A 66,064-nucleotide genomic window follows, 5' to 3' on the forward strand; every position below is an offset into this window, starting at 1 on the left:
AAAATCCTTTATTATTGCTTTTGACATCTCTTGCAAGCCTCAATTCATTTTCAGCTTTAGATAATCTGATTTGTGCCTTGCAGGTTCTGCAGACAGCATTATATTCTTCTTTAGATATGCCTCCTTCTTTCCATTTTATAAACATTTTTTGCTTCCTTTTTAGCATGTGCTTAAGTTCTGTGTTCATCCATCCTGGTTTCCTTAAATGCTTCCTATTCTTCCCTCTTTTCGGAATTGTTAACAACTGTGCTTTGAGAATTTCATTTTTCAAGATTTCCCATCCTTCCTGGACATTTTTGTCTTTAAGGATATCCAGCCATTGGATCCCTCCAATTCTCTTTCTGAATCCCTTAAAATCTGCCTTTCTGAAATCTAACCTTGACGTCTGAGTCTTCACAGGTCTTCCGCCTCTAGTTATCCAAAATTCTAAAATAGCATGGTCGCTACCTCCTAGGGTCCCAGCCACTTTTACCTCCTCAACCATTTCCTCCCTGTTTATAAGGATTAGATCCAAGGTAGCAGTTCCCCTTGTTTTCTCCTTTACCTTTTGGAAGATAAAGTTGTCAGCAAGAGAGGATAAGAATTTCCTTGACCTGTTAGTTTTGCCTGAGAGAGATTCCCAACAAATGTCTGGATAGTTGAAATCTCCCATGACAACTATGTCATATTTTTTGGAGAACTTGGCCATTTGATGCATAAAGAGTTCATCCATCAGCTTGCACAGGCGGCCTGTAGTAAATGCCTACAATGGTGTCCTTTCCATTGTTCTGTCCTTGTATTCTTACCCAAACAGTTTCCACAGAACTCCCAGTCTCTGAAGCTTCAATCTCTGTGCAGATATACGCATTTCTAACATACAATGCGACACCCCCTCCTCGTTTATCAAGTCTGTTTCTTGCAAATAAGTTGTATCCTTCTAGTCTTGTATTCCAATCATGTGTATTGTCCCACCAAGTTTCAGTGATTCCAATGACATCATATTTCTTTTCCTGTGTTAGTAGTTCCAATTCTCCTTGTTTGTTGCCCATGCTTTGTGCATTAGTATAGAAACATTTTAGTTTGTGATTGGTTTCTCTTTCTCCAATATTTTTTTTAATTAGATTCTTTCGTCTTTGTTCTTCCTTTCCACTTCTAATAGCAGAGTTCTCAGTAGCATTTGTCAGGTGTATGGCTTTTTCTGGTCTTTTGCTTCCCTTCCCATGTTGTTCTAGTTTAAAGCTCTCCTTACAAGTGTAGCAAGGCGACTTCCAAATACCTGCTTTCCAGTCTTCGTAAGGTGCACCCCATCTCTAGCAAGTAGTCCATCGTATAAGTAGTTCACTCCGTGATCCAGAAATCCAAATCGTTGCTGACGGCACCATCGACGTAGCCAGTTGTTCACCTGCAGAATCTTATTCCACCTCCTTGTTCCATGGCCATCCACTGGGAGGATGGAAGAGAAGACCACCTGCGCTCCCAGTTCTTTCACTTTCTTGCCTAAGTCTTCAAAGTCTCTGCATATGGTTTCCAGGTCGTTTCTTGCGGTGTCATTTGTCCCCACATGTAGTAGCAGGAATGGGTAGTCATCTGTAGTCATGGAGGGTTGTGCCTGTGAGTCACGCGTCACCTTCCCTATCCTTTACCCCTTATACCTGACCTGTTTATCCAATTATCTGGAGCTAAATGGTTTTACAAACTTACCGTGAGAGGGGAATATAACCTTATAAGTGTACGTCAGGGGGACGAATGGAAGACCGCATTCAATACACCTGAGGGGCAGATATAAAATCTGATGCTGCCATTCGGGGTAACCAATGCTCCGGCAGTCTGTGAAAATGTCGTTAATTATATTTTTTTCTCACTGATTGGTAGATTTGTGGTAATTTTCCTGGATGATATAGTGAGTTACTCCCGTCCTCTGGAGGAGCATGCTGAGCATGTCAGACAGGTTTTCCAGGCTCTACGTGACAATTATTTATTTGCTAACCTGGAGAAATGTCAATTTGTGGTCCAGCAGGTCCAGTTCTCAGGACATTTGGCTTCTGCATTGGGGGTTCAGATAGACCCCGTTACGGTCCCAGCAGTCCCTTCATTGGTTTGGACTATAAGCCGCACTAGACTATAAAACGCACCCCAAATTTTCAGAAGGATAATAGGGCAAAAGGTAATGTGTCAAATGGGGGTCTGTCCCACAGTCTGAATTCAGTAAACCCGGGGGGGTCGGCAGCGCTGGTGGAGCCGGGTCACAGGAGGTGTGCGGTGATCCGGCGATGACCTGACTTATCCCAGGCTGGTGCAGCAGGAGCCTCTGTAACATCTGTAATCTCACTGAGGCCATTTGGAGTAAGGGGGTTTAGTTTATAAATCCAGAAGATTTCTTCCCGATGTAGTTGTCCAATGCGATTCTGATCCTGTGGGGGAATCTCCTCTGTGGGGAATATTCTCAGTTGTGTGGAATCTTTCTTGTGTTTGATGGTGTTTGACGTGAAAGCCCATGTTGGAGAAAACCCTATGGAGTATTGGAACGGTGTGAGTTCAGCCTTTTGTGGAGGGGTTGGGTCGTCCTTCCCACATATAATTTCTGGTATGAGCATATAATCACGTATGTAACATAACTGGTGGAACATGACATGGGAGTTTTGATCGGGAAAATGTCACCAGTAGAAATAAGGGTGAATTCAGAGAGACCATGGCAGATCGAGTCACAACAGAGGCAAGTTTTCAGATTGCATGTAATGAGTTTATTCGGTAGACAGGCGATTTTTAGCAAATCTTCCTCCTTTTTTATGTTTCTTGGTGCTAGGACATTTTTCAATGATGGAGGTCTTCAAAATGTCAAAAAGGGATTGCTGGGTAATGTTTTTCCCACTCCAGCTGTCTGACATGCTCATGATGCTTCTGCAGAGGACGTGAGTAACTCAATATATCATCCAAGTAAACTACCGCATATCTACCCATCGGTGAGAAAAAAAATGAAATATTTAAAGACTGCCAGAGCATTGTTTAATCTGAATGGCATCACCAAATTTTCAGTATGCCCCTCCGGTGTATTGAATGCGGCCTTCCATTCATCACCATTGTGTATACGTATAAGAGTAATCATAAGAAATTGAAAGATTTGTCACCCAGATCCTTCTTGCAATTTTATTCCATGGTGAAACGTGCCATCAAACCATATTAGAGTGCGGCGTGCAGGTAGCAGGGAGCTATACAGATGAGAGAGCCTGACGGACTACGGCCGTTTCACACTTGCTTAGCACTTCTACCGGTCCATGCTTGTCAGGGGGTTACACCACTTCCTCTTAACAAGGGTTAGGGAATGGTTAACTGAGAAGTGCAAAACATTTACAGTGAGTACAGAGAAATGATTAATGTAAAAAATGTAAAGAAATATAACATAGATCATAGCCACACAGACATATTCAATGTATCACTGAGGCCAAGGGGAACTTGTGCATCGCAATCCACAATCCATGCTGCTTCTCTTGTTAGTAGTAATCTATTCTGGTCACCGCCTTGTACAGGATAATCAGCGGGCTCAATTCCTGCAGATCTCAGCACATCGGGGTCCGCATTATGGACCTCTCTTATATCATTAATGTCACAGATCCTTCTCCTGTGTAACTGAATGGAAATGTTCTCTGAGCCTGATGTGCCGCGGTCTAATAGTCGGGGCAATATAATAATCGTCCTGGGCAGTATATGACATAAAGCGCTTGCTCTGTGCGGCCCGTGATTAGTTTATCTACTGTCATCACCCCGATCCTCAGATTTCTCCTGTAAGATGGAGATGACAGAAGGAGCGATCCCCACAAAGGAAATGGCCTCTTGGGCGTCTTCCATGTAACCAGGTGACTTTATTGTTCTTCTCCTGGAATCTTTCCTGTAGCGATAAGTCATCTAAGTCACCGCTTCTTCTAGAAGCAATCGAGGGTTGTTCTTTGCTGCTACGGCTAAATCTTTATCTCCTCACAAATGCCAATTCCTGTTTATCGCTGATTTTATTACATTCATATTGGGATTAGGTGTAAAAGTAACAATAAACCTTTTATTATCTCGTCCTTTTTTCTGCTCTTCCTCCTGGATCTTGTAACTAGACCCACATGGGTTCCTCCATCGCTCTAGCACAGTGTAATAATGTTGGCGGATCACCTCTGTGTAATAAGTCGTCTGTCAGGTCATTCGCTTGTTGTAGGAAACCTTCTTCTCTACTATTCATTGTTCTCAGCCTCAGATACCGGCTGTATGGTCGGCCTCTGTTAGTATGTTCCAGGTGCGCATTATTAGAATGGAGGGACATATTGGTGGCTGCAGGTTTTTATAGGTGCTGGTTATTATTCTACCATCCACTATTTTATTATTCACATCTGAGAAATCTAAGTTATTCTATCCAAATTGTGAATAAATCTCATATTAACCTTATTCTCCTCGTTCAGATATGTAATGAAATCATTAACCCCTTTCTGTATCAGCCCACACCAGAAACACATCATCCACATACCGGTGGTCCGCACGGAGGTGTCAGGTGGGGTTTTACACTATAAATATATTTATTTTCACAGTCTGGCAAGAACAAATTAGTGAAACTGCAGCATCTGGCTCCCCCATCGCTGTCCCCGTCATCGGGGTGGACCAGCTGCCCCCAGAAGAGAAGGCCTTATGGGACAATATAACATTCAGGCTTTCCAGGATGAATCCAATATAGTCATCTGTTTCAGCAGTTTTTTCCATAGATTTTTTATTGCTTCCAGTCCTGTGATTTGTGGAATTCGTGCGTACAAGCTCCCGACGTCGATCAAAGCCAATTTATAACCCTCCTGCCAATCTATACCGGACACAATTCTCTATAAATCTCCGGTGTCCTTGATGTGAGCAGGTGCTATTCTCAGTAATGGTCTCAGACACCGGTCTATAAATGTAGATAAAGATTCTGTTACTGATCCGACCCCGCACACTATCGGGCGACCTGGTGGGGGCGCTGCGTCTTTGTGGACTTTAGGAATATAACACCAATGCGGCTTGTGTGGAAATTCAGGGAAGAGTTTCTCTGATATTTCTCAGACAATCGTCCCTTCTCTATGTGAAATCTCAGAGAAGATCTTAGTTGTTCCTTCTCGTTATTTGTGGGATCAGCGCTTGTTTTTCTATGTGCTGCTATCTGATCGCTGTCTTTCTGCTTCCTTAATATATTGTTCCATTGCCAGTGGCGTATCTAGGGGGGGCAGCTGGGGCTGTTGCTCCGGGCGCAGCCAGCAGGGGGGCGCAGTCGGGCCGCCTAATGCAGCGGTCCGCAGTGTCCTCCCTGGCAGCTGCGTTCTGCCGCTCCCCAGCCTGAGAGTCAGCGGTTCTCTGTGTCATCTGTCAAGCTGACAGCCGGCGCAGAGAAGGTGCGCGTGTCGGCTTCCAGGGAACAATTATATACAGACCCCAGTACAATTGAAGCTCTGACCGCCGGGTCAGAGCGACGTCAGCAGCATGATCAGGTCATGTGATCACGCTGCTGACGTCAGTCCCCGACACCCAGAGTGAACGCTGGTGGTAAGTAACTGTGCTCCAATGTGGAGCTGAAAAACCACCAAAGATGGGAGATGGGGGGTGTTAATGTGGGGAAGGGGGTTAATGTGTGGGGGGGTTAATGAGTGGGGATTAATGTGTGTGGGGGGATTAATGAGTGGGGATGGGGGTTAATGTGTGTGGGGGGTTAATGAGTGGGGATGGGGGTTAATGTGGGGGGTTAATGTGTGTGGGGGTTAATGAGTGGGGATCGGGGCTAATGTGTGGGGGTTAATGAGTGGGGATGGGGTTAATGTGTGGGGGGTTAATGAGTGGGGATGGGGGTTATTGAGAGGGGGGTTAATGAGTGGGGATGGGGGTTAATGTGTGGGGGGTTTAATGAGTGGGGATGGGGGGTTATTGAGTGGGGGGTTAATGAGTGGGGATGGGGGTTATTGAGTGGGGGTTAATGAGTGGGGATGGGGGTTAATGTGTGTGGGGTTAATAAGTGGGGATGGGGTTATTGAGTGGGGGGTTAATGAGTGGGGATGGGGGTTAATGTGTGTGGGGATAATAAGTGGGGATGGTGGTTATTGAGTGGGGGTTAATGAGTGGGGATGGGTGTTATTGAGTGGAGGGTTAATGAGTGGGAATGGGGGTTAATGTGGGGGGTTTAAAGAGTAGGGGTGGGGCTTAATGTGTGGGAGGGTTAATGAGTGGGGATGGGGGTTAATGTGTGGGGGGTTAATGAGTGGGGATGGGGGTTAATGTGTGGGGGGCTAATGAGTTTGGATGGGGTTAATGTGTGTGGGGGGTTAATGAGTGGGGATGGGGGTTAATGTGTGGGGGGATTTGGAGTGGGGGTACATAATGTGTTGGGGGCTTTGGGAGTAGGGATGTGGGGTTATTGAGTGGGTGTGAGGGATATATAATGTGTGGGGGGATTTGGGAGTAGGGGCAGGGGGTTATTTAATGTGTGGGGGGATTTGGAGTGGGGATGGGGGTTATTTAATGTGTGGGGGTATTTGTAGTGGGGATGGGGGGTTATTTAATGTGTGTGAGGGATTTGGAGTGGGGATGGGGCGTTATTTAATGTGTGAGGGATTTGGAGTGGGGATGGGGGGGTTATTTAATGTGTGTGAGGGATTTGGAGTGGGGATGGGGGGTTATTTAATGTGTGAGGGATTTGGAGTGGGGATGGGGGGTTATTTAATGTGTGTGAGGGATTTGGAGTGGGGATGGGGGTTATTTAATGTGTGTGAGGGATTTGGAGTGGGGATGGGGGATTTAATGTGGGTGGGGGGATTTGGAATGGGGATGGGGGGTTATTTAATGTGTGTGAGGGATTGGGGATGGGGGGATTTAATGTGTGTGGGGGGGGATTTGAGGACACAAAATGAAGAGTGTGTATGAGGAAACAGTATGGGGGATGGGTGCAGACAGTATAGACAGGGAGCAAACGAGTTAATGTATGTGGACACAGTATGGGGAGTGAGGGTGATGGGATGTGTGCAGACACAGTACCATCCACCTTTTCTACAGCCCCTACCCAACATCCCTACAGTCCCTTCTGTACACTTGCTTTGGCAAAACTAATGTGTATTTAGTCCTGCCAATAAAGCTTCTTTGAATCTTGAATCTTGTATGGGGAGTCGGGGGTATGTGTGAGCAGACAGTATAGTAAATATAGGAGGAGACAGTATGGTGAACAGGGGGGATGTTAGAGGAGACAGTATGAGGAGGGAGGGGAATAGTGAGGTGACAGTATATTGCAGATATTTTTATTTAGGAGCACTATAATGACACTTCTATCTTTAAGGGCATCGTGTGGAGATTTGCAGCAGAAGACCGGAGAAGATAGAAGTCTGCAGAGACGGCTGTGGATGAGAAACTCATCATGGGGTCTGGACAAGAAGAAGAAAAGGAGACCGACTCCAGAAACAATGTCATCTGTAAGGTACCTGGATGTAAGTGTTATCTGTGATACTGACTAATTCTCTTGTTTTTATTTATGTTAGGAGCATTACAGGGGTTGTCCAGGTTTGTGCTGAGTCTGCAGACATTCTATGTGACTGCAGACTTCTGAATTCTCACAGTGCTCACTGAACGCTGTCAGGATTCTCTCATGCCGGTAATTTACATACATGCGGTCACATGCTGACTAGACATGTGTGGCCTCACTCAATGAAAATGAACAGAGCGGGGCCGGGCACGTCTAGTCGGAATGTGGCCAGAAGTATACAAATCACATACATGTGCTGACATTACTGTACATCGGCAAGTGAGAATCCTAAAAGTGTGCAGTGCATTCGTTGTGAGAATTCAGAAGCTGCAGTGTCAGGATTCAGCTCTGCAGGTTCCCGTGTCATCACATGGACACGTCACTCATATGCGACTCTCATACTTATGGTCCTGTGACAACGAGCTTCTCTTCCTGCTTCTCTCAGATTCTCACTGAACATTGAGAGCATTAGGGAGAGCAGCTCGTCAGAACATGACTAAGTGTGCAAGTTGCATATGTACTTTGGTGGGGGCAAACCAAATTCTTGCCCCGGGTGCCAGAAAGCCTAGATATGCCTCTGTCCATTGGTATTAACACTACATTATTGCCTTTATCGGCTTCTCTAATAACAGGATCTTGGAGTTTTTATCTCCTTCGGTGCTCGCTGTTGTTTTTTGTTACATTATCTGTTGTTTTTTGTGCAGCACTGCCTGTGTGTCTTTTACCCCTCTGTAAAAAACATAAAAACAATTAACCCGATCAGTAGTGTTGAGCGATACCATCCGATATACAGAAGTATCGGATCGGATTGGATCGGCCCGATACCCAAAAAAGTATCGGGTATCGCCGATATCGATACCGGAAGTCCCATTCAAGTCAATGGGACAGAAATATTGGAATTAAAAAAAAAACCCTTTCTTTCCTTGTACATCCTGTTCGGGAGGGGGGGGGAAAGAGTGTGGGCGGACACTGTGCGGGTCTGTACGGGCCTCGGGGGTCTGTACGGGCCTGATGGGGGTCTGTGCGGGCCTCTCGGGGGTCTGTACGGGCCTGATGGGGGTCTGTGCCGGCTGCCGGGGGTCTGTGTAGTCTGCCGGTGGCCTGTGCGGGCTTCTCGGGGGTCTGTGCCGGCTGCTGGGGGTCTGTGTAGACTGCCGGTGGCCTGTGCGGGCCTCTCGGGGGTCTGTATGGGCCTGCCGGGGGTCTGTGTAGACTGCCGGTGGTCTGTGCGGGCCTGCCGGGGGGTTGTATGTGCAGGCATCGTCCAATAGGACTACAAGTCCCATCGGGATATGCCTGCTACAATGACAGTGATTGACACATTAGCCAATGATGGGACAGTAGTAGTCCCATCATCCGGCTAATGTGTTGAATGTAAAAAGAAAAAAAATACTACATACTGTATATACAACATACATACTACATACATGCTTCATATATACAAAATACATACATACTACATGCATAATTCATATATACTACATTCATACAACATACATACTACATATATACTACATTCATACGACATTCATACGACATACATACTACATTCATACAACATACATACTACATTCATACAACATACATACTACATTCATACAACATACATACTACATTCATACAACATACATACAACATACATACATACTACATTCATACAACATACATACTACATATATACTACATTTATACTACATATATAATGCTACAGACATACAACATACATACAATACATACTACATTCATACAACATACATACATCATGCTACAGACATACAACATACATACATACATTATACATACATACTACATACAGTACATATAACAGAGTACATACTCAACATCACTTGTCACTTTGTTCCCTGAAGCCAGTGTCATCTATGAAAAAAATTAGAAAATAACAAACAAGCGATATACTCCCTGATCCGCAGAAATCCACGAGTGTCCCACGCTGATCTCCCATGGAGAACAGCAGCATCAGCTGATGCGACCGCTCTCCACGGGGCTTCAGGAATCTAATTAAGGGTAGGTAGGTATCCTTCCGCACTGTATTCCTCTGCCACTGTAAAAAAATAGTCCCTAGTCTCACTTTTGGCATTGCTGTGTGAGAAAGTTCCCACGCAGCTTTTGCCATAAAGTGAGACTAGGGACTATTTTTTTAGAGTGGCGGAGGAATACAGTACGGAAGGATACCTACCTCCCGTCATTGGATTCCTGAAGCCCCCTGGAGAGCGGTCGCATCAGCTGATGCTGCTGTTCTCCACGGGAAATCGGCGTGGGACCCTCGTGGATTTCTGCGGATCAGGGAGTATATCGCTTGTTTGTTATTTTCTAATTTTTTTCATAGATGACACAGGCTTCGGGGAACAAAGTGACAAGTAATGGTAAGTATGTACTGTATGTTATATGTACTGTAGGTCTATATGTATGTATTGTATGTAGTATGTATGTAGCATGTTGTATGTCTGTAGCATGTTGTATGTATGTAGTATGTATGTTGTATGAATGTAGTATATATGTAGTATGTATTGAATGAATGTATTATATGTAGTATGTATGTTGTATGAATGTAGTATATATGTATGTTGTATGAATGTAGTATGTATGTTGCATGAATGTAGTATATATGTAGTATGTATGTTGCATGAATGTAGTATATATGTATGTTGTATGAATGTAGTATATATGTAGTATATATGAATGTTGTATGAATGTAGTATATATGTAGTATATATGTATGTTGTATGAATGTAGTATGAATGTAGTATATATGTAGTATATATGTATGTTGTATGAATGTAGTATATATGTAGTATATATGTATGTTGTATGAATGTAGTATATATGTATGTTGTATGTAGTATATATGTATGTTGTATGAATGTAGTATATATGTAGCATGTATGTAGTATGTATGTTGTATGAATGTAGTATATATGTACTATGTATGTAGTATAAATGTAGTATATATGTAGTATGTATGTTGTATGAATGTAGTATATATGTAGTATGTATGTAGCATGTATGTTGTATGAATGTAGTATATATGAAGTATGCATGTAGTATGAATGTTGTATATATGTAGTATGTATGTTGTATGAATGTAGTATGTATGTTGTATGAATGTATTATGTATGTATGTAGTATTTTTTTTTTTTTTTTTTACATTCAACACATTAGCCGGATGATGGGACTACTACTGTCCCATCATTGGCTAATGTGTCAATCATTGTCATTGTAGCAGGTATCGCCCGATGGGACTTGAAGTCCCATCGGACGATGCCTGCACACACAAGACCCCCGGCAGGCCCGCACAGACCACCCACAGCCGGCACAGACCCCCCCCAGTAGCCGGCACAGACCCCCGACAGCCGGCACAGGCCCCCGGCAGGCCCATACAGACCACCGACAGCCGGCACAGGCCCCCGGCAGGCCCGTACAGACCACCGACAGCCGGCACAGGCCCCCGGCAGGCCCATACAGACCACCGACTGTGCCGACTGCGGTGGCCTGTGTCGACTGACAGCGCATCATGATGACATCATTTCAGCAGCCAATCACAGCCACAACAGTGGCTCATAGCATTATGGGAACTTCCGATTCCGATATCCAATACTGAAAAAATATCGGTACTCGGTATCGGAATTCCGATACAGCTAATATCGGCCGATACCCAATATTTGCAGTATCGTAATGCTCAACTCTACCGATCGTAAACACCGGAAATAGACAAAATATGAGAGTGCCAAAATTATGTTTTTATGGTTGGCACAATTCCACAAAAAATTGCTGTAACGAGCAATCACAATTGTACTAATAAAAACGTTATCTCGTCCTGCAAAAAATAATCCATCATACAGCTCCACCGGAGGAAAATAACAATGTTACGGGTCTCGGAAAATGGTGAAACTGCTCCAAAAATGTTTCTTTGCAAACCTCAGATTTTTTTAATCCACTAAAATAATTAAAAAAACTGGACATGTTTGCTTTTTTACAGAGGGAAATGAGATCATTGGGTGTGAAACATAGAGCCACAAGTCACCTGTGTATAGAGCGAGTGTATAGAGCTGTGAGCCTATAGTAACCCACTAATATCTGGATTTATACGTAATGCCACCACTAAATGCTCCATCACCGGTGTGTATAGAAGTGATGAGGGACGCCCTTGTCTCGTCCCATTATTAATAGATGATGTGTCAGATAGGAGGCAGTCTCCCCTAATTATCAGTTTAAGGTCAGTGTGTAAGGAGAGAATGATAGATAACAAGAAAAGGCCCAACCCAATATGTCGTAGTATATCCAAAGAAATGGGCCTACCATTAATGGCACTTCAAAAATACTGATATATCCAATAAGACAGAAGTATGAGCCATAAAATATACAACTTTATTAAAGCACAATGGCCGAACAATAAAGGCACAATAAAAAGGAGATACCTGGCCAATAAACCAAACAAGGTAAGTATGTATGTATAAATCCACTAAGGGATGTACCAATAAAAGATGAAGAAAATCTTATGACTGAATAGCATCCCACACACAAAAAAGGCTTCTCCCCTATGTGTCGTCTATGATGTTTATTAACAGTTGATTTCCAAGTAAAATATTTCCCACATTAAGAAAATGAAAAAGGCTTCTCCCCTGTGTGACTGCTCTGATGTCTAACAAGAAGCGCTTTCTGGTTAAAACATTTCCCACATTCTGAACATGAAAAAGGCTTCTCCCCTATGTGACTGCTCTGATGTCTAACAAGAAGCGCTTTCTGGTTAAAACATTTCCCACATTCTGAACATGAAAAAGGCTTCTCTCCTGTGTGGGTTCTTTTATGACTATCAAGACTTATTTTCCATTTAAAACATTTCCCACATTCTGAACATGAATATGGCTTCTCTGCTGTGTGGATTCTCTGGTGCTTAACACAATTTGATTTATTGTTAAAACATTTACCACATTCTGAACAGGAAAAAGGCTTCTCCCCTGTGTGAGTTCTCTGGTGGGTAACAAAATGTGATATCTGGTTAAAGCATTTCCCACATTCTGAACAGGAAAAAGGCTTCTCTCCTGTGTGAATTCTCTGGTGAGTAACAAAATGTGATTTACGTGCAAAACATTTCCCACATTCTGAACAGGAAAAAGGCTTCTCCCCTGTGTGAGTTCTATGGTGATTAACACAATCTGATTTATTGCTAAAAGATTTCCCACATTCTGAACAGGAAAAAGGCTTCTCCCCTGTGTGAGTTCTCTGGTGATTAACAAAATGTGATTTCTGGTTAAAACATTTCCCACATTCTGAACAAGAAAAAGGCTTCTCCCCTGTGTGAGTTCTCTGGTGAGTAACAAGCTCTGATTTCTGTTTAAAACATTTCCTACATTCTGAACATGAAAAAGGCTTCTCTCCTGTGTGAATTCTCTGGTGAACACCAAGGTCTGATTTCTGATTAAAACATTTCTCACATTCTGAACAGGAAAAAGGCTTCTCCCCTGTGTGAGTTCTCTGGTGAATAACAAAATGTGATTTCTGGTTAAAACATTTCCCACATTCTGAACAAGAAAAAGGCTTCTCCCCTGTGTGAGTTCTCTGGTGAGTAACAAAATGTGATTTACGTGCAAAACATTTCTCACATTTTGAACAGGAAAAAGGCTTCTCCCCTGTGTGAGTTCTTTGGTGCCTAACAAAATGTGATTTCCATGTAAAATATTTCCCACAGTCTGAACATGAAAATGACTTCTTTCCTTTAGGAGCAGTTTGTTTTTTAATGCCTCTTTTGTGACTTTGATTTTCCTTAGTAGTCAGTAATGAATCAGAAGATAGGACCGGTTTCATAGCATCAGATGACAGATCTTTGCTGTGAATGGATGATGGTATATCTTGAGTAACCGCAATCACTTCAGTTGTAACTTGTAGGATCTCAAGATCATCAGATTTAAAAATTGAAGATGTCAGCTGTCCCTCTGATCTCCTGGTACAGCCATCTGCTAAGATAAAAAACAGTTATTTTTAATAAGATATCTGAGTTTTATTGTCAGGAACACCGCACTACACTCGCTCACTGAGCCAGTGCGCGTGTCCTGAGTACAGAAACAGTGTTAAAAGATACCTGTGGAGCAGAGTAGCAGAGGTGACCATGCGTGCATCAAACTATCGGTCAGGATCCTGTCAGCGCCGGAAAGTAAAGATGCACAGGACCTGAGGACGCTGAAGTTAGCAAGCTGGCACAGGACCTATGGTCATGTGACTGCAAGGGGGCGGGGCTTAGCGTCCTGCTTTCAGAGATGACAGGACACCATACAACAACTCAGAGTCAGGAAAAACGGAGGTCACACACAGTCCGGGCAAACGAGGCACAGGAGGGACAAACTGACGGGTGGTCAGACAAAGCCAAAGGTCATATACAAGACGGCGACGTGGTACCAAGGGGACAAGCAGAGGGAAGTCGGGTCACAAGCAGAGAGTCATACTCGAGAGGTAGCGCAGTACAAGAGGGACAGGCAGAACTCGAAACAGGGACAGAACTGGATCAAAACCAAACAAGCAAGTTATCAGGCACAAGGCACACGTACGCACAAGGTCAACTAACTCAGCCGAGGGCAGGAGTATAACTGACACCGGACCTAGGTCCAGCGAGCATTAAATAGCCGCCCTCTGCCAGAGAGAGGCAGAAACAATTAACCCCCAGTCTGATCAGGATGGGCCAAAGCGAAACCCCGCCCTGGATCATGACATTTATATTTTTGAACATTTCTACTTAAACTGACTATAAAAGTGGCAAGCTATGTAAAAAAAAACTTTATTTACCAAGACAAATGACAGTTCACAGTCTAATAGAAAACCTTGTTGGATGAACCAGTAGTGTGCGGTGTCCAACTGTTTGTTCATTCTGCCTCCCAAATATCAAATATAGAGAAACCAATCAATGTTATGTAGGTGAAAATAATACCAATTCTCATCTCACAAAAAACAAGTCCCCACTCAGGTCGTACATCTGTCAATGGAAAAACAGAGGTTCCCACACTATTAGTGGCTCAAAGGCTGTTGAAAAGCAACAAGGTTTCTATAAACCAATCCAGCAAAATCCGCTCTCACTTCGGAGTCTTGCAGTGAGCGCAAACAACATTTAGGATCCCTGTATTTAGCAATATTATAGTGAGAAGAACCCACTTAATTTGTGGTGTGTGTCTCCTGGAGCACAATCTGGGCGCTATGTGCTGGGTAAGAAAATGGCAGATGTGTAATTTTCACTCTCCAACATCCACTGCGTGTTCATTTCCAGAAAGTGGCTGTAGAGTGAAAATATTCACTCCTCCTACACACGTGGCCAAAGTTGTTGGTACCCCTCGTTTGATGACAGAAAATCCCACAATGGTCACAGAAATAACTTGAATCTGACAAAAGTAATAATAAATAAAAAATCTATCAAAATTAACAAATGAAAGTCAGACATTGCTTTTCAGCCATGCTTCCACAGTATTTAAAAAAATAAAACTCATGAAATAGGCCTGGACAGAAATGATGGGACCCTTAACTAAAATATTTTGTTGCACAAGCTTTTGAGGCAATCAAACGATTCCTGTAACTGTCAATGAGACTTCTGCACCTCTCGACAGGTATTTTGGCCCAGTCCTCAAGAGCAACTGCTCCAGTTGTCTTGTGTTTAAAGGTTGCCTTTTCCAGATGGCATGTTTCAGCTCTTTCCAAAGATGTTCAATAGGATTTAGGTCAGAGCTCATAGAAGATCACGTCAGAATAGTCCATTGTTTTCCTCTCAGCCATTCTTGCATGTTTTTAGCTGTCTATTTTGTGTTGCTATCCTGTTGCAAGACTCATGACCTGCGACTGAGACCAAGCTTTCTGACACTGGGCAGCACATTTCACTCTAGAATCCCTTGAGTCTTGAGATTTCATTGCTCCCTGCACACATTCTAGAAACCCTGTGCCAGATCCAGCAAAGCAGCCACAGAACATAACAGAGCCTCCTCCATGTTTCACAGAAGGGACAGTGTTCTTTTCGTGATATGCTTAATTTTTCTGTCTGAGAACATAGAGCTGATGTGCTTTGCCAAAAGTTCCATTTTTGTCTCATTTGTCCATAGGACATTCTCCCAGAAGCTTTGTGGCTTGTCAACATTTAGTTTGGCAAATTCCAGTCTGGCTTTTTTATGATTATTTTCAACAATGGTGTCCTCCTTGGTCGTCTCCCATGAAGTCCACTTTGGCTCATACAACGACAGATGGTGCAATTTGAAATTGTTGTTCCTTGAGCTTGAAGTTCACCTTTAATCTGTTTAGAAGTTTTTCTGGGCTCTTTTGTTACCATTCATATTATCCGTCTCTTTGATTTTTCATCAATTTTCCTCCTGCGGCCACGTCCAGGTAGGTTGGCTACAGTCCCATGGATATTAAATTTCTGAATAATATGTGCAACTGTGGTCACAGGAACATGAAGCTGCTTGGAGATGGTCTTAGAACTTTTACCTGTAACATGTTTGTCTATAATTTTCTTTCTAATCTCCTGGGACAACTCTTTCCTTCGCTTCCTCTGGTCCATGTTCAGTGTACACACCATGTCACCAAACAGCACAGTGAGTATCTGTAGCCTCTATACAGGCCACTCACTGATTCCAAGATTGTAGACACCTGTGATGCCAATTAGTGGACACACTGCGATTTACCATGTCCCTTCTGTCACATTATTTTCAGGGGTACCATCATTTCTGTCCAGGCCTATTTCATGAGTTTTATTTTTTTTTAAAAATTCTGTGGAAGCATGGCTGAAAAGCAATGTCTGACTTTCATTTGTTCATTTTCATAGATTTTTGATTTATTATTACTTTTGTCAGATTCAAGTCATTTCTGTGACCATTGTGGGTTTTTCTGTCATTAAACGAGGGGTACCAACAATTTTGACCCCGTGTGTATAGATTATAACCCTCAGTGAATTAATTTATAAAATGGAATCACTTTATGGGGATTTCGACTATTCTGGTTTTCTGTCATTTAGTTACATTAGGGCTTCTGCATATGGTGTGTCCAATCTCATCTGGGATCTGTTCCTGCTGTCCAGCTGGAGTAATCTGCTCCCTACTTCAGCCAATTGGAAAGCACCACACCCTACTAAAGCGCAAAGCACATGGCCGGAATCTGCCAGATACAGCGCTGTTCTCCTCTGGTTCAGTCCTCTGTGCTCAGCTTGCGGCTTGTGTATTTGTTTCCTGCTGTGACTGTGGCCTGTTTACTGACTACTCTTGTGTCTTCTGATTCTGTCCTTCTGGTTCTGACCCAGCTACCTGACTATTCTTCTTGCCATCTAACACCACAGAATAGCAGGTAACACCATGGCCCAAACCTAGGGGTCCCAGTGTTAGTCTAGGGCCATGTATTGGTGTTAAAGGGCGATGAGCAAGGCAATCCTTGGGATATGGAAAGCAGAGAAGATAGAGCCAAGCATGTTCATGGTGGATATCTTTTGATGAGCGAGAATACTCATTGCTCGGGTTTTCCCGAGCATGCTCGGGTGTCCTCCGAGTATTTTGGCAAGCTCGGAGATTTAGTTTTTGTCGTCTCAGCTGCATGATTTGCGACTGCTAGACAGCTTGAATACATGTGTGGAATGCCTGTTAGGGAATACCCCCATGTATTCGTCCTGGCTACAAGTTGCAAATCATGCAGCCGAGATGATGAAAACTAAATCTCCGAGCATGCCAAAATACTTGGAGGACACCCGAGCATACTCGGGAAAACCCGAGCAACGAGCATACTCGCTCATCACTAATTGTGTCTGCAAACTATTCCAGCTAGATCTGCATTCAAATAGCTAAATGGCGCTCCTTCCCTTCTGAACACTGCCATGTGCCCAGACAGTAGTGTACAACCATATATAGGGTATAGTGCGAAGCTGGAAAATAATTTGTAAGATCCATTTGTTTTCTATTATCCTTTGTGAATAATTTATCACCACATAAAGTGACACACGTCAGATATTAATAATGGGGCCTGATTAAGAACACAAATCTGGCTGCAGGAAGAGGTTAAATCAGAGGATTTTGGACACTACTGTAATCAAACACTGTGACTATAGACAATAACATCTACTGAAATGATCAAACTCCACAGTCTCCATCAGTAATAAATGAGCAGCTAGTGGTGAAACCTCTCTGGGGTAATTAGAGTATGGGGCTCGGTGACGTCACAATCTAAACTATCGTAAGCTCCAATATTTTCTGTCAGATGAGTTTCAAGAAGAAATATTACACATTTATAGAGAACTGTGTATAATAGTGCAGAGCGGAGATGTCTTAAAGGGAACCTGTCAGCCGGATTGTGCTCAGTAACCTACAGACACTGTCAGGTCAGCACCGTTATACTGATTACAATGATACCTGATGATGAAATCCGTCTTGTGGTTGTTGTTTAATCTGTATTTGTAGTTTTCAGTTAATGAGATTCTCGTGCTCTGGGGTGGGGCTGTGGGTGGGGCTGTGGGCGGGGCTTTATGTGGTGCTCTGATTACATATTCATCTGTATTGGCTTATGACAGGTTGCTGACCCCTCACTGACCTGCCCCCATTATTACATAATGCATATAATAGCATTGATATTATTGGTGATAATGCCTATAATATTGTGGCTATTGTGAGGCTTAGAAAAAAAATTACATCAAGCAAAATGTCACCAGCGGCCCCTGTCCAGTAGCCTCTATCTCTTACTTATAGATGCTACTTGTGCAGGCGCCGCCATCTCCGGTGACATTTTGCTGGATGTAATTTTTTTCTAAGCCTCACAATAGCCACAATATTATAGGCATTATCACCGGTAATATCAATGCTATTATATGCATTATGTAATAATGGGGGCAGGTCAGTGAGGGATCAGCGACCTGTCATAAGCCAATACAGATGAATATGTAATCAGAGCACCACATAAAGCTCCGCCCACAGCCCCACCCACAGCCCCGCCCCAGAGCACGAGAATCTCATGTCAGTACATTCTACGTACGCTGTCATTTGGCTTGATATTTTACAGAACTGGGCAGGTAACGGTCAACATCTCCTAATCCCAGGAGGTAGGTGGAACCTCCAGGTTGTAAGTTCTGTAGAAAAGGGCTTTCAAAGCCAAAAGTCATTTGCACAGTTTTGGGTGGAGGAGAATGTTGTGGTCTAGAGGCAAAATGGTGACCATGGTAATACGGCCGGACTACACCACCGATAAAGCAGCCACAGCCGGTGACTGAGAGGAATCTGTGACTTCTCTGCATTCATAGTAGCATAGTTTTGAAGGCTGAAGGAAGACCTTATGTCCATCTAGTTCAGCCTATTTTTAGTGCAGCTGTTCTGCATTCAGAATTCACACATAAGAAGAGCATTCTGCCCAATATGAATAAACATCAGAAAGGGTTAGATTAAAACAATAATCCTTTTATTAATCATCACATAAAACCACAATAACATAGTAATAGTAGATGAAGTAGTCGGTGTTTGGGAAACAAAAATAGATTCCCCGGAACTGATTCAGAGCCTAGGCATAATAAAGTGCACCATGAGAGAAATCCCCCCAAAAAAGCAGTAAGGTACCCGTATCAAGTCATCACCCTGTACATACAATCTCAAATCACTATGGATCCCATAAAGAGCAAAGTATCCTAATGCAGGATAGAGAGACTGCTAATAAAAGAGCACTGTGGCTAGTATGCAGGGAATCGCCCACCATAGAGGCTATACCTTCTTTGCTATACTTGTACATATATATTAGGTCTCCCCTAAGTCTTCTCTTTTCTAGAGTAAATAGACCTAATTTTGATAACCTTTCTGGGTATTGTAGTAAACCAACTCCATTTATCATTTTAGTAGCCCGCCTTTGAACCCTTTCAAGTTCAGTAATGTCTTTCTTGAGCACCGGCGTCCAAAATTGCACACAATACTCCAAGTGTGGTCTGACGAGTGATTTGTACAGAGGGAGAATTATGTTTTCATCTTGTGTCCCCAGACCTCTTCTAATGCATCCCATGACCCTATTTGCTTTGGTGGCAGCTGCCTGACACTGGGCACTCCAATTTAGCTTCTTATTGACTAAGATGCCTAAGTCTTTTTCCATGTCTGATTTCCCCAGCAGTTTCCCATTTAGTAAGTAATTGTAGCGTCTGTTTCTCCTTCCCATGTGCATAACCTTACTCCTTACACTAGTGTAATGACAAAAAAAATTGTTTTATGAAACCATGTGCAATGGAGGAACTTTTATGGGTTATTTAAGAATAAGTATTGCTTTTTTTGTTTTTTAAAAAAAGTTCCCCCTTTCATTCAAATGAACTAAGGCAAAAATGGTATTTTTCCGCCAAGAAAGGACATGCAATTTTGCATTATTATCTTTTATGTTGACAATAGGAGGGCAGATTCCTCGTCCAGATAGACCTGTTTGCTTTTACACTGTTGCTGGAATTTCTAGAAGACATTTTCTGAATGTACTTCTTGATCATAAAACTTGAAGCTTTGCACTGAAAATGAAAAGATAATACTAAGTTCCAAAATATTTTAAAATATTCCAGAATGTTCTATATGTGAATAAAATACCACTTTTTGTTACAACTTAGAAAGATATTTTCTTTAAAGATTAAAATTAAAAGATGAAAAATCTTTTGAAAAAGAGGGGGAACTTTTTTGAATATTTTACAAATTTGATGATACTAATGTCATTTGAATGCAATTGTTCCTCCAATGTAAGGGGTTTCATTTTCGTTTTGCAAAATTTTTAAAATTGTCATCACCCTACTTACACTTATCTGTGTTAAACCTCATTTGCCATTTTTCAGTCCAATTCTCCAATTTACTCAAATCTGTCTGTAGTTGCAAACTGTCCTCCTTTGTGTTAACTACCTTACATAGTTTTGTATCATCTGCAAATACTGATATTTTACTGTGTAAGCCATCCACTAGATCATTAATAAATATATTAAATAGTAGGGGGCCCAATACAGAACCCTGTGGTCCCCCACTAGTAACCCTGGCCCAATCTGAGTGTGCCCCATTAATAACCACTCTTTGTTTTCACTAAGCCAGCTACCTACCCATCTACACACATTTTCCCCTAGCCCAAGCTTTCTCATCTTACTTACCAATCTTTTATGTGGGACAGTGTCAAATGCTTTAGAGAAGTCGAGATAAATGACATCCAATGATTCTCCTTGGTCCATTTGAGAGCTCACATCCTCATAGAAGCTGATCAGGTTAGTTTCACAGGAGCGATCCTTCATAAATCCATATTGATATGGAGTTAAACATTTATTAACATTCAGTGGTTACTACTCACCTGGGTAGTCATATGTGGGAATCTCCTCTTTACACCGCTCATCACCCCTCACATATGTCTCTGTAGTGTTAATATGGGTCAGATCTTCACCCTGAAACAAATATTGTAACAGTCACAGACAGATGGAGAAGTCCCATCTATGATCAGCTCTAATCCTGCCATCTCCACCGTTCTCATTACACAAGTATAAAACATATAATACTGGTGGATAAAACAAGACTGAGCACAAGACCTTCACAGCCGTCTACACATCATAGGGGAGATCTCCTGACACCTTCTCTCCATCTACCTGATGATCCTGAGGAGCACTGGGATCTTCTTGGTTACAGTCCTGTGGAAGAAGAGGACGGGGACATCTCTCTGGTGTTGTCCTCTTACTGGATAGATCTGGAGGAAACACATACAGGGACTGAATTCATTCTCTACATACAGATAATTATAGGCCGTGTGTATTTAGTCCTGTCTATTACCTGGAGATGTGAGGGGCTGGGGAACCTCCATTATGACGTTCTTGTACAGATCTCTGTGTCCTTCTAAATACTCCCACTCCTCCATGGAGAAATAGACAGCAACATCCTGACACCTTATGGGAACTTGACACATACAATGATACCGTCATCCCCCCAATCCCTTCATAGTTACTGTATAATGTCCCAGCATTCCCAGCAGTGTCACCTCTCCAGTCAGCAGCTCAATCATCTTGTACGTGAGTTCTAGGATCATCTGGTCATTGATGTCCTCATGGATCAGGGGTCTTACCCATCCCTCAGACACTGGGTGCTGACAGCGATCACTAGAGGTCTTCTTCACCACTGTGTAATCCTGGTTATGGAGAGACACATTAATAAATCTCACTACAGACATTTCCAGAGTCCTCACCTCTCCAGTTCTGTCCATCTGTGTTAAGGGCTGGCGGAATGCACCAAATAATAAAGGTGGTATGAGGTGCGTTCGCAGCCTGGGGTCCACCATGCAGAGATGGAAACCTGCTGCTCAGTAATGGTGGTGACTATATGGCAAATAATAAAGAGACACACGTGGGTTAGCTTCACCTGGTGTGTACGGGAGCGAGTTCTGTTGATTCACAGAACCGAGGTGCCGCACAATGTAGGTGCCGAAGCCTGTTAAACTCACAGGGCTTGGCCGGATGAGCGCTAGTATACAGACACAGGACTCCGCCCCAAGGATACGGGGTTAGAGTCCCTCTAGTCCACTAGCGCTCAGTGCACAGTAGCGGAGCCAGCAAGAGGCCAAATGAGAGATAACGCACCAGTGTGCACTGCACCAGTCTGGCGGATGCCACTAACCACCCAGAGTGGGGAGGAAAGCGATAGATTTGCGCACGGTGCCGCATTGGCAGTTACTGCTACCTGACGCGGTAGGACAGTGCCTTAAGCAGAGCGGCAGTCAGAAACTAGCAAGTGCAGAGGACTGTGGCATATAGCCTAGCCACTGACAGGTGCTGACTCTAACAACATACACAACCAAGGGTAGGGATTTCATAATGAGTCATTCGAAGTAACAAGCATCCGTCATCATACACACCATAAGCCACAAGAGTCTATACTAGCGCATGGCCGAGCGGCCATGCGACTCTTTTATAGCAGTGTCCTTTCGGGACCTTTACAGTAATGGACTAATCCGAGCAGGAACGGGACCTGCGCATGTGACCTCCTACCTCCAATGAGAGGTCATCCCACAGGCATGCTCAGTACCCAAAAGACAGGACTTAGTCCCAGAAGTGTCTACTTTTGCTGCTGACTCAAGCATGGAGTTATAGCAGAGCCAGAATGAGCAACCAGACGCCTAGCATCAGCCTGGGCAAGACGCCTGGACCGACGCCTCTGCTCAGCAGGAATCTCTGCGGCTGCAGAGGAATGGGAGACCGCAGAGGACATGGCTTGAGATTCCCCCTGTGCAGTGGGGGAAGCTCGGCACCTAACAATCTGTTATTCCCATAGATAAGAATGAGGTAATGTGACGTCATCAGAATCTCTCACCTCTCCAGTAAGCCAGAAGAGGATCTCTAGGGTGAAGTGTAATATCATCTCTGCCATCTTGTCTCTGTCCATATCCATCCTTGATGGGGAAATCAGGAAAATTCTCTTCTATAGATCTTCACTGAGAGGATCCAATATTGTAGAGACCTGAATGAGAAGATGATCAGATGTAACATAAGGATCCACTTGCTGATGTGAAAAGCAAACATGGCATCTAAGAAGGTGTGACAGTTTGGCTTCAAGTACTCGATAGTATGGGTCGGCCTAGTTACTACGATACTTACATGCCTAATAATGGTGTCTGGGCTGCAATGTATGAAGGTCTATTAGGCAGAGTCCAATAAGTTACCTTATAACGCCCCCATACACATTAGACTAATGTTACATGAAAGCACTTATTTCGGGGGGTTTGGCCGACCATATAATGTTTTGGGGGCCTCCCGACAGATGATGTCAGGGCAGAGAAGGATCCGGCATCCTGAATTTCAGAGGACAATCCGTTTGTTCTTCCTGTAGATAATCCTCCTCTAGAGGAGTCTGGAGGCGACTCTCTCATACAGACCACAGGAAAGCTGGAATATTTGTGTGTATGGGGGAGTCGGGAGAGATCGCCGTCTGCCAAATGACCATTCAGCCAACTCTGATCTCATGTGTATGGGGCCGTTAGTATTACACTGACCGGCAGTGATGATACACGGGAGTACAGGGCATCATGGAGCCATCAGAGGCTTGTATGTTGTGTGATCACACTGATCAGAGGGGTTTAAAAAAAGGGTTAAAGTGGAAAAAAAAATAGAATTAGACTTACCGGTAATTCGATTTCTTGAAACCTTCCACGATAACATAGGAGGTCGTCTCCACACCCTAATGGGGGACAGGAAGCACGAGAGGTTAAAAGGTCCTTCCCTCCTCCCTTTCACCAGTGACTTACAACTGATTACCATAGCACCGGTTACCTTTAAGATTCTCAGAATTTGTCCAAGAATACAGGAAGGGAAATAGTGGTGTCGTGGAAGGTTTCTAGAAACCGAATTACTGGTAAGTCTAATTCTATTTTCTCTAGCAACCTTCCACGACAGCATAGGAGGCATAACAACCTATACTGCACTGGGGGGGAGACAACGGCCTGAAGAACTTTTCGGCCAAAGACTAGATCCCTGATGGATACGAGGTCTAATCTATAATGTCTAGTAAAGGTAAAGGTTGCTGCCCTACAAATCTGCTCTGAAGATGCGCCTGCCCTCTCAGCCCATGACTTAGAGGTAGACCGTGTTGAATGCACTTTGATTCCAGCAGGGGGAGTGATGTTTTGTGTCAGGTAAGCTTCAGAGATAGCCCTTCTAATCCAATTAGCAATGGTGTTCTTTGCCACCTTCTTCCCTCTGTTTGGGCCAGAGGTATGAATAAATAGGTTGTGGTCGACTCTATAGGGTTTGGTAAACTCCAGGTAGTGGAGAACTATACGTCTTACATCCAGCGTATGGAACACATCTTCCTTGGGGTTTGCTGGGTTCTGACAGAATGACGGAAGGATTATATTCTGTGACCTATGGAAGTTGGACACTACCTTCGGCAGAAAAGATGGGTCAAGAGAGAGAACTATGGAATCATCTCTAATAGTTAGGTAGGGTTCTCTAACTGAGAGCACCTGGAGCTCTCCTACTCATCTTGCTGAAGTTATTGCTACAAGGAAGGCGACTTTACAGGTGAGAAGCTGGGAAGTGCTGGATGACAAGGGCTCAAAGGGAGATTGAGTGAGTCCCGTAAGCACCACATTCAAGTCCCATGTTGGGACCGCTATTAACTTCTTTGGATGAAGTCTAGTGGCCGATGTCATGAATCTTCTTATCCACCTGTGGTTGGCCAAGTCACAATCGAACATAGCACTTAATGCTGACACTTGAACTTTCAAAGTGGTAGGTTTTAGATCTAGTTCTAGCCCCCTCTGCAAGAAATCCAGGATACGAGAAATGTTAGGTTTCTCTGGATCAGGCAGGTCTGGTAGACACCATGAGGAGAATCTCTTCCATATCTTATAATATATGGCGATAGTGACCGGTTTTCGGGATTTCTGTAGGGTCTTTATTACCGCCACTGATAAGCCCCTAGCCCTCAGGATCTGGGCTTCAGTAGCCAGGCCGCCAACCTCATTCCTCGTAGGTTTGGGTGATGTAGGGGGCCCTGCGAGAGAAGGCAGTCTTCCATGGGTAGGATGAATGGTCCATCTACCACCAGTTCCGTGATCAGAGAGTACCAGCTCCTCTTTGGCCATAATGGAGCTACTAGGATGGTTGGGGTATGATTGTCCCGAATCTTCTTCAGGGTTGCGGCAAGGATTGGGACTGGCGGAAAGGCGTAAGCTAGATGGAACCTCCACCTGTGGGCGAAGGTATCCACTCCCAGGGACCTGTCTCTGGGGTTCAGTGAAAAGTATTTCTCCACTTGAGCATTTTCTCCTGAGGCTAATAGGTCCACTTCCGGTAGGACCCACCTGTCGACCAGTTTCTGGAAGATTATTTTGCTTAGGGTCCATTCGGCCGGCTGGATGCTTTTCCTGCTTAGGAAATCTGCCTGAAGATTGGCCGTACCCTTCAGGTGAATTGCCATCAAAGAGCGGAGGTGCTTTTCGGCCCAGGAAAATATTCGGTTTGAGAGGCCATCCAGGCTGCTGGATCTCGTACCCCCCCTGGTGCCTGAGATGGGCCACCGTTGTTATATTGTCTGAGTAGACTCTGATGTGCTGGCCCCGGACCAGGTGTCTGCCAGTAGAGCTTCTTCCACTGCCTTCAACTCTCTGAAGTTTGAGGATTTTGCGCTCACTTTCTGGCTCCATAACCCCTGGAATGGGTGACGAGACACTACCGCTCCCCAGCCTTTTTTGCTGGCGTCTGTTGTTACCGTGACTAAAGGGGTCTGAGACCAGTTGATTCCCCTGCACAGGTTCTTGTGGTCCATCCACCATGCCAGCAAGGCTCTCACTACCCCTGGGGTCTGGACCTTTTTGTTCAGACAGGTGTGATCCCGATTCCAGTTTCTTAGGATATGGGACTGGAGCGTTCTGAAGTGGGCCTGTGCCCAAGGTACTGATTGGATACAGGAGGTCATAGACCCTAGTATGGACATAGCTGACCTGAGGGTCGGGGGATCTCTGGTCCCTGAACTCTGAGATCCTTGATATTATGGATCTCTGGTGCTCCTCCGGGAGGAAGGTCTGAACCTGACGGGTGACCAAGCTGCGGATCTCGTCAATTAGTGACGGGTGCTCGGCCCTGACCACTTTATCTGTGCATGCCTGACATAACTTTTTCTCCCAATAAGAGGGAAGTTTCGTGCTGCATATGACACATTTGGCCGTTTTGCTGGATGTATTGGTGCTTTTATGGGCAGACTTTTCTCCCTATAAAAAAGAGGGGGAGAAGTATTTTAAGGACCTCTATCCCGGATCGCACCACTAGGACCCACCCCAGGTAACACTCACTGTGGCTGGGGCAGCGCTGGGCTCTGCAGATGCAGGGCAGGAAGAACTGTCCATGACAGCAGGGGATGTCTTACCTGTCGGTGTCTTCCGGCGGGTTAATGAAGGGTTAACTCCGCCCTCAGCGCATTAGCTTGTTTCCCCCTCCTCCTAGCTGGGTCCTGGAGCAGGCACAGCAGATGCTGGCGAGCTCCGCGCGCTGGCAGCAGCATGGGGGCCGCCATGACAGCGCGCCCTCCACATACCCCAAAAGTGACCCGCGTGTACAGCACGCAGGGGAGGAGGAGACGCCGGAGAGCACTGGCCCGCTTTACTCCCCAAAGGGGAGAACGGGAGGGCCAGGAACGGTCCCGAATGCAGGTGCAGAACAGAGGAGGGGAGGCTGCGCCACCGACCACCACTGCCCGGCTCTTTCACACAGCACACCAGACCTCTCCATGCCCCATGGGGGACAGGAAAGACACTGGTGAGAGGGAGGAGGGAGGGACCTTTTAACCTCTCGTGCTTCCTGTCCCCCATTAGGGCGTGGAGACGACCTCCTATGCTGTCGTGGAATGTTGCTAGAGAAAATCACAGTTTTAGTAACAAGAAATATCTGTCACTATATGGAAATCAGAGTCACTGCACAATGTTAGTTACGTCACGTCCATAACTGCTTTATTATACTCTATTATCCTTTATACAGTGGAGTAGATAGAAATCACAGATCCCACAGCAATAGCTGGAATTGGACCCTCCAACATAAAGAAAAAAAAAATCTCCATATCTCTCTCTATAATATATATATATAGCAGAATCATATCTCCTGACTCTGCAGTTAGCCAGTGAGTATATATTGGTGGCGCAGATTTTATTCTTCCCATTGAGCTGGCTCTTCAGGACCTTTGATGGTGTTTGGATGTTGCCGCTTTCCTTGCCTCCTCATCATGGTTACCGTATCCCTGTGGGATGCGTAAGTCTTTGTAGCATGTCTGTACATCTGCTACCTGCCCTGCTGATAATTCCACTCCATCAGTCTTAACTACCTTGCCTCTCTTTATTACCAACTGACCACACTTATTCAGTCCGAAGGACGCTCCGATGTCCCGATATCTTCACTGTAGATCCTTGTCAGGTGGATAAGTGAATTGTTGTCTTGATCGTTTTTCGCATACAGCTTGAGGTCATCCATGTAGAGGAGGTGGCTGATGGTGCTTCCACTCTTGAACTTGTATCCATAGACAGACTCTGCAATTATCTGACTGAGGGGCTTCAAGCCTATGCAGAACAGCAATGGGGACAGTGCATGACCTTGGTATATGCCGCATTGGATGGTCACTTGTGCTAGTTGTCTTGAGTTGACTTATAATGTTATTCTCCATAGCCTCATTGAGTTTCTGAGGAAGGTTCTTAATTTCTTGTCGACATTGTAGAGAGCCAAGCATTCAGAGATCCATGTGTGTAGAATTGAGTCATAGGCTTTCCTGTAGTCAATCTGTGAAGGGTTAATACTAAAATCAGAGCTGAAGTTTCACTTCTCCATTTTTCCTGAAGGTTTCATTTCTCCATTTTTGTTGCTGTAAGATAAATTTTGTAATTAGGTAAAAGGTCAAACTGTCATGAAACCAGACTGTTCCCATCAGGTGCAAGATTAGGGAGTTGGGGGTATATTACTCTGAAGAATATGCCATTATATTACTTTCTATGCTATTTGGATACAGACATATATGTAGTTTCCGGTTTTCTGCAATATTATTGGCTTATAAAGTGAAATGATGCTATTGGTACTTGAGAACCTTGCATAATTAAGCAAAAGATTATAAAAGAAGTGACTAAAATAAAGGGGACTAGTGATCTGTCTCGATCCTCCCATACAGAGACCCCCGTCTCCGTGTGGTCATTTGAGTTGCTAGCAACACTCTGTGGATTAATTTGGACATCACTGGCTCAACCGTAAAGGGTTAATTTAGCCCTACCTCGACAGCTGGCGGCCCAACGTGGGGCCCCCGAACAGGGACGCCTCTGCCCATGGAGGACAAGACAAAGGACCCTCGGAGCGGACACAGGTGCTGGAAAATTGGGACTGATCATCCCCCACAACAACCACGGTAATTTGGCAGTTAACTGTTCAGACTGACCGTTGGTGTGGTTTTCCTGTGCTTGTTGCTGCAAAGAGGATCTGAGGTTTGTCTCCGTGGTGGGGTGATGCATGGCTGGAATCATATAGAGGTGCAGTCCTGTTGGGGGCCCAGTGCTCAAACCGTACCTCATAAGGAACGGACACCCCGGATTGACCAGTGATTGTGACTCTCTTTATAGTCAAAATATCCTGAATTCCTGATCATTGTTAGTAATCGGGCGTGGTGACGTGATCGAAGACTGGGTAGGATACATAACTCAGGTATATATAGATAGATATATATATATAACCAGAGGTGTCCGGAGAGATAGTCTGAGACGCCCTCCTCCTTTCACTGAGTACCGCGAATTTTGGGTATCCCAGAGGGTGATTATTGACCCGGTGGAACAGACTGATACGGCCGCTCCAGATCTGTGCACAACTAAGGTAAGGATATTTAGCGCTAAATGAGAGAATCCGTGGAAGGAAAAGAATTTTGTGGCTTGGCACATGAATTGTGTGACGAAGGTGTTAGGAAGAACAGAGGAAGTGAATTCTGATTGTTTCTGTTACTGCTATGTTGAAGAAGGAAAAATTGTCTATTATGGCAAGGACTGGATGTATTGTGGTTCAAGAAAGTGACTGTGGTGTGAGAAAGTGATTGGTTTAGAAGGAACTGAGATTGATACTAATGTGTAAGGCAGACAAATAGTTAAAAGTGATGATTTGAAAGAAGAGGTCTCCCTGCTAGATAATAATTGTACAAGGAGACCAGGAGACGCTGACGGTACCTACTATCATCCGCCGCTAGCCTCAGTCCCCGCTATGTCTAATATTGCTAGTGGTTATGAGTATACTCCCTTCACCCCATCCCAAATAGACACCCTTTGCAATCAATTACCCAATCCAGAGTCTTCCCCCATGGCTTTCTACAGGCAAATGGCAGCAAATTGAGAGATTTATTCCACTTCCCGAAGAGATCTATTACACATACTTCGAGTAAAAGTTGGGGAGGGGTATTTTCCAATTATTGAGGGTGGCATAATGTATAATGTCAATCTGGATGGGGGAACCTATGAGAGTGGTGTTGATTTCTGCAATGCTTTAAAGGTTTGGGCACAAGATAAATTAGCGGACCAAGCTATCTCTCTCACAGATATCACAAAGGCCGAAGGGGAGACTGCCGAGAAGTTCTATGGGCGTCCTATGGCAGTATTTAGAGATCTGGGATTCTCCCTGTATATTGAAGCCCATACACATCTTTTTGTGGCACTTTGATGTCCGGCCTCAGACCCGAATTGCAAGAGGCAATAATTTCAGTTAGACCTGACGTTGAGAATTCCACTCCGGACAATGTATTGAAAGTAATAAAAAGTTTTCAGAAGACTTTAACCCGCTCTGTTCAGCATAGAGAAAAAGAAAAAGAAAAAAAAAACAAAACAAAACTAGCAACCTCCAGCCCCCACTGCAGCTGCGAGCACAAAGTGTGCCCTTCAGCCCACACAGCAAACTCTCGCCCCCCTCAGACTTCAGCTACTGAGAACCTTACTCCTCAGCCCCTCCCTGCTAATTCTCGTCAGCAATTCTGGCGCTGTGCCCGATTCGGACACTTTTATGGAGATTGTCATACAGGCCTCTGTTTTAATCGGAGTAGATGGCAGACCCAATTAATATACTGTAATAAACCCCATAAAACCCTTCCCCGAGGTTACTATTCAGTTTGTAATCTCTCCCACATGTCCAGTAAATTTACTAGGGGCAGATTTATTATCACAGTTCTGCTCCGAAATACAATTCCAAGATGATGGTCAGATGGTTCTTAGGTTATATAATCCCTATGTAGATGAAGACAGTGAGGAAATCTGTATTTTGCATGCCTTTCCCACAGTTATGCCACAAGGGGCCCAAAACAGTCCCAACCAGTATGCAAAAAAAATATGAGCAGGTGTCTTTTGCCATTTCTGGCATTGTTAGCCTCCTTAAGTATCTGGCAGCACTGAACTGTCGGGTTTCGGCCTCGAGACTTCAGTTCTGCCTTGGTCAAGTGATATTCTTGGGTCACTTTCTCCTTCAGGGTGTCTGACACCTCACAGAAGAAAGAAAAATAGCTGTCAGCAACCTTCCTTTCCCAAAAGATGAAGCTGAACTCCAGCGTTTTCTTGGACTATGCACTTATTGTTGTCAGTGGATACCGGATGCATCCCGCATAATGCATCCTCTTTACAATGCCTTGAAAGACGGTATAATGAACTATAAGGAAAGATGGCAGTGATGAGGATTACCTCCAACATGATTGTTCCCAATTTCTGATAGAAGAAACAGCTACTCCACCAAATGTCAGTGAGAATCCACTCCCAGATCCTGATCTGGTGTTATACACGGATGTTTCAAGATATGCTGACGAGTTTGGTAGATTCCACACAGGATACGCTGTTACCACAGAGGACACTGTAGTGCACGCAGCTGCGCTCCCGCCCTCACAGTCAGCACAAGAAGCAGAACTCCAGGCTCTGTCTACTGCATGTACTTTGGCCAAGAACAGACGGGCTAATATATACACGGACTCACGGTATGCATTTGGTATTGCTCACGATTTTGGGGCTCTATGGACCAATCGAGGGTTTATTACTACTGCCGGAACCCCAGTGAAAAATGCTGAAGCTGTTAAAACCCTCATGGACTCGATCAAATTACCTACTCAGGTGGCCATTATCAAAGTTAAGGCGCACGGTCCTAGGACCAGTCCACAGACTGTTGGCAACACATTTGCGGATATGCAAGCAAAAGCCGCCGCTCTTTTACCCGTTGAACTAACCATACCAACTGTGGTGACCACACGCTCTCAGTGTAAACAGTTACAAGAAGCATTAACCCTACAAGAACCTGATGATCTACAACAGACTGAAGTTTTCTGTTGGACCCTGTTTAATGACGATGCAGAGAATGTCTCCAAAGGAAGAGGTGAAGCAATGGAAGACTGATGGGGCACGAATGAATAATGGTCTCTGGAAAAAGGACCAACTTGTGTGTCTCCCTAAGCGGATGTACCCTGCTATTGCCACATGGGCACATGGACCTACACATCGAGGAAAGAATCAGGCCCTCGCACTGGTGCAAAAATTCTACTGGGCCCCGGTTCTCCAGCTGGCTGGAAGCATTCCCTGTTACCAACATGACTGCAAAAACCACAGCGAAGAAATTGGTGATGGAAGTCATATGCAGATATGGGGTTCCAGAAGTTGTTGAAAGTGATCAAGGCCCGGCCTTTTCTTCTCATGTGTACCAAGAAGTTCTGACAATGCTTGGATCCACTGTAGCCCTCCATACTCCGTACCACCCACAATCCAGTGGTGAAGTTGAGAGGCTGAACGGCACACTGAAGGGACAATTGACCAAAATGATGCAGGAGACTACGGCTCCATGGTCAGAGCTCCTACCCATTGTACTATACCATATCCGTACTCCCCTATTACAAAATATTGCTTGTCCCCATATGAGATATTGTTTGGTACTAGGCCCCCAGTTGCAAATTTCCAGCCCCAGCAGTTATCAGAAGAAACTGACCATGCTGTTCAATATGTTATTCTGCTTAGTAAAAATCTTGCTAACACCTATGCTCTAGTTTCCTCTTCTTTACCAGATTCAGTAGAAACCGACACCTGTCATAACCTGAAGCCTGGTGATTTGGTAGTCGTGAAAAGGCATGTCAGGAAGCATGGACTAGAACCCTTGTATGACGGTCCCTATCAAGTCCACCTCATCACCCAACAAGCCAATAGCAAATAAAGGGGGGCATAATGTTTTAGTTTTCGCATTTTTCATATTATTATTGGTAGAAGTTAAAGTTACAAGATATACAATGACTCAGAGATCAATACGATAAAGATAATGATCGTAATAAGGACAGTTGGTGGTCAGACACCTTCTCCTTTCTCAATCCAGCCAATTGATTTAAGGGAATTGGGGGCTGGATAGCTGGGATTTTACAAAGCTTGTTACATATTGCTGCCTGTATCCTTGTTGTATATGTGATACTAAAAATTGTTCTTTGGTGTGTTTCTGTATGTATTAGGAAATTCTACACTAAGCCAGCTAATGATGATACCAAAGGCGTCGTTGCCCCTGCTCTTCTCTGCACCGATTTCAAAAGGCTACTTGATGAAGACGTCGAAGCCAAGCACATGGCTACCTACAAAAGATCTCCACCACAGTTATCAAAAATTGTTATTCGTGAACTGCAGTACACAGGGGGGACGGGTGCACCGCGACAGCCATGACTGGTAACACAGCATCAGTCATGTGAAGACCAGTACCCCTCAAGCTGTTAGCTTGGGATAACAGATATGCATCATCAGAGGTGCTAACAAAATTTATCTAGGGGTGAATGTGAAGGGTTAATACTAAAATCAGAGCTGAAGTTTCACTTCTCCATTTTTCCTGAAGGCTTCGTTTCTCCGTTTTTGTTGCTGTAAGATAAATTTTGTAATTAGGTAAAAGTTCAAACTGTCATGAAACCAGACTGTTCCCATCAGGTGCAAGATAAGGGAGGTGGGGGTGTATTACTCTGAAGAATATGCCATTATATTACTTTCTATGCTATTTGGATACGGACATATATGTAGTTTCCGGTTTTCTTGCAATATTATTGGCTTATAAAGTGAAATGATGCTATTGGTACTTGAGAACCTTGCATAATTAAGCAAAAGATTATAAAAGAAGTGAATAAAATAAAGTAAATGCTCCTGTACAGAGACCCCCATCTCCGTGTGGTCATTTGAGTTGGTTTGGTCCCGTAGCCCATTTATCATCAGATTGTCTTGGTTCCTCGACATCTGACGCGGACCTTGTTAATCTGGGCAATGTCCCAGCTGGAAAGACTCTTTGTTCAAGAGACACTCTCATGTTTATTGAGGTAGGCACCATAGTGTTATGGACCACTTCTGGTATATTACGTCCAACAGGGCAGAGCTAGGATTTGAACCCAGTTTCCCACATTGGTGGCTGTGACTTTACTAAACGTGGCACGTGTATTGCTGGCTTCTATTATATCTTTTACCGAATGTTACCGACTTTTATGTTACGGACTTTTTCCGATCATAAGAAAAATTTTCATTTTACCAATCATGAATCAGAATGTACCATATTAGCGCTGAATTTATGTTTGGTGATCGTTTTCCTAACATATTTGCTCATCTCTAATTTTATTTTTGGAGGTACTGTAGGAACATTATACTGTGTGTGGGGGTATGGCGGTACTATGAAAAGATTATACTGTGTGGGGGTATGGCGGTACTATGAGAACATTATACTGTGTGTGGAGATATGGCGGTACTGTGAGAACATTATACTGTGTGGGGGTATGGCGGTACTAGGAGAACATTATACTGTGTGTGGGGGTATGGCGGTACTATGAGAACATTATACTGTGTGGGGGTATGGCGGTACTATGGGAAGATTGTACAGTGTGGGGGTATGGTGGTACTATGAGAACATTATACTGTCTGTGTGGGGGTATGGCGGTACTGTAGGAACAATATACTGTGTGTGGGGGTATGGCGGTACTGTAGGAACATTATACTGTGTGTGGGGGTATGGCGAAACTGTAGGAACATTATACTGTGTGTGGGGGTATGGCGGTACTGTAGGAACATTATACTGTGTGTGGGGGTATGGCGGTACTGTAGGAACATTATACTGTGTGTGGGGGTATGGCGGTACTGTAGGAACATTATACTGTGTGTGGGGGTATGGCGGTACTGTAGGAACATTATACTGTGTGTGGGGGTATGGCGGTACTGTAGGAACATTATACTGTGTGTGGGGGTATGGCGGTACTGTAGGAACATTATACTGTGTGGAGGGGTATGGCGGTACTGTAGGAACATTATACTGTGTGTGGGGGTATGGCGGTACTGTAGGAACATTATACTGTGTGGGGGGTATGGCGGTACTATGAGAACATTATACTGTGTGTGGGGGTATGGCGGTACTATGAGAACATTATACTGTGTGGGGGGATGGTGATACTGTGAGAAGATTATACTATGTGTGGTGGGATGGTGATACTGTGAGAAGATTATGCTGAGTGTGGGGGTATGGTGATACTGTGAGAAGATTATACTGTGTGTGGTGGGATGGTGATACTGTGAGAAGATTATACTGTGTATGGTGGGATGGTGGTACTGTGAGAAGATTATACTGTGTGTGGGGGGATGGTGATACTGTGAGAAGATTATACTGTGTGTGGGGGGATGGTGATACTGTGAGAAGATTATACTGTGTATGGTGGGATGGTGGTACTGTGAGAAGATTATACTGTGTGTGGGGGGATGGTGATACTGTAAGAAGATTATACTGTGTGTGGTGGGATGGCGATACTGTGAGATTATACTGTGTGTGGTGGGATGGTGGTACTGTGAGAAGATTATACTGTGTGTGGGGGGGATGGTGATACTGTGAGAAGATTATACTGTGTGTGGGGGGGATGGTGATAGTGTGAGATTATACTGTGTGTGGGGGGATGGTGATACTGTGAGAAGATTATACTGTGTGGGGGGATGGTGATACTGTGAGAAGATTATACTGTGTGTGGTGGGATGGTGATACTGTGAGAAGATTATACTGTGTGTGGTGGGATGGTGATACTGTGAGAAGATTATACTGTGTGTGGGGGGATGGTGATACTGTGAGAAGATTATACTGTGTGTGGTGGGATGGTGATACTGTGAGAAGATTATACTGTGTGTGGTGCGATGGTGATACTGTGAGAAGATTATACTATGTGTGGTGGGATGGTGATACTGTGAGAAGATTATACTGTGTGTGGTGGGATGGTGATACTGTGAGAAGATTATACTGTGTGTGGTGGGATGGTGATACTGTGAGAAGATTATACTGTGTGTGGTGGGATGGTAATACTGTGAGAAGATTATACTGTGTGTGGTGGGATGGTGATACTGTGAGAAGATTATACTGTGTGTGGGGGATAATGATACTGTGAGAAGATTATACTGTGTGTGGTGGGATGGTGATACTGTGAGAAGATTATACTGTGTGTGGGGGATAGTGATACTGTGAGAAGATTATACTGTGTATGGTGGGATGGTGATACTGTGAGATTATACTGTGTGTGGTGGGATGGTGGTACTGTGAGAAGATTATACTGTGTGTGGTGGGATGATGATACTGTGAGAAGATTATACTGTGTGTGGTGGGATGGTGATATTGTGAGAAGATTATACTGTGTATGGTGGGATGGTGATACTGTGAGAAGATTATACTGTGTATGGTGGGATGGTGGTACTGTGAGAAGATTATACTGTGTGTGGTGGGATGATGATACTGTGAGAAGATTATACTGTGTGTGGTGGGATGGTGATATTGTGAGAAGATTATACTGTGTGTGGTGGGATGGTGATACTGTGAGAAGATTATACTGTGTGTGGTGGGATGGTAATACTGTGAGAAGATTATACTGTGTGTGGTGGGATGGTGATACTGTGAGAAGATTATACCGTGTGTGGGGGATAGTGATACTGTGAGAAGATTATACTGTGTATGGTGGGATGGTGATACTGTGAGAAGATTATACTGTGGGTGGGGGGATGGTGATACTGTGAGAAGATTATACTGTGTGTGGTGGGATGGTGATACTGTGAGAAGATTATACTGTGTGTGGGGGATAGTGATACTGTGAGAAGATTATACTGTGTATGGTGGGATGGTGATACTGTGAGAAGATTATACTGTGTGTGGTGGGATGGTGATACTGTGAGATTATACTGTGTGTGATGGGATGGTGATACTGTGAGAAGATTATACTGTGTGTGGTGGGATGGTGATAGTGTGAGAAGATTATACTGTGTGTGGTGGGATGGTGATACTGTGAGAAGATTATACTGTGTGTGGTGGGATGGTAATACTGTGAGAAGATTATACTGTGTGTGGTGGGATGGTGATACTGTGAGAAGAATATACTGTGTGTGGTGGGATGGTGATACTGTGAGAAGAATATACTGTGTGTGGTGGGATGGTGATACTGTGAGAAGAATATACTGTGTGTGGTGGGATGGTGATACTGTGAGAAGATTATACTGTGTGTGGTGGGATGGTGATACTGTGAGAAGATTATACTGTGTGTGGTGGGATGGTGATACTGTGAGAAGATTATACTGTGTGTGGTGGGATGGTGATACTGTGAGAAGATTATACTGTGTGTGGGGGGATGGTGATACTGTGAGAAGATTATACTGTGTGTGGGGGATAATGATACTGTGAGAAGATTATACTGTGTGTGGTGGGATGGTGATACTGTGAGAAGATTATACTGTGTGTGGGGGATAGTGATACTGTGAGAAGATTATACTGTGTCTGGTGGTATGGTGATACTGTGAGAAGATTATACTGTGTGTGGTGGGATGGTGGTACTGTGAGAAGATTATACTGTGTGTGGTGGGATGATGATACTGTGAGAAGATTATACTGTGTGTGGTGGGATGGTGATATTGTGAGAAGATTATACTGTGTATGGTGGGATGGTGATACTGTGAGAAGATTATACTGTGTATGGTGGGATGGTGGTACTGTGAGAAGATTATACTGTGTGTGGTGGGATGATGATACTGTGAGAAGATTATACTGTGTGTGGTGGGATGGTGATATTGTGAGAAGATTATACTGTGTGTGGTGGGATGGTGATACTGTGAGAAGATTATACTGTGTGTGGTGGGATGGTAATACTGTGAGAAGATTATACTGTGTGTGGTGGGATGGTGATACTGTGAGAAGATTATACCGTGTGTGGGGGATAGTGATACTGTGAGAAGATTATACTGTGTATGGTGGGATGGTGATACTGTGAGAAGATTATACTGTGGGTGGGGGGATGGTGATACTGTGAGAAGATTATACTGTGTGTGGTGGGATGGTGATACTGTGAGAAGATTATACTGTGTGTGGGGGATAGTGATACTGTGAGAAGATTATACTGTGTATGGTGGGATGGTGATACTGTGAGAAGATTATACTGTGTGTGGTGGGATGGTGATACTGTGAGATTATACTGTGTGTGATGGGATGGTGATACTGTGAGAAGATTATACTGTGTGTGGTGGGATGGTGATAGTGTGAGAAGATTATACTGTGTGTGGTGGGATGGTGATAGTGTGAGAAGATTATACTGTGTGTGGTGGGATGGTGATACTGTGAGAAGATTATACTGTGTGTGGTGGGATGGTAATACTGTGAGAAGATTATACTGTGTGTGGTGGGATGGTGATACTGTGAGAAGAATATACTGTGTGTGGTGGGATGGTGATACTGTGAGAAGAATATACTGTGTGTGGTGGGATGGTGATACTGTGAGAAGAATATACTGTGTGTGGTGGGATGGTGATACTGTGAGAAGATTATACTGTGTGTGGTGGGATGGTGATACTGTGAGAAGATTATACTGTGTGTGGTGGGATGGTGATACTGTGAGAAGATTATACTGTGTGTGGTGGGATGGTGATACTGTGAGAAGATTATACTGTGTGTGGGGGGATGGTGATACTGTGAGAAGATTATACTGTGTGTGGGGGATAATGATACTGTGAGAAGATTATACTGAGTGTGGTGGGATGGTGATACTGTGAGATTATACTGTGTGTGGTGGGATGGTGATACTGTGAGAAGATTATACTGTGTGTGGTGGGATGGTGATACTGTGAGAAGATTATACTGTGTGTGGTGGGATGGTGATACTGTGAGATTATGCTGTGTGTGGTGGGATGGTGATACTGTGAGAAGATTATACTGTGTGTGGTGGGATGGCGATACTGTGGAAATATCTTTTGTGTGAGAGATGCCAGTACTGTGGACACACTATACTGTGTGAGGGGCATCATATATACTGCATAAGGCTGGTTTCACACTTGCGCTTTTTTGCGTTTTACATGGGTGCGCATACACATGCGTTTTTTTGTAGTGTGCGCTCGCGCGCACAAAATGCATCTTGTTGCATTTTTTGTGCGTCCAACCTGTCCCAAAAAAACTCATGTGCACGCAATGCGTTTATTTTCACCCACTCATTATAGTCTACGGGTGTGCTGACGTGCGCATGGTAATGCGCACATCAGCGCAAAAAAAGCATGTGTATTTTTTTTAAAAAACGCGCCTAAACCCGCAAAAAATGCACACAAACGCATGATGCATTTTTATGTGCGTTTGCAAAAAGTGTGAAAGTAGCCTAAGGGGTGTTAGAAGGAGAGTCATAAGAACAAATCCTCAGGGCTGTGCGGCATTTGTACATAGACTGCCATCTGCCATACAGATGGCAGTCTATGTGGAATCAATGGGGAAAGGGAGAGTTTCAGGGAGGAAGAGTCTAGATGGTGCACCAGGTCAGGTGACCTTGAGGACACAGTTTCCTGATATTATAAAGGCCACAGCCCCAAAGGAAAGGGGTGCGGGGAGGAATCTGAGGTACCGGCCATGGTAAAGTGCCCGAGGCAGCTGGTTGTGGGGCAGAACCCTGCTTACAGGGGCATAATGGGGGCATTACACTGTGTGGGGCCAAGAAAGGGGCCCTGTACTATGGGAACACTCCGTGCGCAGTATGAGCCTTTTTGACAGTGCGCCGACCTGCGCCAAACGCAACCTGCTGCAGTTTGGTTGCGCCGACGCACCGTCAAAAAGGCGCATGCGCCGCCAAACGCATACTGCGCATGGCCTGTGCCCCCAGTGATAAAGGGGAGCGGGAGATAAGGGACGCAGGGCGCATGCAGCGTCATGCGCCGGTAGGCGGAGCTACCGGCGGAGGCGCGGCAGGGGCGGGGCTTAGCGACGGCCGTGCGCAGGCCGTCGCTGCGCTCAAAAACGCTAGTGTGAAACTAGCCTTAGATTGTGTACAGAGGCCACGACTTTACCACTGATGACCAATCCGTATCCTTAGGATGGGTGATCAATGTCTGATCGGTGGGTGCAACACCGCCACTCCCATCACTCACCTGTCACTGGAAGCTGGAACTGCACATACCCTGCACCCCTCCGTCTCACTCACCCTGCAGCCTCTCACACCCCTCCATCTCCCACACCCCCTGCCCCCTCTCGCTCCCCTCTATCACACACCCCCTGCCCCCTCTCGCTCCCCTCTATCACACACCCCCTGCCCCCTCTCGCTCCCCTCTATCACACACCCCCTGCCCCCTCTCGCTCCCCTCTATCACACACCCCCTGCCCCCTCTCGCTCCCCTCTATCACACACCCCCTGCCCCCTCTCGCTCCCCTCTATCACACACCCCCTGCCCCCTCTCGCTCCCCTCTATCACACACCCCCTGCCCCCTCTCGCTCCCCTCTATCACACACCCCCTGCCCCCTCTCGCTCCCCTCTATCACACACCCCCTGCCCCCTCTCGCTCCCCTCTCACACACCCCCTGCCCCCTCTCGCTCCCCTCTATCACACACCCCCTGCCCCCTCTCGCTCCCCTCTATCACACACCCCCTGCGCCCTCTCGCTCCCCTCTATCACACACCCCCTGCCCCCTCTCGCTCCCCTCTATCACACACCCCCTGCGCCCTCTCGCTCCCCTCTATCACACACCCCCTGCCCCCTCTCGCTCCCCTCTATCACACACCCCCTGCACCCTCTCGCTCCCCTCTATCACACACCCCCTGCCCCCTCTCGCTCCCCTCTATCACACACCCCCTGCCCCCTCTCGCTCCCCTCTATCACACACCCCCTGCCCCCTCTCGCTCCCCTCTATCACACACCCCCTGCACCCACTCGCTCCCCTCTATCACACACCCCCTGCCCCCTCTCGCTCCCCTCTATCACACACCCCCTGCACCCACTCGCTCCCCTCTATCACACACCCCCTGCACCCACCCGCTCCCCTCTATCACACACCCCCTGCCCCCTCCCGCTCCCCTCTATCACACACCCCCTGCCCCCTCCCGCTCCCCTCTATCACACACCCCCTGCCCCCTCCCGCTCCCCTCTATCACACACCCCCTGCCCCCTCCCGCTCCCCTCTATCACACACCCCCTGCCCCCTCCCCTCTGTCACACACCCCCTGCCCCCTCTCGCTCCCCTCTATCACACACCCCCTGCGCCCTCTCGCTCCCCTCTATCACACACCCCCTGCGCCCTCTCGCTCCCCTCTATCACACACCCCCTGCGCCCTCTCGCTCCCCTCTATCACACACCCCCTGCCCCCTCTCGCTCCCCTCTATCACACACCCCCTGCCCCCTCTCGCTCCCCTCTATCACACACCCCCTGCCCCCTCTCGCTCCCCTCTATCACACACCCCCTGCCCCCTCTCGCTCCCCTCTATCACACACCCCCTGCCCCCTCTCGCTCCCCTCTATCACACACCCCCTGCCCCCTCTCGCTCCCCTCTATCACACACCCCCTGCCCCCTCTCGCTCCCCTCTATCACACACCCCCTGCACCCACTCGCTCCCCTCTATCACACACCCCCTGCCCCCTCTCGCTCCCCTCTATCACACACCCCCTGCCCCCTCCCGCTCCCCTCTATCACACACCCCCTGCCCCCTCCCGCTCCCCTCTATCACACACCCCCTGCCCCCTCCCGCTCCCCTCTATCACACACCCCCTGCCCCCTCTTGCTCCCCTCTATCACACACCCCCTGCACCCTCTCGCTCCCCTCTATCACACACCCCCTGCACCCACTCGCTCCCCTCTATCACACACCCCCTGTCCTCCCCATGTTCCCTGTTCCCGCCATTACCTCTCACAAGTTTCCCATCTTCTCAGCTTCCAGCCTGCAAGCTCTCTGGCTCCTCCCCCTTAAATGACATGATCGTTACCTCATCGCAGGTCCTGTACCATGCATCGGTGGCCCCAGATCATGTGACCCCTGACTCCTCCCCTCCTGTGACCTCATCACAGGTCCTGTGCACACAGAGCAGTCATATATGTGGCAGACTCTGAGGCCCGTGATCATGTGACCCCTGACTCCTCCCCTCCTGTGACCTCATCACAGGTCCTGTGTGCACAGAGCAGTCATATATGTGGCAGACCCTCCTGCACCTTCTCCTTTCTGGGCCGGTTCCTCCTGTGAGTCCTATTAACCCTTTCGCTCCCTGTCTTCTCCTTTCTGACAGGACAATCTCTGAATTCGGACAGTGTGACAGGAATTTCAGCAATGTGGAAGGAAGAAATGACAATTTTACTGTTTTCCTCACAGAAATGTGACTTTCCCCCCAATGTATCATTGTCCTAAAGGTGACAGGAGCGCTGAGGCCGCACAGTGCGCCGTGTCTCCTGAGGGCCGGTACCCCACAGGCTCGGGAGGGAAGGGGCGCCATTGTGGCTGGGATAGACGGCGGACGCCGTGTGACGTGTGAAGAGCTCTGACACCAGAACAGCAGAGACCCCACAAGTGGCCCCATGTTACCCCCTCCACCTCTGGGGGCTCATCTAGGGGGCAGGGAGGATTATTAACCCTCAGGGGGTCACAGAATTGTGTAACATTGAGCGGAGGAATGAAATGTTCCCACTAAAATGTCGCTCTGACCCCAAGTCTGTAATTATCACACGGGAGAAGAGGAGAAAACAGAAACCACTTGTTCCACAATTTCCCCTGAGTGCCGATACCCCATAAGGGGCCGGACACTCCTCAGGAGGGAAGGAGCGCCGTCTGACAGGGCAGAGTCTGCTCTTATGGTGTTAGGGGCCATGTCACATTATCAGAGCCCCCAATAAGAGGCGCCATGTTACACCCGCCACCTCTCAATTACTCATCTGTGTCCCAGAATTTTATACCATTGGGCGATGAGGAAAAAATAATTACATTTTACCACAAAAATAGTTTTCTCCCCAGAGTTTACCTTTATAAAAGGGGAAATAGGTAAAAACGGCCCCAAAATGTGTCAGACAATTCCCGATGACTGTCCGGCGCTTCATGCCCACCCGGCGAGGCTTGGGAGGGAAGACGCTATTGGATTCCTGGAGAACACATTTTCTTAGGGTACAGTGGGGAGAATAAGTCTTTGATGTTCTGCCGATTTTCCAGGTTTCCCCCTACAGAGAATGGAGAGGTCGGTAATTGTTATTGTAGGAAGACTTCACCTGTGAGAGACAGAATCTAACAATAAATAACAGACGATCACATCCTATGATTTCTAAGGAATTAATGGGAATTTTATTGCATGAAATAAGTATTTGACACAATTGAGAAACAGGATTTTTGGCCCCCTCCTCCATACAGATCTTCTCCAGATATTTCAGTTTTCGGAGCTGTTGCTTGGCAACATTGAGTTTCCGCTCCTCCAAAGATTTCCTGTTGGGTTCAGGTCTGGAGACCGGCTAGGCCACTCCAGGACCCTGACATTCTTCTTTAGTAGCCACTCCTTAGTTTCCCTGTCTCTGTGTTTTGGGTCATTGTTCTGCTCAAAGACCCAGCCTCGACCCATCTTCAATGCTGTTACTGAGAGAAGGAGGTTGTTAGCCAAAATCTCCCGGTACATGACCCCATCCATCCTTCCTTCAATACGTTGCAGTTGTCCTGTCCCCTTTGCAGAAAAACACCCCCAAAGTATGATGTTTCCCCCACTAGGCTTCACGGTTGGGACTGTGTTCTTGGGGTTGTACTCATCCTTCTTGTTCCTCCTCACATATGTATGGAGTTGATACCCAAAAATTCTCTTTTGGTCTCATCTGACCACTTGACCTTCTCCCATGCCTCCTCTGGATCATCCAGATGGTCATTGGCGACCTTCAAATAGGCCTGGACATGTGCTGGCATGAGCAGGGGAACCTTCCGTGCCTTGCAGGATTTTAATCCATGACAGCATCATGTATTGCTAACTGTAATGTTTGAGACTGTGGTCCCAGCTCTCTTCAAGTCATTGACCAGGTCCTCGTCCCATGTAGTTCTGGCCTGATTCCTGACCTTTCTCAGAATCACCCTTACTCTACGAGGCGAGATCTTGCATGGAGCCCCAGACTACGGAAGATCAGTCATCTTGTATTTCTTCAATGTTTCTAATAATTGCACCAACAGTTGCCTTCTCACCTAGCTGCTTGCCTATTGTCCTGTAGCTCATCCCAGCCTTGTGCAGGTCTACAATTTTTTCCCTGGTGTCCTTGGACAGCTCTTTGGTCTTGGCCATTGTGGAGAGGTTGGGAGTGTGATTGAGTGTGTGGACAGGTTTCTAGTATACAGGTAATAAGATTAAATAGGTGCAATTAATACAGGTAATGAGTGCAGAGTAGGAGGCTTCATAAAGAAAAACTAACAGGTCTGTGAGAGCCAGAATTCTGGCTAGTTGGCAGGTGATCAAATACTACTTTACTACTTTCATCCAATAAAATTTAATTTACTTATTTAGAAAACATACAATGTGATTTTCTGTTTTTTATTTTTACATTTTGTCTCACAGTTGAAGTGTACCTGCAATAAAAATTACAGACCTCTTCATTCTTTGTAGGTTGGAAAACTTGCAAAATTGCCAGCATAACAGATACTTATTTCCCCCACTGTAGTTTGTGGACTCCATATACAGTATGTGGGCCCTGCTATATACTATGTGGGCTGTGCTATATACTATGTGGGCTGTGCTATATGCTATGTGGGCCGTGCTATATACTATGTGGACTGTGCTATATACTATGTGGGCCGTGCTATATACTATGTGGGCTGTGCTATATACTATGTGGGCTGTGCTATATACTATTTGGGCTGTGCTATATACTATGTGGGCTGTGCTATATACTATGTGGGCTGTGCTATATACTATGTCGCTGTGCTATATACTACGTGGACTGTGTTATATACTACGTGGGCTGTGTTATATACTACGTGGGCTGTGTTATATACTATGTGGGCTGGGCTATATACTATGTGGGCTGTGCTATATACTACGTGGACTGTTATATACTACGTGGGCTGTGTTATATACTATGTGGCTGTGCTATATACTATGTGGCTGTGCTATATACTATGTGGGCTGTGCTATATACTATGTGGGCTGTGCTATATACTATGTGGGCCATGCTATATACTATGTGGGCCGTGCTATATACTATGTGGACTGTGTTATATACTATGTGGGCCGTGCTATATACTATGTGGGCCGTGCTATATACTATGTGGGCCGTGCTATATACTATGTGGGCTGTGCTATATGCTATGTGGGTTGTGTTATATGCTATGTGGGCTGTGCTGTATGCTATGTGGACTGTGTTATATACTATGTGGCTGTGCTATATACTATGTGGGCTGTGTTATATACTATGTGGACTGTGTTATATACTATGTGGCTGTGCTATATACTATGTGGGCTGTGCTATATACTATGTGGGCTGTGCTGTATACTATGTGGGCTGTGCTGTATACTATGTGGGCTGTGCTGTATACTATGTGGGCTGTGCTATATACTATGTGGGCTGTGCTATATACTATGTGGGCTGTGCTATATACTATGAGCTGTGCTATATACTATGTGGGCTGTGCCATATACTATGGGCTGTGCTATATACTATGTGGGCTGTGTTATATACTATGTGGGCTGTGTTATATACTATGTGGGCTGTGTTATATACTATGTGGGCTGTGCTATATACTCTGTGAGCTGTGCTATATACTATGTGAGCTGTGCTATATACTATGTGGGCTGTGCTGTATACTATGTGGGCTGTACTGTATACTATGTGGGCTGTGTTATATACTATGTGGGCTGTGCTATATACTATGTAGGCTGTGTTATATACAACGTGGCTGTGCTATATACTATGTGGCTGTGCTGTATACTATGTGGGCTGTGTTATATACTATGTGGGCTGTGTTATATACTATGTGGGCTGTGTTATATACTATGTGGGCTGTGCTATATACTATGTGAGCTGTGCTATATACTATGTGGGCTGTGCTATATACTATGTGAGCTGTGCTATATACTATGTGGGCTGTGCTATATACTATGTGAGCTGTGCTATATACTATGTGGGCTGTGCTGTATACTATGTGGGCTGTACTGTATACTATGTGGGCTGTGTAATATACTATGTGGGCTGTGCTATATACTATGTGAGCTGTGCTATATACTATGTGGGCTGTGCTATATACTATGTGAGCTGTGCTATATACTATGTGGGCTGTGCTATATACTATGTGAGCTGTGCTATATACTATGTGGGCTGTGCTGTATACTATGTGGGCTGTACTGTATACTATGTGGGCTGTGTAATATACTATGTGGGCTGTGCTATATACTATGTAGGCTGTGTTATATACAACGTGGCTGTGCTATATACTATGTGGGCTGTGTTATAATATTGGGGGGTATATTATATTCTATGGGGGAGGCTGTGTTATATACTATGTGGGCTACATTATATTCTATATGGAGGACTATGGGAAGTGTATAATACTATATGGAAGACTGAGCAGTGTATTTTAATATATGGAGGACTATAGGGAGTGTATTATACTATATAGAGGACTATGGGGCACATAATAATATATGGAGGACTATAGGGAGTGTATTATACTATATAGAGGACTATGGGGCACATATTATATGGAGGACTATGAGGTGTGGATTTTACAATATGGAGGACTGCACATTATAATATATGTCGGACTATGGTGTGAATAATACTAAACAAGCAAAATGCTGCATATTCATCGAGTGATTGGATTGTTTATGCCGGAAGAAAATTCATTGTCCTCAGCAGCACATCGCCGGTGTAAACTGTAGATGTGCTGCTGATAACATGATACTGTCTGGGGACAGATTGATCTAATAGTGATTGTTCTGTTCCCATCATTATTCCTCAGCCAGTGGAAAGAGGCCGGGAAACAAGTGTGGAACGATTTCAATATTGTCGATCACGCTTGTTTAGCGGCCTGAACTCAGCGCATGTAACTACAACCGAAATGCTCCTGTGTGATGTGCCATATGTCAGCATTTGGGCCCCATTTTAAACTTTGCCTAGGGCCCCACTTTGCCTAAAACCGGCCCTGTGTGTCACAGTAAGTTTGTAAAACCATTTAGCTCAGGATAATTGGATAAACAGGTCAGGTATAAGGGGTAAAGGATAGGGAAGGTGAACCGTGACTCACAGGCACAACTCTCCATCCTTCTACCAAACCCCCCACGGTGACCGGAGAGGAGCATGGCCGTATATGAGCCTCAGTCGGTCTCTGGAAGGGAGGAAATAAACGAGATTTCAGCAGATTAGTTTCAATAAATTTTTATTTAGAAACTTATTAAACCAAGTCCAAGTTATGATCTCCCATGCAAGGGAGCATAAGCTAACAATTTACCATACATTCAATAAACTTCAAATAATATAAGGGAGACAGGACATAGACAGGGTAGGGAAAGGCACAAAGGATATAATTATACGATATCCAATAATCTATAATGGTATCATCAATGACCAATCCAGGGCGATTAAAGCAGTTATGCAACTCACTATTGTAGGATCATATCTGAATCCCGTCCCAGGCCGTGATCAGTTCTCAATTGGCTACAGAGAGAGCCTCCGTGCCTGATCCAGTCGAGTATCTGAGTGAAGCTCCATCCAGGGATGCCAAACCCTGAAGAAAGAATCCCACCTGTCGGTTCTAGTTGCTTCTATTCTTTTATATAACATAATGTCGTTCATCTTCTCTTTCACCATAGATATTGGCAGTGAGGGCGACTTCCACTTTGCCGCAATGTGGATTTTAGTGACCATACATATGTAGTTTACTAGCTTCTGAAATCTTTCTGGAAGCCGGGAAGGCCTGGTTCCCAGTAAAAGGGTAGAAGGTTCCAGCTTAACCGGTCCACCATACATCTGTGCTATCAGACGCTTCACCTTCTCCCAAAGCCCAGAAACCACCGTACAAGACCATCAAATATGTCTCATGTCACCAGATATTCCACAGCCCCAAAACAGTCTCCCGAGATATTGGGAAAAATGCTGTGAATTTTTTCCGGTACATAATAGACTCTGTACAATAGTTTTAAGGAGGTCTCCACAAGAGAAGTCTGGTGACTGCCTCATGATAGGGTGTCACAGCTACGATACCATTCATCAATTGACTGTTCAAACCCTGAATCCTCCTCCCACTGTAACATATACTTCAATTTTTTATCATCTTGTGGAGAATTTATAGCATAGTAGATCAATGAGATCGTTCCCCTGCCCAAAGGGTCATTTAGACATTAATTTTCAAACCTCGTTGCCCTGAGAGTAGTACCGCTCGGGAGGATCTGCTTTGCAAAGTGGAAGATCTGGTTCAATCGCATTACCTCCCTAACTGGAGGTTCAAATATTTGAACAAATTCCTGTCTGTCAAGTAAGGCTGTGTTCACACACAGCGTTTTTTTAGCGGTATTTTTAGCGGTTTTTCCAATAAAACCGCTAAAAATAAGCTTCCCATTCATTTCTATGCATTTTTCACCACGAAAAAAACCGCATCACGGTAAAAAACGCAGCATGCTCAATAATTACGCAGATTTTTCCGCGTTTCTGGCTAGTTATATGCGTTTTGAAAACGCAGAAAAAAAACGCACAAAAAACACGCGCAGAAAAAAACGCGCGGTTTCTGGAAAGGGAGTCAGGTTTTTCAGCAGAAAATTTCTGCTACGTGTGCACTTAGCCTAAGATATTAAATGGGGAACACAAATGTTTAAGGCTATGTGCACACGTAGCAGAAATTTTCTGCTGAAAAACCTGACTCCCTTTCCAGAAACCGCGCGTTTTTTTCTGCGCGTTTTCCGCGTGGTTTTTTTGCGTTTTTTTCCGCGTAGTTTCTAGACACATGGAAAAAGCCAGAAACGCGGAACAAAACGCGAAATTAATGAGCATGCTGCGTTTTTTACCGCGATGCGTTTTTTTTTTTTCGCGGTAAAAAACGCATCAATGTGCACAAAAAGTGCAAAATTAATGGGAAGCTTCTTTTTCGCGTTTGCCAAAAAATCCGCGGGAAAAACCGCGATAAAAACGCTGTGTGTGAACACAGCCTAAGTATATGAATACCTTTCAGCTTCCACCAAGAAAACATTTGTGGCTCAAGACCTGGCGGGAACATGGGGTTTTGTAATATAGCTGTCAGGGGAGAAGGGCTTGATTGTAAGTTATATTTAAACTTTCCTCCAAAGAAGCAACGAGTGGACTGTAAAAGGAGCCACATTCATTAACCCCCATGGAAGTCGGTCTGTGGTCCACATTAGGCCTGATAAAGAGAATGGTTTGGAGAGAAATGATTCCAGAATAACCCATCTCGGACTATTGGGATATCAACACGCACTTATTAATGGAGCAATCTGTGCCGACTTGTAATAAAGTGTAAAATTAGGGAGGGATAAACCCCCTTCTTTTCTGTGACGGAACATAAGTTTTTGCACAATTCTGGGTTGTTTTCCTAGCCAAAGAAACTTAGACATCATAGAGTGTGAATGAGTGAACGTTCTGGCTGGTACCATAATTGGGAGGGACCTAAATAGATACAGTCATATGTAAAAGTTTGGGCACCCCTATTAATGTTAACCTTTTTTCTTTATAACAAGCTATTTCAGTTTCATATATCTAATAACTGATGGACTCAGTTATATTTCTGGATTTTAATGAGGTTTATTGTATTAACAGAAAATGTGCAATCTGCATTTAAACAAAATTTGACTGGTGCAAAAGTATGGGCACCCTTATCATTTTCTTGATTTGAACACTCCTAACTACTTTTTACTGACTTCCTGAAGCACTAAATTGGTTTTGTAACCTCATTGAGCTTTGAACTTCATAGCCAGGTGTATCCAATCATGAGAAAAGGTATTTAAGGTGGCCACTTGCAAGTAGTTCTCCTATTTGATTCTCCTATGAAGAGTGGCATCATGGGCTCCTCAAAACAACTCTCAAATGATCTGAAAACAAAGATTATTCAACATAGCTTTTCAGGGGAAGGATACAAAAAGTTGTCTCAGAGATTTAACCTGTCAGTTTCCACTGTGAGGAACATAGTAAGGAAATGGAAGAACACAGGTACAGTTCTTGTTAAGCCCAGAAGTGGCAGGCCAAGAAAAATATCAGAAAGGCAGAGAAGAAGAATGGTGAGAACAGTCAAGGACAATCCACAGACCACCTCCAAAGACCTGCAGCCTCATCTTGCTGCAGATGGTGTCACTGTGCATCGGTCAACAATACAGCGCACTTTGCACAAGGAGAAGCTGTATGGGAGAGTGATGCGAAAGAAGCCGTTTCTGCAAGCACGCCACAAACAGAGTCGCCTGAGGTATGCAAAAGCACATTGGGACAAGCCAGTTACATTTTGGAAGAAGGGCCTGTGGACTGATGAAACAAAGATTGAGTTGTTTGGTCATACAAAAAGGCGTTATGCATGGAGGCTAAAAAACACAGCATTCCAAGAAAAACACTTGCTACCCACAGTAAAATTTGGTGGAGGTTCCATCATGCTTTGGGGCTGTGTGGCCAATGCCGGCACCGGGAATCTTGTTAAAGTTGAGGGTCGCATGGATTCAACTCAGTATCAGCAGATTCTTGACAATTATGTGCAAGAATCAGTGACGAAGTTGAAGTTACGCAGGGGATGGATATTTCAGCAAGACAATGATCCAAAACACCGCTCCAAATCTACTCAGGCATTCATGCAGAGGAACAATTACAATGTTCTGTAATGGCCATCCCAGTCCCCAGACCTGAATATCATTGAACATCTGTGGGATAATTTGAAGTGGGCTGTCCATGCTCGGCGACCATCAAACTTAACTGAACTGGAATTGTTTTGTAAACAGGAATGGTCACAAATACCTTTATCCAGGATCCAGGAACTCATTAATAGCTACAGGAAGCGACTAGAGGCTGTTATTTTTGCAAAATGAGGATCTACGAAATATTAATGTCAATTTTATGTTGAGGTGCCCATAACTTTTGCACCGGTCAAATTTTGTTTAAATGCAGATTGCACATTTTCTGTTAGTACAATAAACCTCATTTGAATCCAGAAATATAACTGAGGCCATCAGTTATTAGATATATGAAACTGAAATAGCTGTTGCAAAAAACAAAATTGTTATAAAGAAAAAAGGTTAACATTAATAGGGGTGCCCAAACTTTAACATATGACTGTATAAGAAGCGAGGCAGTGACACCATTTTAATGCATGTGTTCTGCCGAGCCAGGATAACTTTGAGGAAGCCCATCTATCCAGGTCCCTCTGGAAGTTTTGGATCAGTGGAGTGTAATTCCACCGAAACAGAGGTGACCTGTTGGCTGTTAAGTTGATACCCAGATATGTTAGATACCGTATTTTTCAGACCATAAGACGCACTTTTTTCCCTCAAAATTTTGGGGGAAAGTGGGGGGTGCATCTTATGGTCGAAATATACTAACCTGCGGTGCGGTGGTGGCAGCGAGCGGGGCTCTGCGGTGCGGTGGTGGCAGCGGGCGGGGCTCTGCGGTGCGGTGGTGGCAGCGGGCGGGGCTCTGCGGTGCAGGGTGGCGGCGAGATCTGAACCCGCGCATGCGCCGTCCCCGGACCAGCGGCCATCTTTCCGGCAGCCATGTTCCCGGAGGCCACCGCAACATGGCGGCAGCCAGCAAGGGATGTGCGGGGGACTCCGGGCTGCGAGGAAATGCCGGCGGAGCCGCCGCCCCTGCACCGGAGCACAGCCCGCCACCACCCTCACCCAGCACAGGCCACCTGCCCCTGCCCCAGCACAGCTGCCCCAGCACAGCTGCCCCTGCCCCAGCACAGCTGCCCAGCATAACCAACCTGCCCCAGCACAGAGCCGTCACCGCACGAGCCTGGACCACTGAATGACCCCTGTGAATACTCCTCCACCTGTGCCGGATCCCTTCCCAGGTAAGCTGAATTCGGACTGTAAGACGGACCCCCATTTGACACATTATTATTTTTTTCCCTATTTTCCTTCTGAAAATTGGGGTGCGTTTTATGGTCCGGTGCGTCTTGTAGTCCGAAAAATACAGTAATGTTCTTTGTGTATAAACCCAAAATGGGAGGCTATATTAGTTTGCTCTGTCTTAGGAAAATTTACAAAAAATGCTTTGGATTTATCAATGTTAATCTTTAACCCTGAGATCATCTCAAATTCGTGAAGGAGGGAAAACAAGTGAGGGAGTGTAGTGTGGGGACTTATTAATGTTAGCAGGAGATCATCCGCAAAGAGGCTGACTTTATATTGGTCTCCCATATTCTCAGGGCCCAGGATATTCTGATCTCTCCTTATTGCTTCCACAATGGGTTCCATTGCAAGTGCAAAAAGATCCGGAGATAGAGGACAGCCCTGCCTGGTACCCTCTGAATATTAATTGGAGGGGGGTGTGGTGACGGGAGTTTTACATAAGCGATAGGGCTATCATATAACAATTGGAGGCACTTTATAAGTTCAGGGGAGAATCCGACTTCCGATAGAACCGTAAAGAGATACGTCCAGGACGCCGAATCGAAAGCCCTCTCAATATCTAATGCAAGCAGGAGAAGTCGCTTTCGCTGTAGGTTAGTTGTATGAATAATATTTAACGCTCTCCTAATATTATCTGGGGCCTGTCGCGCTGGTATAAAACCAACCTGACCCCGATGGATGAGGTGAGGGAGGATTTTATTGGTCCTGTTAGTCACAATGGATGTAAAGATTTTGAAGTCAATGTATAAGAGGGATATAGGTCTATAATTTGTGGTGAGATGATCTTTCTTAGGATTAGGGATTACGGTTACATGCGCCACGTAGAGCTCAGGGGGCAGCTGTGAGCCATTTAGTAGTGAATTACAGAGGTTTTTATATGTAGTGTCAGCACATCGCTGCATTTTATATAATATATTGCTGTAAGACCATCCGGCCCCGGGGCCTTTCCTCTTTTTAGTTTTTTGAGTGATGAAACTATTTCCTCCTCAGAGATGTGTAAATGGAGTTGTTGTGCCGCGGACTCAGTCAGGTTAGGTAGATGTAGTGTGTGAAGGAATGACTCCAGTAGTGAGGGGGGTGATTGTGGGGCGAATACAAACTCTGGGGGTGTTCATTATAAGTGCTATACATGAGATCGGGGTGGGCTGAGATCTGACCCTTAGGGTCTTTTATAGAGGAGATTATATGCAGTGACTCTCTCATTCTGAGCTTACGAGCGGCATCTTATTAGGCTTATTGGCATGGTGATAAAACGCGGCTTTACTCCAAGTTAGCGCCTCTCCGTTCTGGTGGTGAGAATGGCGTCTAATTGTCATTTCATATCTTGTATTTGTGTAGATAAGTATAGGGGTGAAGAGCGCTGATTGGCCAATTCTAACTCCTGCAGTTTCTCCTCCAGTCTGGGCTGTAATTCAGACCTTTCTTCTTCCTGTTGGCCGATAACTTAATCACAGAACCGGGAATAGATTTTCTGTGCGCAAGTCACATTGCTCCAAGTGAGGCCTCCTCCGCTGTGTGAGTTTAGGGGAAATTTGTTATATCTTCTCTTATAGCGGTTACATTAGAGATTTGGGCATTTTAGCTCTTGGTGTGGAGTCGATAGCACAATCATATGCCGCCATATAGTAGACGGCCGGTAACCGGTGAGAATTCCCTCCTGTGTGGGGTCTATTTCCCTCCAGAGAAATCACACGTCACATTCCACACATAACACTGTGTAGAGAAGGCGGCGCGGGGTAATTGTGCCAGTAGTGAGGGGCGAATAATGGCGGGAATGTCACTGACTGAGGAGAAGGCTCCATGGAGCGTCTTCACTCCGGAGATCATGTGACCCCTGACTCCTCCCCTCCTGTGACCTCATCACAGGTCCTGTGCACAGAGCAGCCATATATGTGGAGTGCGGCTCTGCAGGTTAGTGATCGGCAGTCCAGCTCTTCTTTCTCCTTTCCCCACTTTTCTCCCTCCTGTCCCTTCACTATAAAGCCTGAGCCTCATTATACAGCTGTACAGGGGTCTAGTGAAGGCTTTTTAGCCCTTTCCTCAGACTGTAGCTCCTGGGATCAGGCCCTCACTCCTGTCCCCTCACTATAAAGCCTGGGCATCATTATACAGCTGTACAGGGGTCTAGTGAAGGCTTTTTAGCCCTTTCCTCAGTCTGTAGCTCCTGGGATCAGGCCCTCACTCCTGTCCCCTCACTATAAAGCCTGGGCCTCATTATACAGCTGTACAGGGGTCTAGTGAAGGCTTTTTAGCCCTTTCCTCAGACTGTAGCTCCTGGGAACAGGCCCTCACTCCTGTCCCTTCACTATAAAGCCTGGGCCTCATTATACAGCTGTACAGGGGTCTAGTGAAGGCTTTTTAGCCCTTTCCTCAGTGTGTAGCTCCTGGGAACAGGCCCTCACTCTTGTCCCTTCACTATAAAGCCTAGGCCTCATTATACAGCTGTACGGGGGTCTAGTGAAGGCTTTTTAGCCCCTTCCTCAGACTGTAGCTCCTGGGAACAGGCCCTCACTCCTGTCCCTTCACTATAAAGCCTGGGCCTCATTATACGGCTGTACAGGGGTCTAGTGAAGGCTTTTTAGCCCTTTCCTCAGACTGTAGCTCCTGGGAACAGGCCCTCACTCTTGTCCCTTCACTATAAAGCCTGGGCCTCATTATACAGCTGTACAGGGGTCTAGTGAAGGCTTTTTAGCCCTTTCCTCAGACTGTAGCTCCTGGGAACAGGCCCGCACTCCTGTCCCTTCACTATAAAGCCTGGACCTCATTATACAGCTGTACAGGGGTCTAGTGAAGGCTTTTTAGCCCTTTCCTCAGTCTGTAGCTCCTGGGCACAGGCCCTCACTCCTGTCCCTTCACTATAAAGCCTGGGCCTCATTATACAGCTGTACAGGGGTCTAGTGAAGGCTTTTTAGCCCTTTCCTCAGACTGTAGCTCCTGGGAACAGGCCCGCACTCCTGTCCCTTCACTATAAAGCCTGGACCTCATTATACAGCTGTACAGGGGTCTAGTGAAGGCTTTTTAGCCCTTTCCTCAGTCTGTAGCTCCTGGGAACAGGACCTCACTCCTGTCCCTTCACTATAAAGCCTGGGCCTCATTATACAGCTGTACAGGGGTCTAGTGAAGGCTTTTTAGCCCTTTCCTCAGTCTGTAGCTCCTGGGAACAGACCCTCACTCCTGTCCCGTCACTATAAAGCCTGTGCCTCATTATATAGCTGTACAGGGGTCTAGTGAAGGCTTTTTAGCCCTTTCCTCAGACTGTAGTTCCTGGGATCAGGCTCTCACTCCTGTCCCTTCACTATAAAGCCTGGGCCTCATTATACAGCTGTACAGGGGTCTAGTGAAGGCTTTTTAGCCCTTTCCTCAGTGTGTAGCTCCTGGGAACAGGCCCTCACTCTTGTCCCTTCACTATAAAGCCTAGGCCTCATTATACAGCTGTACAGGGGTCTAGTGAAGGCTTTTTAGGCCTTTCCTCAGACTGTAGCTCCTGGGAACAGGCCCTCACTCCTGACCCTTCACTATAAAGCCTGGGCCTCATTATACAGCTGTACAGGGGTCTAGTGAAGGCTTTTTAGCCCTTTCCTCAGACTGTAGCTCCTGGTCACCATGTGATCTCACCATAACCCTAACAAGCGAATTAAGGTGTGAAATCTTGATCAAAATTATCTCAGTACACAAATCTCTAAATGTGCCCAAAGTTTTGCATCGCCCCTTTTACTTTTTGCAATTATGAAATTGTCTATATATATATATGTGTTTTATTATTATTTTTGCCTAAAATACAAAGGCCATGTGTCATCTTAGAGGTTCGGCCTTTTAGAGATCATTTCATCTTCATCTTACTACTCACAATAACGGTCATTTTGACCAGGGGCGCCCACACTTTTACATGCCGCTGTCAATGCTTCGTCCCGCTGGTGCTCAATATTTAATAGGGTCTTGCTATTAATCTTAATGAAAATTTCGGTTAATTTCTTTGAGCTGTTATTACTAGAGATGAGCGAATATCGTCGGAGAAGTTGTTATTGGCTAATATCGCTTACCGAATAGCTGCATCGGGACCCCGGATCCCTGGAGCGCTCCCGATAATCAGCTGCATGTGTCGCCCTCCATGCAGGTGCTGTGACTATCACACAGCGCGACACACGCAGCTGATTATCGGGAGCGCTCCAGCACACTGAGTCCTGCACACACTGAGGCCCCTGATCATGTGACCCCTGACTCCTCCCCTCCTGTGACCTCATCACAGGTCCTGTGCACAGAGCAGTCATATATGTGGCAGACACTCCTGGTCTTATGCTTTCTGGGCCAGTTCCTCCTGTGAGTCCTATTAACCCTTTCGCTCCCTGTATTCTCCTTTCTGACAGGACAATATCTGAATTCGGACAGTGTGACAGAAATTTAAGCAATGTGGAAGGAAAAAATGACAATTTTACTTTTTTCCTCACAAAAATGTGACTTTAGCCCCAAAATTGGCAGCGTAACAAATCCTTATTCCCCCACTGTAGTTTGTAGACTCCATATACAGATCCCTTAAGTGAGAAAAGAGCTGAATTCCCCACTTAAGTTATTGCATTTTGGAAATTGCCCCCACTGGGAATTTATCTCCAGGTAAAGGCACAATTGTGTCTCCATGGGGGTTGTGCTCGCAGCCCAACATCGTGTGACCCTCCAAAGAAATGCCACCCCGCACCATTACTGACCACTGCCAAACTGGTCATGCTGAAGGACGTTGCAGACAGCAGATCGCTCTCCACGGCGTCTCCAGACTCTGTCACGTCTGTCACATGTGCTCAGTGTGAACCTGCTTTCATCTGTGAAGAGCACAGGGCGCCAGTGGTGAATTTGCCAACCCTGGTGTTCTGTGGCAAATGCCAAGCGTCCTGTACGGTGTTGGGCTGTGAGCACAACCCCCATCTGTGGGCATCGGGCCCTCAGACCATCCTCATGGAGTCAGTTTCTAACCGTTTGTACAGACACATGCACATTTGTGGCCTGCTGAAGATCATTTTGCAGGGCTCTGGCAGTGCTCCTCCTGTTCCTCCTTGCATAAAGGTGGAGGTAGCGGTCCTGCTGCTGGGTTGGTGCCCTCCTACGGCCCCCTCCACATCTCCTGGTGTACTGGCCTATTCCTGGTAGCGCCTCCAGCCTCTGGACACTACGCTGACAGACACAGCAAACCTTCTTGCCACAGCTCGCATTGATGTGCCATCCTGATTGAGCTGCACTACCTGAGCCACTTGTGTGGGTTGTAGAGTCCGTCTCATGCTACCACGAGTGTGAAAGCACAACCAACATTCAAAAGTGACCAAAACATCAGCCAGAAAGCATTGGTACTGAGATGTGGTCTGTGGTCCCCACCTGCAGAACCACTCCTTTATTGAGGGTGTCTTGATAATTGCCAATAATTTCCATCTGTTGTCTATTCCATTTGCACAACAGCATGTGAAATTGATTGTCAGTCAGTGTTGCTTCCTAAGTGGACAGTTTGATTTCACAGAAGTTTGATTTACTTGGAGTTATATTCTGTTATTTAAGTGTTCCCTTTATTTTTTTGAACAGTGTATATAGATTGATAGATTTTTTTTTCTTTGCATTGGAGGGTCCAATTCCAGCTATTGCTGTGGGACCTGTGATTTCTATCTACTCCACTGTGTACAGGATAATAGAGTATAATAAAGTAGTTATGGATGAGACGTAACTAACATTGTGCAGTGACTCTGCTTTCCATATAGTGATGGATATTTCTTGTTGATGAAACTGTGATTTTTTTTTCAACTTCAAACCTTTTTTAAACCCCTCTGATCAGTGCGATCATACAACATACAAGCCTCTGATGGCTCCGGTGATGCCCTGTACTACTGTAGTGCCGTGTATCATCACTGCCTGTCAGTGTAATACTAACGGCCCCATACACATGAGATCAGAGTTGGCTGAACGGTCATTTGGCAGACGGCGATCTCTCCCGACTCCCCCATACACACAAATATTCCAGCTTTCCTGTGGTCTGTATGAGAGAGTCGCCTCCAGACTCCTCTAGAGGAGGATTATCTACAGGAAGAACAGATGGATTATCCTCTGAAATTCAGGATGCCAGATCCTTCTCTGTCCTGACATCATCTGTCGGGAGGCCCCCAAATACATTATGTGATCGGCCAAACCCCCCGAAGTCAGAGCTTTCATGGAACTTTAGTCTAATGTGTATGGGGGCGTTATAAGGTAACTTATTGGACGCTGCCTCTGGCCCGACCTAATAGACCTTCATACATTGCAGCCCAGACCCCGTTATTAGGCATGTAAGTATCGCAGTAACTAGGCCGCCCCATACTATCGAGTACTTGGAGGCGGGGGGCATTCAGCCAAACTCTGTCACACCTTCTTAGATGCCATGTTTGCTTTTCAGGGTTTTTGTTGCAGCCTCATCTGTGCCGTCCCTGCGGTGTACATCTATGTTCTGGGGCCCAAAAAGATTAATTTCTTTTTAATAAATGTTTAACATGTTAAAAACTATAAAATGTGTTTTGCTTTTTACATATTTTTTTCTTCTTACAAGAATTGTTGGAGCCAATTTTCCTTAGAAACATTTAAATTTCGGCTTTTTCTGGAGTTTTTCTTGTAACATAGGAAAGTCTAAGGCCAGAAATAAACCCCATAAATCACTGTACATGGAGACTTTGAGATCAGATCATTTCTGTCCGCGTTGATTGTGGAAACAAAAAATCTTTTCTAAAAGCCTCAAACTTCTGTGTGTGACTCAGAGCTGAGATCTAACGGGATAGAAGATTCCAGTGCGGGGAAGACGGGAAACCTTCATATAGACGGCCGGTGGGGATGGAGGCAGTGACCGACTCTGGCCAAATCTGTCTCTAGAGCCACAGTAGAAGATGAAGATGTCGTCCTCACCATGAAGGAGTTATTTCTCATGTCGCGTGTAATGAATCTCTCCTGCAGTATTGCTAATACCGATCTCAGTGTCTGTAATGAGACGAGAATTAGCATTATGGAAGATGAGTCTATGAGGAACGTGTTCAGCTGCCGACTCCGAGGAGGAAACTGCTTGTTGTCTGTGGCCTAAATATATAGGTTTTATTAGTAGATGTCAGGGGAGAAAACTAAACCCTGTAAGATAATAAATCTCCTCATATGTTTCCCTTATTATCTCCAGTAATTGTATTATTACACAGGATTCTTATGATGTTACATCGGATCATCTTCTTCTCATTCAGGTCTCTACAATATCGGATCCTCTCAGTGAAGATCTTCTACAAAAGAGAATTTTCCTGGTTTACCCATCAAGGATGGATATGGACAGAGACAAGATGGCGGAGAGGATATTACACCTCACCCTAGAGATCCTCCTCCGTCTCACTGGAGAGGTGAGAGATTCTGATGATGTCACATTACATCATTCTTATCTATGGGAATAACAGATGGACAGAACTGGAGAGGTGAGGACTCTGGAAATGTCTGTAGTGAGAGTTATTAATGTGTCTCTCCATTACCAGGATTACACAGTGGTGAAGAAGACCTCTAGTGATCGCTGTCAGGACCCTGTGTCTGAGGGATGGGGAAGACCCCTGAGCCAAATCACGGGGCCTCCACCTCTCCCCCTGATCCATGAGGACATCAATGACCAGAAGATCCTAGAACTCATCTACAAGATGATTGAGCTGCTAACTGGAGAGGTGACATTGCTGGGAATGCTGGGACATTATTACTATTTATTTATAAAGCACCATCGGTTCCATGGTGCTGTACATGAGAAGGGGTTACATAGAATTACAAATATCACCGACAGTAAACAAACTAACAATGACAGACTGATACAGAGGGGAGAGAGGACCCTGCCCTTTCGGGCTTACATGCTACAGGATGGTGGGGAAGGAGACAGTAGGTTGGGGGGTTGCAGCAGTTCCGGTGTTGGTTGAGGTGATATCTGCGGTAGTGGTTAAGAGGTAGTGGAGTCATTGCAGGCTGTAGGCTTTTTTGAAGAGGTGGGTTTTCAGGTTCCGTCTGAAGGATCCGAGTGTGGTTGATAGCCGGACGTGTTGGGGCAAAGAATTCCAGCGAATAGGGGCACTTCGGGAGAAGTCTTGGAGGCGGTTGGGTGAGGAGCGAATAAGTGTGGAGGAGAGAAGGAGGTCTTGGGAGGACCAGAGTTTACGTGAGGGAAGGTATCAGGAGATTAGTTCAGAGACATATGGGGGAGACAGGTTATAGATGGCCTTGTAGGTCAGTATTAGTAAATTGAATTGGATACGCTGAGGGAATGGGAGCCAGTGAAGAGATTTGCAGAGGGGAGAAGCAGAGGAGTAGCGAGGAGAGAGATGAATTAGTCAGGCGGCAGAGTTAAGGATGGACTGGAGAGATGCAAGGGTGTTAGCAGGGAAGCCACAGAAAAGGATGTTGCAATAGTCGAGGTGGGAGATGATGAGGGCATGCACAAGTAGTTTAGTAGATTGAGAGTTGAGGAAGGGACAGATTCTGGAAATATTTTTGAGCTGGAGGCGGCAGAAGGTGGAGAGAGCTTGGATGTGCGGTTTGAAGGACAGGGCAGAGTCAAGGGTTACTCCCAGGCAGTGGACCTTGGGTAGGGGGGAAAGCGTGATGTCAATTGTTATAGAAATGTCGGGTAAGGAAGATCTGTGAGATGGGGGAAAGATGATGAGTTCAGATTTGTCCACATTGAGTTTGAGGAAGCGAGAGGAGAAGAAAGAGGATATGGCTGATAGACACTCTGGGATTCTGGAGAGCAGTGAGGTGACGTCTGGGCCAGAGAGGTAGATCTGAGTATCATCGGCATAAAAGTGGTACTGGAATCCATGGGACTCCATGTTGCCCCAGGCCAAGTGTATAGATTGGGAAGAGTAGGGGTCCTAGAACAGAGCCTTGGGGGACTCCAACAGAGAGAGGGTGGGATGAGGAGGTAGTGTGGGAGTGGGAGACGCTGAATGTGCGGTTGGAAAGGTATGAGGAAATCCAGGATAGGGCGAGATCTTTGATGCCGAAGGAGGAGAGGATGTGTAGTAGGAGGCAGTGGTCAACTGTGTTGAAAGCAGAGGACAGGTCTAGAAGGAGGAGTATAGAGTGTTGTCCCATAGATTTGGCTGTAAGTAGGTAATTGGTAATTCTGGTCAGGGCTGTCTCAGTGGAATGATGGGGGCGGAAGCCAGATTGTAGATTGTCAAAGAGCAAGTTAGATGAGAGGTGGGAGGAAAGGTGAGCGTGGACATGCTGCTCCAGGAGTTTAGAAGCGAATGGGAGCAGCGATATTGGGCGATAGCTAGATGTGGCTATTGGGTCGAGGGTCGGCTTTTTAAGGATAGGCGTGATTGTGGCATGTTTGAAAGCAGAAGGGAAGGTACCAGAAGTAAATGATAGGTTGAAGAGGTGGTTTAGGGATGGAATAAGAGTGGTGGCGAGGTTGTGGAGGAGGTGAGATGGCATAGGATCAAGTGCACAAGTGGTGAGGTGTGATTTGGAGAGATGAGCAAGCTCCCCTTCAGTGATGTTATATAGGGAGGTTATGGGGTTTGGGCTTTGGTCTGGTGTGTAAAGGGGTTGTGGTGGTTGAGCAATAAAGACATGCCATGTTTGGGCCATCTTGTTTTTGAAGTGTGCGCAAAGTCCTCGGCAGAGATGAGGGAGGTTGGAGGGGGCAGTGGTGGGTGGAGGAGGGAGTTAAAAGTACTGAACAACTGTTTGGGGTTGTGGGATAAGGAAGATACAAGGGATGTAAAGTAGGCCTGTTTAGCAGAGGTGAGGGCAAATTTGAATGCAAGTGTTGCTTGTTTTAGTGCAGTGAAGTCGTCTTGCGAATGCGTTTTCTTCCAGCGCCGTTCTGCAATTCTGAATGCTTGCCGAAGCTTTTTAGTGGTGTTATTGTGCCAGGGTTGTCTATTGATTCGTCGCACTCTGTTATGCATGACAGGGGCGACCGGGTCGATGGCTGATGCAAGAGTGGCATTGTAGAAACTAGTGGCAGTGTCTGTGTCGTGGAGTGAAGATATGGAGGACAGTGGTAGAATAGAGTAAGAGAGTTTGTGAGTGTCTAGATGTGTGAGGTTTCTGCGGGGGTGCGCATGCTGCTGGACATGGGTGACAGGTGAGGAGGACAGGGATGAGAAAGTGCGTAGATGGTGGTCAGATAGAGGGGAGGTGGTGAAGTTAGAAAGACAGCAGAGGCGGGTGAAAACCAGGTCTAATGTATGTCCGTCTGTGTGGGTGGCTGAGGAGGACCACAGAGTAAGTCCAAAGGATGATGTAAGGGACAGGAGTTTGGAGGCTGCTGAATGGTGGTTGTCAATGGGGATGTTGAAGTCACCCATGATGATGGTGGGAATGTCAGCAGAGAGAAAGTGAAGGAACCAGGTGGAGAATTGGTCAATGAAGGCAGTGGTCGGACCTGGAGGTCGGTATAGGACGGCCACTTGGAGGTTGGAGGGAGAGTAGATGCGGACAGAGTGGACTTCAAAAGAGGGGAGGATAAGGGAGGGTAGAGGTTGGATTGGGTTGAAGCTGCAATTGGAAGAAAGGAGAAGGCCCACTCCCCCGTCATGTCTGTTGCCAGGGCGAGGAGTGTAGGTGAAGTGGAGGCCGCCGTAACCTAGCACAGCAGGGGAGGCAGTGTCGGAGGGTGTCAGCCATGTTTCGGTGAGGCCAAGGAAGGAAAAATTACGAGAGGTAAAGAGGTCGTGAATCACATGGAGTTTATTGCAGATGGAGCTGGCATTCCAGAGTGATCCAAAGAGTGGGAGCAGGGTGGTGGGTGTCAAGGGCATGGATTTGAGGTGGGAAAGATTTCTGGTGTTTGTGTTGATTTGGGAACGATAGAAGGGGGTAATAATGGGAGGTATGGGCTGTGGGGGTCCAGGGTTGAGAGATATATCGCCAGCAGTGAGGAGAAGCAGAGAGAGGGAGAGCATGTGGGAGAAGGAGGGTGGGTGGCTTGTTTTGTATTTTATTAGGAGAGCTCTGAGGTCAAGGAGCAGGTCAGCAGAGGAGGTCAGGTGGGGAGGCCAGAGGGAAGAAGAGATTATTATTTGGTTAGCGGGTGATGGGGTTTGCGGATAGCGAAGGAGAGTGAGGAGTAGTGGAGCCAAAACTGTTAGTGCGTATGTCAGCATGGTGAGAGTAATATAAAAGGCAAAAGAAATTTAGTACATCTTAATGCAGCAGTTAGTCATACCTTCTGGTCACTTCAGGCTCATTTCAGATGTTATCCTTAGAAAACATCCTTGCAATGACAGACCGAGGTCAGACAGACCTCTTAGTCTGAATTTATACTAACTTAACAGCACATGAAAGGGCCCAGGTGTGATCAGAAAGGGAGGAGCAGCAGGGAGACTGGATGCAGACACAGGAGACGATTAATTAAAGTCACAAGAGGAAATGCAAAGGGAGATAGTATTGCAGCCAGAACACATACCAGTGATAGCAGACAGATACAGGGGTGATTGGGGTTCAGGAAAGCTGGGTGATGATGGTATTGCAGCCTGAACACATACCAGTGATAGCAGACAGATACAGGGGTGATTGGGGTTCAGGAAAGATGGATGATGATGGTATTGCAGCCGGGATACATACCATTGATAGCAGACAGATACAGGGGTGATGATGGTATTGCAGCCGGGATACATACCATTGATAGCAGACAGATACAGGGGTGATTGTGGTTCAGGAAAGATGGGTGATGATGGTATTGCAGCCAGAACACATACCTGTGGATGAAGCAGATCAATTGTCAGAGTGATAGTAATAGTGAAGCATAGTAATAATAATAATGAAGCATCTAGAGCAAGGGAGTCATTTTCAGGCATATTTCAGATGTTATCCTTAGAACGACATCCTTGGAATGACAGACCGACATTATACAGTAACACTATGAAGAGATCGGGGGGGATTGACGGTATCATTGTGTGTGTCAGGTTCCTATAAGGTGTCACGATGTCGCTGTCTATTTCTCCATGGAGGAGTGGGAGTATATAGAAGGACACAGAGATCTATACAAGGACGTCATAATGGAGGTTCCCCAGCCCCTCACATCTCCAGGTAATAGACAGGACTAAATACACACCGCATATAATATATGTAGAGAATGAATTCAGTCCCTGCATGTGTTTCCTCCAGATCTATCCAGTAAGAGGACAACACCAGAGAGATGTCCCCGTCCTCTTCTTCCACAGGACTGTAACCAAGAAGATCCCAGTGTTCCTCAGGATCATCAGGTAGATGGAGAGAAGGTGTCAGGAGATCTCCCCTATGATGTGTAGACGGCTGTGAAGGTCTTGTGCTCAGTCTTGTTTTATCCACCAGTATTATATGTTTTATACTTGTGTGATGAGAACGGTAGAGATGGCAGGATTAGAGCTGACACCAGTGACCGGAGGTAAACTTTTTACCTCCAATCACAGCTGAGCGGTTATGCTGTGTTCTGACAACGTGGGAACCACGGCTCTGTGACCGGCGGGGATGATTTTACCGCCAATCAGAAGCGCTACACCGGTGTTTACCGCACCTTCACACAGCTTGGGAAACACCGGCTTTTGTGCTGTGCATGATCGGCTATATTCTGCTATTAAATCAGCAAAAGTGTTGTGCCTGCCATCTGATGTATATACTTCTCATCAAGTTCTTGTTAAGTGAAGGAAAGTCTATTTTTTAACTTTGGTCTCCCTCATTCATCTCCATACTATCTGGTCTGGGCCTACAACGACAGCATGCAATCTCCGGAGTCGGGAGATATGACTCTGCTATAATGTGTGTGTGTATATATATATATATATATATATATATATATATATATATATATAATTATACTATACTAGATGGTGGCCCGATTCTAACGCATCGGGTATTCTAGAATATGTATGTAGTTTATTTATGAAGATTTAAGAATAATGCAATGAATGTTCGGGCGGTGTAGAAAATTGCTTTGGAAAGGCTTCTGGAATCGACTTTGGGATTGCCCCTTGCAGACCTGGGGGGCTGGACCCTCATCTGACCTTGTTTTCCCTGGGCACACCGCTGGTGAAGTTTCCCTCTCTGCCTGCTGCACGCGCCATCTTCTTCCTTTGTGGTGACGTCACCGCTACCCGATGTTCGGCCGGTGTGGAGATTTCCTTCTGAACAGTATCTGCGTCCTGCCTTATGCTTGCCCTTTGCCGAACGGGGTTTTTTCGCCCTCCTCTGCTCAAGTTAAGGCAGGGCACATCGTTGGTGAAGTTCCTGTGGAGGACTGCTGCGGCGCCATCTTCCTCCACCTTCAGTGACGTCCCCGGGCGCGACCAATCAGCGACGCGGGATTTCCGTTACAGACAGAATTAGACGAATATATATATATACTAGATGGTGGCCCAATTCTAACGCATCGGGTATTCTAGAATATGGCCAAATTCGCATGCGTTTTGCCGCAGAAAACATGCGTTTTTCACGCGCGGAATTCAAGCGCATACCAAACGATTTGAAGCATCACTTGGAATGTGATTGACAGGTTGGTCACACTTGTGAAGCATAGTGTTTTTGACAATTGTGATCAACTTTTTACTATTGATTGAAACCACAATTTTTTGCAAGTATTTAAATAGGCACTCCAACACATGAATCCACACTTGCGGGTAAAAAAGAATATTACTCCTTCTTATCCAAAATGAAGCGAACCACAATTATATTACCAACATGTAACTTTATTAAACAAAATAAAGACATTTAAAATTGGCTACATATTCATTGTTTCCTGATAACCTACCCCAAAAGGGGAAAAAAAAACAGCAGACAATTATCTCTGTTTTGTTTAATAAAGTTACATGTTTTTAATATAATTGTGGTTCGCTTCATTTTGGATAAGAAGGAGTAATATTCTTTTTTGTCCGCAAGTGTGTATTTTTACTATTGATGATGCCTATGCAGCATCAATAGTAAAAGATAGCATGTAAAAAAGAATAAAAAAAAATTAAAAAAAGGTTATTCTCACCTTCCGACGGTCCCCGGACTCTTTCTTTCCTCTCCACGCTCCCGGCATCTTCCGTTCCCAGTTATGCTTAGCGCGAATTACCGGAGATGACGTCACTCTCGAGAGCACGATGCTTGCGAGATTGCGACGTCATCAGCGGTCTTTCTCGCAAAGCATTACTGGGAACGGAAGATGCCGGCTGCGTGGTTAGAGGCGGGAGAGCTCCGGGGGCCGTCGGAGGGTGAGTATATCACTATTTTTTGCTTTAATTCTATTTTTACAGGTTTATGGTACCCACGGTCCAGAGGAGTCTCCCGACTCCTAGCGCCGCTGATCTCCCGACGGTAGCGGTGGCGTGTGTCCTTCAAATTCCGGACTGCGCCTGCGCACTGCGCCTGTCGCTGATTGGTTGCGGCCTGCCGGCCACGACCAATCAGCGACACGGGATTTCCGTTACAGACAGACAGAGTTAGACGATTATATAAATAGATATATATATATATATGTTATATATAGCTGACCCGTGGAAGCGCTGATAGGCCGTCATCAGAGTTTACTCACTCCTTTCTTCAGCCTCCCGGCCATGAAGTTTTAAACTTTTGCTACAAATAAACTACGGACTTTCAATATGGATCGGTGAGTGCTTCAGTCCTTACTTTCTTTGATGGTGAAATTATATATATATATATATAGATATATTCTGTATATATGTGTGTATGTGTATATATATATGTTTGGCAGAGTCATATCTCCCGACTCTGCAGATTGCTGCTGTCATTGTATTATTACACAGGATTCTTATGATGTTACATCGGATCATCTTCTTCTCATTCAGGTCTCTACAATATCGGATCCTCTCAGTGAAGATCTTCTACAGAAGAGAATTT

At 45.5% G+C, this 66,064-nt stretch overlaps 1 protein-coding gene across 1 annotated transcript; it reads right to left on the reverse strand.

Annotated features, from left to right (window-relative positions):
* Positions 1-11,839: 11,839 nt before the first annotated feature.
* On the reverse strand, positions 11,840-41,219 carry LOC141073934 (uncharacterized). Its single transcript, XM_073561467.1, has 7 exons — positions 41,080-41,219; positions 22,771-22,917; positions 21,413-21,592; positions 21,241-21,319; positions 21,060-21,157; positions 20,771-20,861; positions 11,840-13,449 (listed from the first exon to the last, which is right to left on the reverse strand). The coding sequence occupies exons 2-7, from the start codon at positions 22,846-22,848 to the stop codon at positions 12,089-12,091; spliced, it is 1,887 nt and encodes a 628-aa protein (XP_073417568.1). The 5' UTR covers positions 22,849-22,917; positions 41,080-41,219; the 3' UTR covers positions 11,840-12,088.
* Positions 41,220-66,064: the final 24,845 nt, after the last annotated feature.

The sequence above is a fragment of the Dendrobates tinctorius genome, unplaced genomic scaffold (genome assembly GCF_039654945.1).
Source record: "Dendrobates tinctorius isolate UK_male_01 unplaced genomic scaffold, ASM3965494v1 ptg000320l, whole genome shotgun sequence".
NCBI classification, from domain to species: domain Eukaryota; kingdom Metazoa; phylum Chordata; class Amphibia; order Anura; family Dendrobatidae; genus Dendrobates; species Dendrobates tinctorius.

Excerpts from the sequence above, each read along its gene's own strand:
- LOC141073934 (XM_073561467.1), bottom strand. The coding sequence starts at position 22,848 with ATGGATATGGACAGAGACAAGATGGCAGAGATGATATTACACTTCACC. Across the intron at positions 21,320-21,412 it reads GAATGCTGGGACATTATACA|GAGTGGGAGTATTTAGAAGG; the intron begins GTAACTATGAAG and ends TTCTCCATGGAG. Across the intron at positions 21,158-21,240 it reads CCAGCCCCTCACATCTCCAG|ATCTATCCAGTAAGAGGACA; the intron begins GTAATAGACAGG and ends TGTTTCCTCCAG.